The 66,842-nt window shown below is 61.8% G+C and overlaps 3 protein-coding genes and 1 long non-coding RNA gene across 16 annotated transcripts; 3 read left to right on the top strand and 1 right to left on the bottom strand.

Moving 5' to 3' along the window:
• The first annotated feature begins 5,249 nt into the window (after positions 1-5,249).
• MIDN (midnolin) lies at positions 5,250-20,173 on the top strand. 2 transcript variants are annotated; one of them, XM_054805709.1, is made up of 8 exons: positions 5,250-5,502; positions 7,673-7,898; positions 9,059-9,146; positions 9,433-9,495; positions 15,255-15,641; positions 16,215-16,347; positions 16,451-16,738; positions 19,088-20,173. In XM_054805709.1, exons 2-8 carry the CDS (start codon positions 7,681-7,683, stop codon positions 19,348-19,350), a joined length of 1,440 nt encoding a protein of 479 aa, XP_054661684.1. In that variant the 5' UTR covers positions 5,250-5,502; positions 7,673-7,680; the 3' UTR covers positions 19,351-20,173. The 2 variants fall into 2 exon arrangements, with proteins under 2 accessions (XP_054661684.1, XP_054661685.1); XM_054805710.1 differs by lacking the exon at positions 5,250-5,502 and adding an exon at positions 6,868-7,559.
• Positions 20,174-43,799: 23,626 nt separating this feature from the next.
• Positions 43,800-45,570, bottom strand: LOC129197169 (uncharacterized). The gene is made up of 3 exons (XR_008574277.1): positions 45,322-45,570; positions 44,984-45,180; positions 43,800-43,936 (listed from the first exon to the last, which is right to left on the bottom strand). It is a non-coding gene; the product is annotated as an uncharacterized LOC129197169 (long non-coding RNA).
• Positions 45,571-46,277: 707 nt separating this feature from the next.
• On the top strand, positions 46,278-51,145 carry CIRBP (cold inducible RNA binding protein). 11 transcript variants are annotated; one of them, XM_054805263.1, is made up of 8 exons: positions 46,278-46,431; positions 47,185-47,293; positions 47,377-47,483; positions 47,868-48,006; positions 48,109-48,190; positions 48,310-48,377; positions 50,726-50,826; positions 50,986-51,145. In XM_054805263.1, the coding sequence occupies exons 2-7, from the start codon at positions 47,191-47,193 to the stop codon at positions 50,728-50,730; spliced, it is 504 nt and encodes a 167-aa protein (XP_054661238.1). In that variant the 5' UTR covers positions 46,278-46,431; positions 47,185-47,190; the 3' UTR covers positions 50,731-50,826; positions 50,986-51,145. The 11 variants fall into 11 exon arrangements, with proteins under 11 accessions (XP_054661238.1, XP_054661239.1, XP_054661237.1 ...); XM_054805264.1 differs by having other exon boundaries at positions 48,106-48,190; positions 48,313-48,377; XM_054805262.1 differs by having other exon boundaries at positions 48,106-48,190.
• A 3,347-nt stretch (positions 51,146-54,492) lies between these two features.
• Positions 54,493-59,954, top strand: FAM174C (family with sequence similarity 174 member C). 2 transcript variants are annotated; one of them, XM_054805699.1, is made up of 3 exons: positions 54,493-54,972; positions 55,289-55,405; positions 55,968-59,954. In XM_054805699.1, exons 1-3 carry the CDS (start codon positions 54,695-54,697, stop codon positions 55,969-55,971), a joined length of 399 nt encoding a protein of 132 aa, XP_054661674.1. In that variant the 5' UTR covers positions 54,493-54,694; the 3' UTR covers positions 55,972-59,954. The 2 variants fall into 2 exon arrangements, with proteins under 2 accessions (XP_054661674.1, XP_054661673.1); XM_054805698.1 differs by having other exon boundaries at positions 54,526-54,972; positions 55,244-55,405.
• The last annotated feature ends 6,888 nt before the right edge of the window (positions 59,955-66,842 follow it).

Below are 66,842 nucleotides of genomic sequence, written 5' to 3'. Positions count from 1 at the left end.
CATTGCAGGGCACACTGGCCCCACCCCCTCGGGGTGCCCACGGTGCCTTGTGGGGTGGGTAGTCCCGGAGGGGGCCAGGCTGTGGGGCCACGCAGGGCCAGGCGTGATGGGGTCTGCGGCCGTGGCACTGCTGCCTCCGCTCAGCTCCCGCGGAGCCCCTGCCCGCAGCGGCAATGCTCCCCTTCCCCGGGCGATGCCGATACCTGCGGGGCGGCCCCTGCTCCCACGCCCCAGGGCCTGGCCGGGGTGAGGCGAGGGCAGGGGCAGCTTTGGGGCGAGGGGGGAGCCATGACTGTGTGGCCAAGGGGATCGGCCCCGGGACGGCGGCAGAGGCACGGTGCGGTGTGGGCGGTGCTGGCTGGCTCACGGCCGCGGCAGCCTCGGCTCCACTCTCGCCCAGGCTGGACCACAAACCACCAGCCAGCCCCCATGGTGGGAGCTGAGGGATGGGATGGGGGGGCGTTACTTTCCCCCTGCTTTATGAGCCTGGGTCACCCCAGGAACAAGGTTCAGCGTGTACCCCAGGAGGCTACCAAAATCCCAGGTCGTCCCCCTCCCCAGGGCTGGCAACTTGCTTAAGCATTTATAATAATAATAATGATAATAACAATAATAATAATAACAACAACAACAACAACAAGCTGAGTTGTCATCTGACTCCTGCAGCCGGTGATTTAAAGCAAATCAAGAAATGTCACGGCATGTGAGAAACAACCACGCAGTGCTGAGCTGAAACCGGGGCTGGGAAGGGGCTTTCCACGGGAGGGAGGGGTGCAGGCTGTCAGGGCTCCAGTTCCTCTGGGCTGCGGCGGGTGCAGGTCTGTGCCCTGCGCACCCCTTCCCACCCTGGCAGGGGCTGGACGCCCACGTCTCAAGGGCTCCCCAGGAGCAGGGGCTGGGTCCTGCCCCACTGGGGGGTCTCAGCCCCTGGCCCGTGCCCAGGGGAGGGTCCTGTCTGTGGGCACGAGCCGGCAGCGTATGCCCACGGTGCTGATGCAACCACCGGGACCTCTCCTGACCCACGATTTCTGCGATTGCCACACCGCCTCCGGCACTCAGTGCGGGGCTGGCGCTGGGCTCCTGCATGGGCTGGGGTGCAGGATGGGGCTCCCCAGGGACAGGGGCTGCAGCGGCAGAAGGGTGGCAGCAGAGCTGGTGCACAGGGCAGGGCTGGACGTGGCCAGTGCCGGGGTCCGGAGTTCCCCCTGACCGTCCCCACATGGCTCTGGGCTGAAGCCCGGGCAGGGAGCGAGGGCCGAGCAGGGCTGGGGCCAGCTGGCTGCCCGTGCCCGGCCCCAAGCGTGGCTGGGCTGACCTGCCTGCACGCTGCTGCGGCCGGCGAGGAGGGAGAGTCAGATCTCTGCTCCTGCCCAGCCCGGGGGGGCTGGCCACGGGCTGGCAGCGTCAGGGACTGGCATGGAGGCAGCGGGGCCGAGGGCAGGGAGTCACTCATCCTGCGTCAGTGGGGATGGAGAGCTCAGCGTCCCAAAGGGGACCGTGAGCTCAGGGAGCCGAGAATAGCCCTGGCCTCACCACGGGCAGCGGGGCCACGGACCGGCACAGCCAAGTATGGCCCCACACCTGGGCCTGCGGCGCTGCTATATCCAGAGGGATTCGCCATCCTTCCCAGGGCCGGAGCCAGGCCGCACGTGGCAGCCTCTGTGGTGACCCCCGGCCCCGCAGTTCACAGCCAGGAGCTGCCTCAGCACGGGGTCCGGTGGAATCCATCCAGCCCTGTGCTGTGCTGGGGTCCCTCACACCCGGTGGCTGCCTGAGTCGCTCCAGAGGTGACTTCATCTCTGGGGCTCGCCTGGCCTCAGCCAGGCCCAAGGCCAGGGTGATGGGCAGAGCCGCCAGAGGCTGTGGGGTGCCCCAGAGCCAGGGCACGGCCGGCTTGCCAGGCTGGGCCACTGGCTCTGGCTGCATTGAACCGGCAGCCGGGGTGTCCCCAGGCTGCAACGCCGGGAGACGCTGCCAAGGGCCACCAGGACACGTCCCTGAGAGCCGGGAAACACACGGAGCCGATTGTGTGTTTCTAAGGACACGCCTGGGTGTTTACAGCCCCGCCAGCGTCACCAGCACCGCCATCCTGCCTAAGGACACCCCGTGCCCGCCACGAGCCACCTGCCACGAGGCAGCCCTGAGCCTGGCGGGATGGGGGGCTCTGGCCATGGGGGTTTGTGCCGGGACGGGGGGGGTTGCCAGCTCCTTGCTCACAGCAGCAAGCAATGGCTCACCTGAGCGCACCCAGGCGATGTGAGTCACCTCTTGCCACCGTGACTAAGGCTGAGCCGCTTGGCCCGGCAGGGGTCGGGGGACAGGGAGGGGGAGCCGGGACCCCCCCCTAGCTGGGGGCCCTGTGCCTCCCCCACCGCGGCGGTGCCGGTGGTGCCGGGCGGGCGGAGGTGAAGTGGTTCAGCTGCACCCTCCTGCCGGGGTGTGCCCTGCTCGAGCCCTGCCGCTGGCCCCACGCCCATGGGAACGCTCCCACTCGCAGCTCCACGGCGAGGCCCCGGCCGGCACCGCGCAGCTGGGCCCTGCTGCCTGCACCGTGCCCGCCGGCACCTGCCTCTTCGCAGCCGCGCCAGCTCTGCTCCCCGCAGGAACAGGATGGCCCCCCTCCCCGGGCTGGGGGCCTGGAGAAGTTGTAGAGGAAAAAGGGCCCCCCCAGGCTGCAGCCCTGCATGTTCTGCAGCCACAGGAGCAAGGAACCCCCTTCTTCCCTCCTCTCCCCTCTCCCCATCTCTGCCTGAGCCCGGCGTCAGCTCTGCCCTAATCCCATGACCTCGTGCCTGCGAGGGGAATGCAGAGATTTGCAATAAAATCCCCGTTTGCCAAAGCTGTGAAATCAGCCAGGAATTCAGTCCAAAAGGGGAAAAAAAAAAAAAAGAAAGAAAAGAGAAAAGCTGCTGCCCCAGGGCTGGTGGGGGATTTCCCCAAAGAACAAGGGCTGGGAATTCCCTTCCTTCGAGGGACAGGACTTCCAAGAACCAGCCCCCGAAAGATTCAGGGCTCCCAGCTGAAGTCAGGGCCGGCAGGACAGGGCAGCGCCGAGGGAGGCAGAGGAGCCGACACTGCGGTCCTGCCCTGAGTCTGCCCTTACACCAGGACACGCACACCGGCCGGGCCCCGTGGGAAGCGTCCCCACAAGACCGCGGGTAAGCCCCTCTCCTCCGCCCCAGCGCCCGCGCTGCCCGCGCTGCTGCGAACCGCCACGGGGGCTAATCCACGGGGCCCAGGTTAGCTAAGCGGATTGCGGGAGCTGCGTGTGGCCTGCAGCGGGATTTGTGTAGGTATTTGCTCCTCGGATCGTCTCTCCCCACGCTGCTCAGCCGTGCGGGGTTTGGGGAACGCTCCCTCTGGAGACGGCAGGAGCCTCTGATGCCGCACAGCAATTATGCCCGAGTCTGACTGTAATCTTTAACGATTTATTCCCAGGGCAACACAATAAACTAAACACACAAAATCTGGGCTGCTGGGAATCCTGAGATCTCCCAGCTTGGATCTCCGGAGGTTCAGGATACCTTCAACCGTATAGAAATCCACACATTTTTCCTAAAGCACCAGCTCCTGGAGTCATGGGACGGCTGGAGGAGATGATCTTCCTCCCAGGAAGGAGATGGAGCCATGCAGGGAGGGTGGTGACCAGGAACGGGGATCCTTGGGGCTGCAGGGATGTGGGGAGATGCCCTGCCCTGGGGGCACGGCACGCTTTGCCAATGGACCTGAGCGGGCCACGCTCTCAGCCAGCGCTGGAGCAGCTGCCCCATGGCTGTGGTGTCCCCTTGTCTCTCCCTGCAGATCCTGGCCATGGAGCTGTGAGCAGGGGGCTGGCAGCCAGGCCCTGCTCCCCAAGGAGGTGGCTCTTGGGTGATGCCTTGTCCCTGCCACGGCCCCTTCCTGATGCACGAACCTGAACCGTCCCAGGGCCAAACCTGCCAGGGCCCGGCTGCCCCCTCTCCTCACTGCGCTGGAGGCCTCACCCCACACAGCAAGCTGGGGACGTGGCCCCCGGAGGGGCAGCTTTGCAAGCCCGGGGCTTCGCAGCTCCCGAGGAGAACAATGGCGCATCCCTTCCCCGGCCCCTCTCCCAGGGACAACAATGGCAGGAGCCGGAGCCGGAGCTGCCTGAGCTCATCTCCCCGCTGAGAGCCTGGAGGGGGCCAGGGCGGGCGGGGGGCTGCACCACAAAGGCTCCCTCCCTCCCTCGCTCCCAGCCAGGCTCTGCTCCCTACACATGGAGGGGTCTCGCTCCCAGCCCAGCGCAGCTCCGGCAGTGATCTGCCAGGGGAGGCCTTCGGGAGCGGAACAGCCACAGCATTTTGGGGCTACAGAGAGTTCCCCCCAGCTCCCTCTGGGTCCTCTTTGCTGCTGCCTCGTGGGTTGGGGATGTGCAGCCCCCTCCTTGCTGCAGACTGGCTGCCAGATCCTCCCTTCCAGCTGCTTTGTGTCTCGGTGTGCCAGGGCATTGTCTGCAAGGGAGAGACCTGGCAGAGTCAGCCGGAGGTCGGGCAGCATCTCCCCAGCATCCTCCCTGCGGCAGGCAAGGGTGGCCACCGGCCCCACAGACCCTGTCCAGGGGGGAGAAAGGCACAGGCACCGGGGCATCACCCCCAGCACCAGCGGCACAACCGCCTGCTTCTCCTCTGCTCCAACAAACTCTGTGGGGCTGAGCCCTCGTCCCGGCTGTGGAGTAGGTGGTTGGGCAGAGGGAATCCCTGGGGGAGGGACGGCCCAACCTCGCTATTAGACATCAGAGAGTCTCCACCGGGAGCCGCTTTGAAGCTCAGCTGCCCGGGAGAGCTCAGCCCCTCGGTTCCCCGCGCACGGACTGACTTTGACCCCGGTGACGGGGCACCCGGACGGGGAGAGGTGTCCGGACTGTCCCCTCCCCACCGCCCGCGGGGGGCGGGTCCCCCCTGCCCTGCCCTGCCTGCCCACCCGCGGGATGCAGCGGCCCCGTGGGCAGCGCCGAGCGCCTGTGAGCAGCGGGAGCAGAGCTGGCACCGGGGACCCCCGGAGGGGCAAAGCCGCGACCCCGGGAGAGGCCGAGACTCCCCCGGGGGGCCGGGAGCAGGGGGACGCCGAGCCGGGACCCCGGGAGCAGGACCCGGGACGGGGGGGGGGGGCAGGGACCGGGACCCCCAGGGCAGGGACCGGGGAGCAGGGGCCAGGACCCACCCCAGCGCAGGTGAGGCCGCGTCACCTGCGGGTCCCGCTGAGGCCGGCGCCGGTGCCGGGGCCAGGCCGGTCCCTGCCCCCGCCAGGCTCCACCCCGGGCGGTGCGGGATAAAACTTGGGGCACCTCCCCGCCAGCTCCGCGTCAGGGCTGCGCTCGGACCGGCTCCAGCGCTCGGGAGGGGGCACAGCACCGCACAGTACCGCGACACCCCCCCACCCCCCTCCCCGGAAAGTTTGAGGGTCTCTTTTCTCCCTTCCTGCCACCGGAGGCAGCTGAGCTCCAGCCGCGCCGGGGAACCGCGGGGCAGCGCTCCGGGCTCGGTGAGTGGGGCCGGGGTTGGCTATGGCCGGGCTGGGCCGGGCCGGACCGTCGGGGGTCCCCGGGCCGTCGGGGGCTCGGGCCGGGCTGTGGGAGGGATCCGCGGACCGGGGCTGCGCTCGCTCGCTTTTCCCTGAGCGGCTCCGGAGCGGGCGGGGTGGCCCCGCTTCCCCAAGCCCGGCGGCTCCCCTGGGGTCGACACGGCAGAGCCCACCCGCTCGAGGCGTCCGGGAGCGCTTCCCAGCCGCCGGGACCCTCCGTATCCCCGGGCACTCGGGGCTTTCCGTGCTCTCGGGGCACGGGCAGCGCCGCCGGTTCCCCTCGCTCCGGCTGCCGGGGACCCCGAGCGCGGCCTCCCGGGGAGGGGGTGTGCCCCGCTCGGTCCTCGCCGCGTCCCAGGGAGTGACCCCTCACCCCCAGCCCCGGCGTGCCGCGGGGACGGGACGGGACTGCCCGGGCCGGTTCGCTCCGCGCCGGCGGGCGGGCAGCGGCCCCAGGGCGCACCGCGGCCGGGCTCTCCGGTGTCTCGGCAAGGGCTTCCCGGCCCCCGCCGCGCCGCCCCGCTGCGGCCCCCCCCTCCACCCCCCCCCCCCGGGCCCAGGAGGCGCGGCGGGGCCGGCAGAGGGCGCCCGCGCTTTGCTGACTCATAGCCCCCCCGGGTGAGGGTGCCGAGCCGGGCCCGGGGCTGTGGCGTGTCTGGTCCGTGGGTGTCCCCTCCCCTCCCCGGGCCGGCCGGGGCTGGGGCCGCTGGGTCGGGGGTCTCCGCTGCGGAATTTGGGGGGAGGAGGGGGGGGGCGGCGGCAGGAGCGTGCTGGGGGGCGCGGGGGGCTCAGCCCCGCGTCAGAGCAGCTTCCCCGTAGCTGTAACGGCGTCACCGGGAGGGTGACCGGACGGGTGCGTGTGACCGGGCGGGTGTGACCGGCCGCGGGTGACTGTGCGTGTCGTCGTCGCCCCCCCGCCCTTTCCGCCTCGGTGTCCCCGCGTCACTCGGCTCCGGGGGCTCCGGCTCCCGCCCGGCCCCGCGGGCAGTCCCCTCCCGCCGCAGCCTCCTTCGGTGCGGAGGCCGCTCACCGCCCCCGCCGCAGCGCTCCGGGCCGCCGCCTGCCCGTGTCCCGCGTTCACCCCTCCGCGGCGCCCGGCCCTCCTCCCCCGGGCCCTGCACCCCCAACCCCTGCCCCGCCGCTTGCCCCCTGACCCCGGCGGCCCCCCGGACAGGGGCTGCCCGGCGCTGCCGGCCGCTGCCCGCGCCGGGTTCGGGCCCGTGGCCCCCCGCCGCTGCCCCGGGGCCCCTTTGTTGTGCGGCCCGGGATTATGAATGGCTCCAGGCGCGGCGCGAGGGCGCCCGGGGGGCGGGGGAGGGGGCGGGGCCGCGCGGCCGCGTGGGCGGGAGGAATCCGGCCGGGCCGCCCTCCCACCGGGCCACGTGGGGAGCCTGCGCCCGGTTCCTGTTGGCCGCCACCGCGGATGTCTGAGCGCTCGACGCGTTCTCATTGGCTGCGACCGCCGGAGGAGCCGGAGTGAATGAGGGCGAGGCCCCGCCCGCGGGACGTTGCTACATTGTAACTTCCCCCTCCCTCCCCCCGGTCGTGCTTCCACGGCAGAGCGCGGCGGCGGCGGCTGCCGGTTCGGCGGGTCCGGCCCCAAAGAAAGGGGGGAGCGAAGCGTCCTCCGCGCCTCCCCGCCCCTCGCCGCGGCCTCCGGGCCCGCACCCCGCCCCCAGAAACCCCGCACAGAAAGGAGAGCGGCGGAGAGGAGAAAGAAAGGAGGCAGCAGGCAGGGCAGGCAGCAGGCAGCCAGCGTCGCTTCCACCGCCCCCCTCCCGCAGGCAGCCAGCGCCGCCTCCCCTCGCCCCGCGGCCCCGCCAGCAGCCGGCGGAGCGGGAGGAGAACGGGAGATTTTTTTTCTATTTGATTTTTTTTTTTCAAATATTTTATTTATTTTGCTGGGGCCGCGGAGGGCCCGACCGGTGCCAGCCCGGCCCGGGGATCACCCCCGGTCGCCCCCTCCCCGGCTCCTCCCGGACCCCGCACGGAGGACTCGAAGCGGAGCCGGAGTTCCCGTGGGTACCGGCGGGCCGTGCGGCGGAGCGGGCCCCGTCTCTCCTTTGTCCGCTCCCCGCCCCCCCCCCCTCCCCGCGTCGCCCCCCGGCACCGACCGCCGCTCCCCCCGCAGGTCGGCGGATGGACCCGCAGCCCGGTGCCAGGAGCTGCAGCCGCGGGGCTCCCGCCTGCGAGGTGGTCCCGAACGAGCCCCCCATGAACCTCTACATCAACACCACCACCGGGACCCGCTATGAGCTCTCCGTGCCCGCCGAGGAGACGGTGGAGGGGCTGAAGAGGCGGCTGTCCCAGCGGCTCAAGGTGCCCAAGGAGCGGCTGGCTCTGCTGCACAAAGAGAGGTAGGGCTCGGGGGGGCCCGCCGGGGTGTCCCCCCCACCCCCCGGCAGCGGGGTTGGGCGCGGGGGCGGCCCCCTCGCACCGGGCTCGGCACCGCACAAAGGCTCCCGCCCCCCTTCCCCCTGCCTGGCCCCATTCCTCCGCGGGTCGGGGCGGGCAGAGCCGGGGGGGGGGTGGGGGGGGAGCAGCCCGGGGGGCCGCGGGCGGGGACGAGCCGGGGCGGAGGGATGGAGGGAGGCTCCGGGCCGTGCCAGGGACCGGAGCGCGGCCGCCGCCCCCTCGCTCGGCCCTTGCCGGAGCTCCTTTGTGGGCGGCGGGCCCCGGCCGTGCCCCGCGGGGGCTCTGCCCTTTGTTCTGGGCTCAACTTCGGCGGCGGCACGGCACGGCCCCCCCCCATCCCCCCGACCCCCAGCGCTGGGAGGGCCGGGAGCGGGGGGTGGGGGGGGATGTCCTTTGTCTGCTGAAGGCCCGGTCCGAGGGGGTTGCACAGCCCCCCCGAGTGGAGCGGAGCCCGAGTGGGGCCGGGCTGCCCCGCGCTGTGCTCAGCCCCGGCCTAGAGTAACTTGGAGAGTCTCGGCCGGATCGGAGAAGGGAACGGGGGGGGGGTGGGGGGTGGGGGGGACACCGTGTACATCTGCCGGCACCTACGGGTCCGGGGGAGGGGGCATGTCCCCCCGTGACGCCTCCCCCACCCCACGCTGGTCCCACCTTCTCCCCCCCCCCCCCCCCCCCCCCCCCCCCCCGTGGGCAGGTTTCCTGTGCCACGAAGCCCTGTACCCCCCTCAGCCCCTGCCTGGCTCCCTTGTCCCAGCAGCACCAGTTTGACTGATTGCTGCACGCACACACACACACACCCCACCCCCCCAGCCCTGCCCCAGCCCCGCTTGCACCGTGCACGGAGGAGGGGTACCCTGGCCCCGTGTGCTGTCCCCCCCGGGGTGCAGGGGGCAGATGGGGAGGAGGCAGCTGAGCAGCGGGATGCTGGGTTCCCCTCCTGCCTGTCAGGTGTTGGAAACACTTGAGGTAGGGGTGCTTGAGGGGGCTCGGTCCCCTGGGAGCAGCCAGCCTTGCAGCTGGTGTCCCCCCACGTCAGCGCGTGTAGCCGGGGCCTGCCGAGGCCGTGCTGACCTCGCTTTTGGCATCTGTCTCCTCTCTCCCACAGTCGACTCAGTTCTGGAAAACTGCAGGACCTGGGGGTCGTGGAAGGAAGCAAGCTGACGCTGGTGCCCACCGTGGAGGCCGGCTTGATGGTAAGCAGCCTTTTTCTGCTGCTCCCTCCCTCCCACTCGTCCCCATCTATTATTAAAGCCCCGGGCGAGGATGTGCTGGCAGCCCTGTGGCTCCACTGCCCCAGCCCTCGCTGAGGAGGCAGCGCTGGGCTGGGCTCAGCAGCAGGTTTAATATTTCACTGCTTTCTCAGGGCTTGTGTAGAAATAGTGGAAGTGACATGTCATCCCTCCCCTCCTGCTGCACAGACGCCCCCTCCTTCTCTGCATTTGTAATGTTAATCCCCCCCCCCCCTTCTTTTTTTTCCAGTCCCAGGCATCCAGGCCAGAACAGTCGGTGATGCAAGCTCTGGAAAGCTTAACTGAAACTCAGGTGAGAGGCTGGATGCCGGGGCACCCATAGAGACAAAGGAGGCTCCACGGGGCGGTGGAGGGGAAGGGACTGCTGCGACCTGACTCCTCTTCCCCTCCCAAAATTAGCGCCTTGTTTAGGTTTCACCTTCAGAAGGGGTTGGGAGTGCCGAGGGTGGTGCCCGGGGCGGGCACCATCATCCTGTGCAGCACCCAGCGCAGGGAGGTCCCACGCTGCAGCGCTCACAGCCCAAACAAGCCGGCAGCCGGGGAGGGCAGAGGCGCTGGGAGGTGAAGTGACTCATTCAAGGTCACGCGGCAGGTCGGCGGAGGAGCTGGGCACCCCCGGGCTCTGCCTGGGGGTGCAGAGCTGCAGCCCCCCACAGCTGCCCAGCCCCTGGTGCAGAGGCAGGGCTGGCCGCCTGCCCCACGGCTGGTGGCATGCGTTGAGGGGGGCTGGCCGCGCCGTGCTGGGGGCTCGTGGGGCCGCTGGGCAGTGCTGGGGGCTCATGGGGCTGCGGAGCCTGGTTTCTCCTCCCAGAGCCTTGAGGGTTCTTCCCCTTCTCCTTGGAGCCGTCCTTGGGGTGGGTGGGGAGGGGAAGTGGCCATGCCCGGGTGTTCTGGTGCTCCGTGTGCCTGCTCAGTGGCCTTGGGCTGGGGTGCCGAGGAGGGGGTGCAGGTGGGGGCGGTGCTGGCGGGGGCTGTGTTTAGAATAACTGTGAAGTTTCTTGGCGGCTGGTGGGGCGGCCTCCAGCACAGGAGGTGTCATGGGCGGGGGGGGGGGTCCTCCGCCCGCGGCGCGGGGAGGAAGCGTTCCCAGGGCTGGGTGAGCTGCCGTGGGTGCGTGCGCAGCCGCCGGCTGCCTGCCGCGAAGGTGGAATTTACCCCCAGCCGTGCAGGCCCTGGCTTCTTTGTTTTCAGTCCCTTTATTATTGCTGTTAAACTCTTTCCTTCCTCTCTGGCCAATGCTGCAGCTTATTTTTTTTGAAGGTGCTGGGTTTTTTTGGTTTGTTGGGGTTTTTTTTGTTTTGTTGGTTTTTTTAACCTTGCCCTTGTGGGGGAGGGGGCAGAGCTGTGCTGTGGCTTGGGCAGGGATGCTTGGCGGGGGCACAGCTGTGCCCCCCACAGGGACATGGCGAGGGCCAGGGCTGCCTTGGCATGGGGCCTTTGCTGACCCCAGTGCTCTTGGCTGCCCGGGGTGACCTTGACTTTCAGCGGCTGGTTTAACCCTGTGTGGGCCAAGGACGTGAGCTTGGACCAGCAGTGCTGTGCCAGGGGCTGGCTCCTGCCTCTGCCTTCCCCTGCCAGCGTCCCCAGGCAGCCTGGTTTGCTCGCAGGGTGCTGCCTGTTAAACTGGGGTGCAGAGCTGTGGGAGGGGGCTGATTCTGGCAGCCAAACCTGGGGTCCTGGTGCTTGTCCTGGCCTCAGGGCTGCAGCTGTTTCTGGTGGGGTTGTGCAGCTCCCCACCGGGGTGGGATGTACGGGGGAGCAAGCAGGGCCAGGGAACCCATGGAGCTGCCCAGAGCAGGGGGGCTTAGGGTACCCCTGCATCCGTGGGGCCAGCTGCTCCTGGCCTCGGAATGCCCAGCCATGGCTCCCATCTGCAGGCGGCCATGGTGCTTCCTGGCCAAGCACGGCAGGGGCAGAGAGGAGGTGTGTGGGCTACGGTCTGGTGGCCCACCGGGCAGGCGGCAGCAACCCAGCCCACCCGGTTTTCCCCTCGAGGCTCTGCCAGGCAGGCTGGGTGTGCTGTGGCAGGCGGGCGGCGCTGGCTGCGGGAAGCAGCTCCGCGCCTCCCTGCCCACTGCAGGTTCCTCCCGGGTCGGTGATTCAGGAAGCCAGGGCTGTGCAGGAGGAACCGCCAGCACCTGGGGGGCGGAGGGCGGGAGGGGGGGCAGGAAACCACTCCTCTCATTCATGCTTTGCTCGGCTCTGCCTGCGTCACGCATCCTCCGGCAGCGCAGGGAGAACTGCGCCGACTTCCTCTGGGGGCGGTGGGGGGGCCGGGGCGCTGCCACCCCCTCCCCGCCCAGGTGCCTTGGGGAAGCGGCTGTCGGGCAGGAGGCGATGCCGTGCCCTGGCCGAGCGGCACGGGGCCTTCCTGGAAGGGCTCGCCGCACTTCCTTCCGCCGGGCACGCTCGGCGGCTGCCCCCGCTTTCCAGGGAGCTGTGCCCACTGCCCCGGCATGGTAGCGCCTGAACGGGCAGCTGGTGTTTGATCCTGCAGCCTCAGCTCTTCCTTCCCTCAGTCCCTCCGCCCGATTGCGGAGCGCTGGGGGGCAGCGGAGGGGGGGGGGGAACGGACGGATGGACGGGACAGGGACGCATCCTGCCCAGCCAGCCCAGCTCTACCAGGGCCGGCAGCCCCAGGGGCTGCGGCCAGAGGAATGCGGCCGAGGGGCTCTGGCCCTCTGCCCTCCTTGGCATGGAAAAACCCCCAGGCAGTGGCGCGAGTGTCTGGGCGGTGGGACCCAGCTGTCAGCCGCAGCTGCGCCCGGCTGGAGAGCCTGCAGGGGCTGGGGGGGGGCATTTCCTGCTGCCCCTCCTCATCCTCGGGCTGGGCTGGCCTTTCCCCTCTGCATCTGCCAGGAACCAAAGCGGGACAGCTCGCCTGTGTTTTTGTGGGGGTGCTGCCCTCCCTGCTCGGGGCAGAGGCTGGGGGGGGGGGGGGGGGCATCTCCTGTTTTCCCCCAGCCTGGGGAGTGGGGGGGCCAGGGTGACGTGGGGCCAGGCGTTGGAGCGAGGCGGGAATGCGGCGTTCTCTGAGTCATCGGTGTTTCTGAGAAGCAGCCGGGAGACACTTGCCCCGTCCCTGCAGGCCCTGAGCCCGGCACGGTGCAGCTGGATCCCCTCCCAGGGCTTGGCAGGGTCCTTGGGGACCCCTGGGCATGGGGGCTTTGGGGGGGGCCCGGTGGCCCCAGACTCCCCGGCGGGGCTGTCCCGGTTCCCGTGGCAGTGCCGGCTGGGAGGGACGGGGTCCTCCCCGGCTGGCTGTGGGCGGCCGAGCAGGCGGCTGGGTGGGACGTGTTTGCATTGGAGCGGCCTGGTTTCGCCGGGGGGGTTGGCAGCAGCGTGGGGGCGGGTGCTGGGAGCCCCGGAGCTGTGCTCCCGCCGGGCTGGCCGCCCTGCCTGGGGCACCGCGGGGGCCCCGCCAGCTCAGCGCCACGGCTGAGCCCCCCAGCTGCCTGTGGGGGGGTGCAGGGGGCTGGGGGGAGGCAATGAGACCCCCCCATGCCTGGGGAGGAAGGGGTTATTTTTAGTGCTGCTGGGAGAAGCACCCAGCAGCGCGGGCTCGGCGTGGGTTTGGGGCGCTCTGGTTTCTCCCAGCGCTGGCAAGGGGTCAGGCAGGACACAGGCAGGGCGCAGGCAGGTGTGAGTCAGATGGAGTGGGGAGGCGGCCCTGGGTGCCGGCTGACGTCAGGGGGCCCCGGGGAGGTGTGCGGGGCTCCCCCGAGCAGACCTCAGTAGGGAGCAAGGGCAGTTGGTGTGCTGGGGGTGGCAGTGAGTGACAGCAGCTGGGGAGGGCTGTGAAAAGACCCCACTCAGGATCTCAGTGGAGGGGAAGGATGGGAACTGCCCTGCCCATCCTGGGCATGGGGCTGGGCTCTGCTGGGTGGCAGGAGGGGGCTGGTCCCCTTCCCCAACACAGTCTCAGCACCCAGATGGGAGAGCAGTGTCTGGACTCTGGTTTGGGGGTCTACAGGGTCTGTGCCCTGTGGGAATCATCCCACCTACACCGGTTCCAAGAGCAGCAGCAGGGCCACGGTGGTCCAGCAGCCGTGTGGGGCTGTGGGCAGCTGCTGCTGCCTGCCCTGGCGTTGCTGCCTGCGGAGGGCTCCGCGCAGGAGTCGTGACGGCCGCGCTGGTGATGTCGGAGATGCTGTTGTGGCTGGAGCTGGGATGGTCATGACTGGGCGGTGGGGATGGGGCACCGCGTTTGCAGGGCCGGTACGGTGTGGCAGGGGGACGGAGCTGCCAGCCAGGCATGTGTCCATCCCCGGCTGCTAAGGGCAGGGAAACCGAGGCAGAGTCTGAGCCATGGGGCAGGACGGGGGCTGGGGTGATTGCTTTTGTGTGGCCAGGTGCTATGTGCACGCACATGCGTGTGCACACGCGTGCCCATGTGCACGCACGCCGTCCTCTCCCGCCCCCTCGCCCCATAACCTCCGTGTCCAGAGCTGCAGTGTCTCCTTCACGCCCACCTCTTCCTCTGCAGCCTCCGCCTGACATGCTCGGGGCTTTGCTGCTGGTATTTTTAAAGCTGCTTTTCCCACGGCTTCTCAGAACCGGCCTCTGCTGGAACGGGGCGCGGGGGAGCCGGGATGGGGCTGGGGGGGGTGCTGGGGGAGCCGTGTGCTCTGCAGAGGTGCCAGCCCTTGGCTGGGGAGGGGGTGGGGGCCATGGGAGCAATTGGGGAGCGCAGCTCTGCGGGTCCACTTGGGACCCCTCACCTCATCCTGCCGCGAGCGATGGCTGTGCCCCGAAGGTGCCGGTGGGGGTGTGGGTGGGTGACGTCTGCTGGGAGCCATGCACGGTGCTGCACGTGACGGGCTGGGAAAGCCAGTCCTTGCTGTGCCCTAGAATAGCTCGGCTGGGGGGGGCGGCAGTGGTGGCGTCATCCCCATTAGCTGTGACCCAGTGTCCTGCCCACAGCCCTGCCTGTGCGTGAGCCCACACCCTTCAGCCGGCAGGGCTGGTGGGGGCAAGAGGCACAACCCCCCTGCCTGTCCCCCCCAACAGCACACACAAAGGCCTGGGGGGGTGGGGGTGGTGTAGCACCATGGCAGTGGGGCTCATGGCTGCCCCAGCCCCCCCCAGAAACGTGGGGAGATGCTCGGTGGAGCTGGAGGGGCTCCCCTGTTCCCTGGCACAGCTGTCGAGTGATTTATGTGTCCTTGGGGGGGGGGGGCTGAGTGGTGTTCGGGGGGGGGGGGGGCAGCAGGTGCTGGGGATTGGGCCCCCCCTCCACAGTCACGACCTGGGCAGGGTCAGGCCCCTGCTCTTGTCTCCACGCCGCAGCTGCTCCATCACCTGCCTGCAATGGAGGCCTCCGGGGTGGGCAGGGCAAGTCCTGCCTGTGCAGCCGCTCTGCCGGGGCTGCCCCCCCCTCGGGCCGCATTTGGGGAGGGAAAGGGGGGTGAGGGGAGCCTGCCCTCCCCTGCCTGATAGCCCCAAGTCATAGCAGTGGGCATGGCAGGGACTTGGCATGTCCTCACTTGCCCCCTCCCCATCCTTTGGGCAAGCTTGTGCTGGGGGGGGTGGGGACAGCCCCCCCCGCACCCCCTCCCTGCTGGCCAGAGGAGCAGTGCTGGCCCCGGGGGCGGGTGTGCAGCTGTGCGGCAGCCCCGGCTGCGGCCCCTGCCTGTCCCTACCCGCCGGGCGCTGGCGGGAGCACCCTGGCTGTGGCGGGTTCACCGCTGGGGAGGGCGGGCAGGCATGGCATGGCACAGCACGGCACAGCCGTTTTGTGCTGCGAGATAAAGGGCGGGGAGGGCGGGATGCAGAAAAATACCCCCCTGGCGCTGTCAGCTGATAGAGCTGGCACCGGGCTGGGGTCACGCAGGGACGATGGCTGGGCTCGCCTGCCTGCCAGGCTGGCGCGGCTGAGGGGGGCCGCAGGGTGGGGGTTGCCCCTTTGCTGCCCTAATGACCTGTCCCTGTGGTGGCACGGCACCGGTGAGACCTGTGAGGGCAATGGCCATGCCCCCGCTCAGCACCAGGGGGGCTCCACGTGGCAAGCCAATTGCGTGCCGTGGCTGATGAGGGTCCTTCTCTCCCCAGGTCAACGACTTCTTGTCGGGACGGTCGCCGCTGACCCTGGCCCTGCGCGTGGGTGACCATATGATGTTCGTGCAGCTCCAGCTGGCAGCTCAGCAGAGCAGCGGGCAGCTCCAGCACCGGCACGTCATTGCCAGCCGGGGCGAGGCGGGGGCTGCCGCCAGCCCCCACTGCCGGACACTGCATGGCAGCACCGGCTCCAGCTTTGCCCGCATCCCTGTGGTGCCCACGTGCCAGCAGAGCCCGGCCCCCAGCCCCACGCCCACCACGCCGGCCCCCCCCATGTACTGTAACACCCCCCACCCCGCTCCCGTCACCGCCGGGATGTTCCGGTCGCACGGGGCCAGCGCGCAGACGGTGAACAGCAGCGTGGTCTCCTCTTGCTCAGAGGTGAGTTGGGCCTCGGGGCTCCTGGTACCTTTGGGCCGGGTAGCCAAGCCCTGCACTTCCCAGCCCTGCTGCAGCGATGCCCTTCCCTGCCTTGGTTTCCCCACGCATGGAACAAGTGTTCCCTTGCCCGGTTTGCAAAATGCCCCCAGGTCCTGGGGAGGGCCTCGGGGATGGGGTGTAATCCAGGTTCTTGCTCTGCTCGTTTTCAGAGCCTACCTGTCCCCATGGCCGGGCCTGAGCTGCCTGCCAGTGTTCCCTGCTGCTGCCCTTCCCCTTGCACAGCCGGGCTGGGGGGGGGTGACTGCCCAGACCCCCAAGGCTGGGGACACCAATGCCCCAGAGGGGTGGGGCAGCCATAGTCCCTTGCGTCCCAGTAAAACTGGGGCTGCTGGTGCCTGCTGGACCCTGCTCCCTTCCTGGCACTGCTGCGGGGGTCGCCTGGCCCGACCGTCTTTGTTCGTGTGGGGGTGGAAGGGCTGGAGCCAGGCTGTGTGCCCCTACCCCCCCCCCCCCCCCCAGCACGCCTGGGTCCCCTGCCCGGAGGCTGATGCCGTGTCTCTCCTGCCTGCCCAGGTGGAATGCGGCACCCGCAGCAGCAGCTCCCCGGGCAGCAGTCCTGCCCCCACGGCCCGATCCCGCAAACCCGGTGCGGTCATCGAGAGCTTTGTCAACCACGCGCCTGGGGTCTTCTCAGGGACCTTCTCCGGTACGTGATGCTGAACCTTGCCCAGGGCTGGGGGTGATGTGGGGGCTGCGGGTCTGGGGGGGGACGGACTGCTCATCTCACGCCCACCTCTTCCTCCCCACAGGCACTTTGCACCCCAACTGCCAGGACAGCAGCGGGCGGCCACGGCGGGACATCGGCACCATCCTGCAGATCCTGAACGACCTCCTCAGCGCCACGCGACACTACCAGGGCATGCCCCAGTCCCTGACGCAGCTCCGCTGCCAGACGCAGTTCTCCTCCTCCTCGCCCCCTGCCTCCCCGGACCTCGCCACCAAAACTACCTCAGAGCCACTGCCGGCGGCCGCGGCCTCCCCGCCCCTGCACCCTGTTGTCCAGTGCCAAAGCCAGATCCGGATGTGCAAGCCCAGCGGTAAGCCTGGCTGCCTCCGCGCCTTGTGTGGGAGGGGGCCGCTGCCAGCCGCTGGGGGCTGCTGCGTGCCAGGGCGCCTCGACTCGCCGCGCTGTCCGCGTGCTGCCTGCGTGTTCTGGCAATGCCCGGTGCCAGGAGTCCGTTGGGTTTGGCACCTGTTTGGCATCCTTGGTCTGTCCCATCCTGCTTGGGTCTGTAGGTGTTTGCAGGCAGGATGGGCGAGGGGGGCTGGGGAGCCCCTGCAGCCCACTACCCTCAGCAGGGCTGGAGCTGAACCCCCTTTTTGTACAGGGTCCCCCCACAACAGCTCCTGCAGAGCCCGGGGCTGCAGAGTCATTGGAGCCTCTGGTGTTCAGATAATTTTTCCCCTGTAACGACTGGCACTTCTCTCTTTGCGTGGCTGAGCACGCTGGAGCGGGCACGGGCACCCCGAGGCTCTGCCCTGCTCCTGCCTGCAGCAGAGGGAGCAGGCAGGGGGCTGGCAGGCAGGATGGGGCAGGGGCCCAGGGGAAGGGCTGTGGCAGACCCCTCCCCTGTCCTCCCCCTGTGGCCAGGGGTGATTGACAGGTGTCAGGGTGGGGGCCCTGAGGCTTTGCAGTCTCTGTGGGGGGCGGGGGGGGGGGGAAGGTTTGCCCCTGCCTGACCCTGCTGAGGTGGGGAACAGCTAGCACCCCCGGGGACCCCCCATCCCAGCCTTGCTCTGGCCCCTCCACCAGCCACAAAACCCTTTGTCTCCAAAGGGTCCTGGGAGGGGTGGCACTGGCAGAGCAAGGCTGGGGACAGGCGGCTGTGGTGTCCCTGGCCCTGCTCCCCCCAGAGCTCTGGACCTGTCCCTGCTGTGTGGGGGGGAGGGCACCCAGACTCCTCACCCACCTCCCCCCATTTGCAAACCTGCTGGCCCAGGCTGGGGGCAAAGGTGGGTTTGGCTGGGGCTCCCGTGGCCCCCCGGGTGGTTGTGGGGCGCACACCTGCATGCCCTGAGGCCGGAAGACGCCCGGAGGCGCCCGCCCCATCCCCCCATCATCCCCCCCTTGCAATTTGCTTAGAGAAAAGAAGTGAAACCACCGGTGCCGGCCTGGGGGGGCTCGCCCTCCCCTCTGGGTTTTCTCTTCCTTCTCTCCTGGCCGAGGGGGGTCCGGCCCCGCCAGGGATGGCTCGCTGCCGGCTCCCAGCCCTCCGTGATGTGGCTGGGGCCCCGGTGTGCCGACGCAGCCGACCGGATGCTGGGGCCCCCCGCACCTTGCAGCGAGATGTGCTGGGGGGGGACAATGACCTCCCCCCTGCCAGTGTGAGGTGTCCTCCAGGGCCCTGGCCGGGCTCACCCTGCTTGGCCTGAGCCCCCCCCCCCAGCACCCAGCCCTGGTGGCACTTGCGGCAGGGCCACCTGTGTGGCTTCGCTCCGTGCCACAACCCCTTCTCCCCAGTCTGCCCCAGGACAGGCCTTGATTGGGCTTGCAGGGGGCTGCCCCCCCCCCCCCCCCATTTCTGGCGTGTGTTTCCACCCATGGAGCATTCGTGGTGTCTGGGGGGAGTCATGGGGCTGTGTGAGGGACCGAGCGTGGCACGTGGGGTGCCCGAGTGGAGCTGCCCCACCACATTGGGGGTGGCTGTGGTAGCTCTGTGCCCGTCCCCATTGGGCCAGCCAGGGAGCAGTGGGGGCTGTGGGGCCATGCTCTGCCCTGGGCTGCGTCTCAGCTGTGGGGCCGGACCGGGGCTTTTCCCCCTGGTTTCAGGGGGGGCTGTTGGAGCAGGGGTGTTCAGCACTGATGGTGTGGCTGAGTCCCTATCCTGGGGTGGCTGCACAGGGGAAACTGAGGCAGGAGGGAAGCGGAGCTGCTCTGTCCCTGTTGCGTGGCTTTGCCATGTCCCTGCATGTCCCAAGATACCACCCCCCCTTCCCGGCTGCCGGGGATGGGGTTTTGGTGCTCCCAGCCCCCCACCCGCTCCTGCCGCAGCCGTTCTCCTGGCCAAGTTTGTTCTGGAGCAGGATCCCTTTTTTCCTCTTTTCCCGGTGCTGGAGCCCACGTCTGGAGCTTCAATTGTTCGTCCTCCCACGCGCCGCAGCGGGGCCGGGCCCGCGCCGGCTGCCGTGCCGCGGCAGAGGGGGCGGCCAGGCTGGCGCCGCTCCTCCATCGCTGGGGAAATGCCCCCCTTTGCCAAAGCGCAGCAGAAAGGGGCTTCTCCCCAGCGGGGACCAGCCCAGCGCCGGCCGTCCCGCGGGGCGGCGAGGTGTCCGTGCATCTGTGCCGGTGCTGCGCCGTGGGAAGATGGCGGGCGGCGATCTGCGTTCCCCCTGGGTGCGGGGAAGGGCGGCCCCCCGTGACCCCTCCACCGCCTTTGCTCTTGCAGGGGATCGCTTGCGGCAGACAGAGAACCGGGCGACGCGCTGCAAGGTGGAGCGGCTGCAGCTGCTGATGCAGCAGAAGAGGCTGCGCCGGAAGGCTCGCCGGGACGCCCGGGCCCCCTACCACTGGCTACCGAACCGCAAGTCCAGCCGGACCAACAGCAACAGCAGCGTCTCCAGTGAGGGCAGCCTGGACCTGGACTTCGAGGACTCGGTGTGGAAGCCGGAGGTCAAGGCGGACATGAAATCCGAATTTGTCGTAGCATAGAGCCGTGCCCGGGGGGGGGCCCCCGGGGCCGTGGACTCTGCCGGGGAAGGGGGGGGGGCCCCACTCCTGCTGCCCCGGCTGGCGGTGGTGTCATTTCTGTTGTCATGGGCTAGATCTCCTCTAGATTTGCCATCTCCTGCGACCGGATGCCTCGGGGCTGACCCTGCCCGTGCCGGGGGAAGCATTTCATGGGGGGCGGCTGGGGCAGCCTCACGCAGCCCCCTCCCCCCCCAACTTGTTTGGGTTTGGTGAGACGGGGGGTGAGCAGGCAGGAGCCGCTGACCCCCTCCCGCATCCTCCCCGGCCGGGAACGGGGGGTCCTGGCACCCGGAGGGGGTCCCTGGGGGATATCGAAGCTGCTGCTTTGCTGTGAAGAGGGGTGCAGTGGGGCAGGCTCCGGCCCCCCAGCATCGGCGTCGTCCCCCCTGCCCCGGTGCAGGCAGGAGGAGATGAAGTCTCTTTCGGAGGTGCTGGGGCCCCCCCGGGTTTGGGGGCCGTTTGTTTTCCTTCCCTTCTATATGTAGCATTGCTCGGCTGTGGGGCTGGGACCCCCCCGGGCGGCTGGGGGGGACATGCGTGTGCCTGGGTGCCACTGGCCCCGCTGCTGCAGCCGGGGGTGGGGGGGTGGGGGGGCCTTGTTTTGGGGTGGGGTTTAATTTTGGTTTTGGAGGGAAAAGAATGGCGCCTTCCCTCCACAGCTGAGACCAACTTCCGAGTCGCTGGACTCCTTCCCGCCCACCTCTTGGTTGGTTGGATTTTCTTTTTTAACTTAAAAAAAAAAAAAAGAGAGAAAAAAAAAATTAAAAAATAATGAATAAATAAACCCAGTACTCGGTCATGGCTGTCCGCAAGCCATGGGGCTAATATTTATAGACATTAATTACCCGACTGAGCCAATACTGACATAGTCTTGCATAGGCCGTAGAAATCCTTTTTTCTTGTCCGACTTTGATTTTATTTTTTTTGTCAGGAGATCTGTGCAAATAGAGAACCCATGTGATGTGTTTTTTGTCTGTAAAAGTCTTTTTTGTGTGTTGGGGGGGTGGGCGGGGGGGAGAGCGAGGCTTTCGGTCTTTAATATTTTATTTTTTATTTTTGAAATAAATTTGGGCAGTCTGGATGCAGCCATGCCTGCCGTTGCCATCAGTGTGGGGATGGGGGGGTGGGATGGGGCAGCCGGGCATCCCACCTCCCGGCTGCGGCACCCTAACGTCATTCACTTCTGCGTGCGCGTATGAGTTCAGCACGGCATGTACACGTGTGCGCCCCTCTACCTGCGTGCGTGGCTGCGCACCTCCTGAGCTCTGCACGCCTATCTGTGCACGCAGCCCTGTGCATCCCTACACCCAGGTGCGCACGCCTCTGCCTGGCTGGGCACGCGCAATCACATCCAAGTGTGCACGCACCCAGCCCTGGAAGCATGGCGGGGGGGGGGGGGGAGGTGATGGAGCTGCCCCTTCTTCCCAGGAAGGGGGAGCAGGGCTGGGGCCCTGGGGCTGGGCCCCCCCCCCCCCTCAGCACCCGACTGCAGGGACGTGCTGGGGCCGGTGCTGCCAGCCCCCGACCTGCGGGGTGCTCACCCAACTGGGTGAACCTGGCCCTGGCCCGCCGACGTGCTCCACTGTCTTCCCCGAGGAGCCGGGCTGGTTCCACCAGCTGGGCCGGCTGCGGGTGCTGGCACCTTCCCTCCCACACCAGCCTCAGCAGCCATCCTGCGTCACAGCGGGGCGGCCACGGGCCGGGGCAGAGGGGTTGGCGGCCGTGAACCTGCTGCCACCCCGATGTCCCGGTTCAATCCTGGGCCCGGCATGGCTGTGCCTCAGTTTCCCCACCTGCAGCTGCAGGTTTGTTTTCCCGTGGTTTTCCCCCGCCCCAGGGAGGGTGACGGGGTGGGGATGGCCCTGGGGACACGCATCAGTGCCATCCCACCCGTGGGCGTCTGCTTCCCCCGGACCCTTTGGCTCCTGGGGGAAAGGCCCCTGGGGTCCCCGGGAGGAAACCGTGGGGGCCAGCGGGGCATCGGTGGCTGCATGGTGCCACAGCTGGGGACACCGTGGGCTGGAGCACCCCTGTGCTGTGCTCCTGTGCCTGATGCAGGGATGCGGTGATGTGGTGGGCACCAGCACCCCCAGGTCCCCAACGCACCCAGGAGGTGGGTGAAGCCGGGCCCCAGGGAGACGGGGAGGGGGCAGGAGTGTCCCCCAGCCCACGGCCTTTCGTGGCTGCCCACGTCCCTTGCGCCCTGTGCGTGTCCCCTCTGCCACGTCCCCATCAACCCTGTCCCTGCACCCCAGGGAATTGGAAGGGGGACAATCCAGAGCCCCATGGGGGACCCAGCACCCCACGGACAGGACAGGATTGCCCAGCCGGGGCTGGAGGCTCTTCCTGTGCAGGAACACCCAGGGGCCCTGCCATGGGGCTGGGGGGGCCTCGCCGGACCCCAAGCCCCCCCGGGGGAAGCCAAGCGCTGGAGGAAGCTGGGGCCGGGAGAGGAAGTGGCTCAGGTTCCTGCGGTGACATGTGCCGCACCGGGCGTCCTGCTGCCAGCGCCCCACTTTGACGTCATTTCGGGTAGAGTGAGCCCCGGGCCGCCCCCCCCGACACCCCCGGCCCGCGCCGCTCACGCCAAATTTGGCAACGGGAAGAGGAGCCGCTCGCCGCGCCGGGAGCAAACGGCGGAGGCCTTTTAAGGCAATTGCTGCCTGGCTGGGCACACGCGGGGGACACACGCACGTGGGCACGCTTACGCCCGCCTGTTTGCACATAGGCACGCTCGTGCCCAGCTGCTCGCGGGCACACGCGTGTGTGCAGAGGGACGCACGCAGGCAGCTGTGCACAGGGCCACACACACAAACAGCCACGCTGTGGGTGGTCCCCCGAGGACCCCGACCCCCCCCAGCCCAGCCAGGGCGTCCCGACATCTGCTCCCATCCCGCGGCCTCAGCTCGGGGGTCGTGGGGCCCCGGAGGAACTCGGGGAGCAGTGGGGATGGTGGGTGCTGCGGGGTCGAGGTCTGGGGTGAGAGCTGTGCATGGGACAGGCCTGGCCCCAGAGCATGGCACGGCACAGCATGGTACTGCACGGCGTGGTACTGCATGGCACGGCACAGCATGGCACAGGCCGGCACAGCACAATGCACCACGGTGCGGGCGCCCACAGGAGGTGTCTGCGGTGCAGCGGGAGGCAAGCTGGGACACGGGGCGCCGCATCGCGCCGCGCCACACCACTGGGGTGACATCACCGCGCCCGGGGCCAGCAGATGCTGGCGATAAAGCGGGGGGGGGGGTCGCTGGCAGCAGGGCGAGGCCGGGCAGAGCCAGGCGTCCAGGTGCTTCACACACCCCCTCTGCACCCCATCCTGCCTCCTCCTCCTCTGCCCCCACCCCGGCCAGCGCCCCAGCCCCCTGCCCTGCCCCAGCGCTGCTGCAAGGCCAGGTCCACGCCGGCATGGCTGCGCTCATCCCACTCTTCCCAGTATGAAGCAATCCGGCAGCGCCAGCATTGTACCTTTGGTGTGGTGCCCGCTGGGGGGACAGCATGGGTGTCACCCTGCGGGTGTGCGTCCGTGCATGCGTGTGTGTGCTTGCACAGGGCAGGGCCTGCGCACGGGCGGGCATTTGCAGAGGGGTGTGCACGGGGCTGCGTGCACAGGGGGTGCTGGGGAGGGAGCGTGCACGGGGGGGGGGTGTTGGGGTTGTGCACAGAGAAGCACATGCGCGCGAGCAAGCGCACGCTCCCAGTGTGCCCCCTGCCATGTTTCAGTCCCTGGGGGAGTGACTGTGCCCCGGCCTTGGACATGCACGGTGGCAGCTCCCCGCAAGGAGCAGGTGCCCCCCCCAGTGCCCCGGGGTCAGCCCAGGGGTGCAGCCCATGGTGCAGTGAGCACGGCAAACACCCGGCAAACACCCGGCAAACACCCTGGCAGGGCCTTGTCCACAGGCCAAATGTTTGCCTTCAGTGGTGCAGCCCTGCCATGGCAGGGTGACCTGAGCTGCAGTGGCTGAGGGTGCCGGCAGGAGAAGGCTGGGGACCCCCAGGGCCTCCCCACACCCATATGTGGCTCGTGGGTGCAGGCGGGTTGGAGCGGGTGCACCCCCCCCCCAGCCCAGCCCAGCCCCCGCAGCAGAGGGTGTGCCAGGAAACACCCATGACGGGCGAGCGCCTGGCGGCTCCCACGGCCCTCCCGGCACACCCGTGGGCCCCGGCGCACACCCACAGTGCCGGCCGCAGCCATGGTCCCGCGCTGCACGGGGCACACGCCCGGCCCAGGCACGCATGGGGGCTGCGCATCAGCTCCTCGGACACCCAGACCCTTGCACACCCGCTCACTGCACCCTACACACCCCCCACCCCTGCAAGCACGGCCCAGCCTCGCCACGGCTTGTGTGCGCCTGCATGCAACCCCCCTGCCTGCAAACACATGTGCACGCACCCATGTGCACGCACGCACCCCGCTGCCGAGCACGGTGGCGTGTGCCCGGCTGCTCAGCGTGACGGCACCAGGACCCCCGCAGTCGCCTCCTGCTCGCCTGGCTGCCCCGAGGTTCATCGCTGCTCAGGACAAAGCCCCAGCCCCGCAGACCCCCGGTGCCGCTCGCCGGAGCGCCCGACGGCTGCGCCCGGTGGTGGCTGCTGGTGCGAGACGGCGCTGGCACGGCTCTGCCAGACGCCGGGTGGGCGACGAGCTGCCGGCGTGTCCCTGGCAGGAGCCCGGAACACGGCGTCTGCCGGCAGCGGGGTCCTGTTGTGGGGGTGAGCCCCAGCCCCCGCATGGGGGGGGCTGCAGAGAGCCTCCCTGCCACCCAGCTCTGGGGGCACTCGCCAGATAAAATAACAAGCGCCGCAAGGAATGTCTCACCCCACCCCCCGGCCGGCCGCGGCCTCGGCCCGTCCCTGCCCCACACCGCTCCCCCGGCCCCACGGCGCTCCCTGAAGCCGTCCTCCGCCCCACACGTGTCCCAAAAGCATCTTCCACCTGGAGCTGTTGTGGGAGGGGGCATGGGCCCAGCCCCCTTCCCCCCCCCAATTGGATTCCACGGGGGACGGTGCTTAAATGCCCCCGGTGACACCAGTGTCGGTGAGGGGGTGTCTCTCTGCGTCACCCCAAACCTGCAGCCTGCACCATGGGGGTCCTGGCCAGGCACCGGGCAGGGGGTGGGCTGCGTGGCTGGCACACTGTGGTCCCAGGCGGCATGGCGGGGCTGGCGGGGCCACAGGGGCCCGAGGGCAGCGCCAGTGCGTCACCATGTTTACAAGGACCTCGAGGAGCCTTCATGACGTCCACACCGGCCCTGCCAGCCGGGGCCCTGCCAGGTGGCATGGTGCCACCACCGCCGTGCTCCTCCCCGGCCACCGCTGAGATTTTCAGGGCTGGCGTGGAGCCACCTGGCCCCTGGGCCCTGGTGGCATGGGGGGGCATGGAGCTGGGTGTCCCCCTGTTCCCCCCCCACTGCCAGCCACCACGCCGAGCGAGCAGATGGGGCGTGCACGGGGCTATATATAGCGGCGGGACCCACAGGTAGCGATGCGTCAGCGCGCGGGTGACGCAGCCCCGGCAAGCAGGCGACGCTCGGCCGCGCGCCCCGTGCACACCCCCGCAGCTGGCTCCCCGGGGGCTGCGGTGGCCCCCCCCCCCCGGCCCCTTGTTCTCCATACACCCCGGAGCTGGGGACATGCAGCCTGCTGGGGGGGGGGGTGTCCCCACGTGGGCTGGACACAGCCTTTGGCTGTGCTGCACGGTGGCATTTGCTGGGTGGCACGTGCCTGCACCCCCCCATGTGCATGTGTGTGTGCATGTATGTGCGTACGTGTGCATGCCTGTGTACGTGTGTGCGTGTTCATGCCTGTGTGCACGTGGTCCCTGAGGGTGCATGTTGTGTCTCTGCGTGGTCACGGCTGCGTGTGTCACTGCGTGCGCCCACACATTTGTCCACATGCGCACGGCTGTGGCTGTGCTACCTGGCTTGGGGTGTGCCGCTGCGTGTGTGTGTCCCCACACGTGTGGCCACAGCCGTGCTGTGTGTATGTCTGTGAGTCCCTGCATGTGTCGCTCTGTGTGTGTGTGTGTGTGTTCCCGCATGCAGGGCTGTGGCCATGCTACGTGGCTCCGCATGTGCATGTTGCCATGTGTGCATACACCCCCACCCCCCACCCCCCGCCACGTTGCGTGTGCCCCTGCATGTCCCTGAGCATTCTGCTGCACACGCACGTTCTGCGTGTGTGGCCGTGGCATGTCTCTGCGTGTGGCTGCGTGTGTGCGTGGCTGCGGTGCCCGGGGGGGGGTGTGGGGGGGTGACTCAGCCCCCAGGCAGCCCAGGAATGCCCCCTCCCCAGCGCGGGAGCCAGCCCGCCTGTTGCAATGCGGTTTCCTCCTCCGGCCTGTGCTGGGAATGGGCCGTTCTGGGGACGATGACAACCCGGGCTGAGCCAGACCCTGCTGGGAAGATAAGTCGGTGCCACCCTGCCTCCATCCTGCCTTCGGGGAACAAACAGCCTTATCGGGGCGGGGGGGGGGGTGTCTGGCCAGGGCTGCATGCCTCGGTCCTGCGGCTCACCTGGGAAGCCCCCCCCGCTCTGACCGGTGCACCCCGCAGCCTGCCCTCCACCCCCGGGGCTCTGCGGGAGGGCAGCCTGGGGACGGGCTCCCCGGGAGCCCCAGCAGCAGCCCCTGGGGCGGGGGTGGTGGGGAGCGGCCGAGCGGGCAGCACTGGGGGTGCCCAGGCCAGGGCTGCATGGGGGGGGGGAGCTCCAGCTTTGGAGGGCTGTCAGGGCTGGGGGGGGCTCCGGCCCCTTGGTGTGTGCCCGGCTCGGGTGTAAAGGGGTCCCGGGAGGCCGCCCGGGGCGCTGAGGGCTGGGCGTTGTGCAAGGAAACGGGGTGCTCCCCGCTGGGACGTGCGGGGGGGGGGGGTGTCTCAGGCCCCCCCTCGGAGCACGGCCTGAGCGGGACCCATGCCGGGCGCTGCCGCGGGGCCGCCGCGCAGCCGGGCCGGGCCGGAGGGCGCAGCTCGGGTCCTGCCCCGGCCTCGCACCGGCGCTTCCCCTCCGCCCGCGGGATCCAGGCCGGCTCTTCCCGCCCGCCGGCCAGCCGGACCCCTGCCCCGCTCCGGCCGGGTGCTCCGGGGGCCCGGTGCCGCTGAGGGCGGGGTGCAGCGGCGGGGGATGGAGCTCAGGGGCGGGCAGGGGTCTGCGCGGGGACACGCGGGACCGGCTGGGCGCTGCGTGGGACGCTCCGGGCGGTGGTACGGCGGGGCCGGGCTCCGGACTCCGCTCCGGGTTCTGTGCTCCGTTCCGGGCTTTCCGTGCCGCCCCGGCTCCGCTCGGCCCCGCGCGCTCATTCATTCATAGATCGCGCCGCGCGCGCTCCCGGCCCATTCATTCACGGCGGCGCGAGGGAGGCCCGTTACCGTGGCAACCGGCCCGGCTCCCGCGGCCTGGGCAGCGTCCCCCCCCTCCCGCCCCCTCCCCCCCGGCGCTCCTGCAGCGCCGAGCACGGCGGGGGGGGGCCCGAGGGAGCCCCTGGGGCTGAGCGGGGGGGTCATGTGCCTGCGGGCGGGGGGCGTTTTCCTGGCGACAGGGCCCCTGGGGGACTCTGCCGGGGGGTCCCCTCGTTCACACGGCTGCAGGGGGCCGCGGGGTCCTCTGAGGCTCCTGCTGGCGCAGCCGCTCCGGTGCCCGGGCAGCCCGAGCCGTCCCTGACCCCCACCCAGGGCGGCTGCCACGTCGGCGGGGGTGGCCCCCACCCGGGGTTGTGGCAGGAGCCCGGCCCTGCGCTCGCCAGGCCCCGGCGGTTTCAACCACGGGCTGGGCTTGGCGCAGCCGTAACCCCCGGCTCCGCGGTTGTGGCGCTGAGCTCCAGCTCTGCAGGGCAGAGCACCGACCCCCCACCCCAAGGAATCCCCCGTGGGCACGTGGCTGTGTGGGGTCCTGCCCCGGGCTGGAGGTGCAGCAAGTGCCAGCGGGGAGCGCAGTGGCTGTGGGTGCCAGAGGTGCGAACCGCCTGCACCCGCCCCACGGATGGCAGAGGGGGGTGCCCCGCTCCCATACGTCAGGGTTGGCGCAGGTCCTGTGTATGCACGTGCACACATGTGCACCCGGGAGTGTGTGCGTGCGGAGTTTTGTGCAGACACCCCCCCCCCCCCCCAGCTCTGCTGCGGCTATCCGTGCGTCCCAGGTCCAGCTGCACAGGGAGGACAGACGTTCACTGGGGCACCGTGGGCGCTGGTCATGCCTGTGTGTGGGGGCAGAAAGCCACCATGGTGGCTGCAGCATGGGCACAGGGCGAGCTGGAGCCGGACAAAGCTTCCTGTCTGCCTCTTCTGCCTTCCCTGGGCATCTGGAGTGAGGAGCCATGGCCGCGGGGTGCAGGAGAAGCTGCTGCTCGTTTCTCAGCTGCTGTTCCAACCCCAGAGGTGGGCTCCAGCCCGGGGTCCGAGGTCCAAGCATGGTGGGTGAGTGCCACCAGGTTTGCGTGGGGCTGGGTGTGGATGCTTGCACGGCCGCACTCGTGTCCATCTTGCACAGATGGGTTCTCCTGCAGTTTGGGTTTGTGCGTGTTGAGGACACAGGCAGATGAGAGCACGTATGTGCGTATGCATACGTGTGTTGGTGCGTGCTTGTGCTCTCAGACATGTCTGCACGTGGGGCCACAGATGTGTCCCCACCGCCTGCCCGTGGTCGTGCACCGACGTCAGCGTGTGTGTGCACGCACAGGCTGGGGCGGGCAGGTGTGCTGGGGCGCTCACACACACATGTCAGGGGTTGCCCTCACATGCAGCCGTGCGCACTTCGCCTCCCTGTCGGCCTCTGCACGCCGGGCCCCTGCGTCTCTGTGCTGCCGGGGAATGACTCACGGGCTCGCAGAGGAAGCGGTGACTCAGTCCTGGATTCCTGCCTCTCCCCACCCCCCGGCCGGCCATCGCAGCCACGTGGAGCCTGTGGGACCTGAGCCGCAGCCGGCCCAGCAAGTGCTGGGTGCTGGGGCTGCAGGAGCGGGGCTGGGGGCACGTGCCCCTGCCTTGGGCTGCTGCAGGCCATGGGGACCGCAGGGTCGCTGTGTGGCCGTGGGGACCCTGGTGCCTTCGGGCGCGTGGGAGGAAGCAGCCCTAAGCACTCGGGGTGGCACCGCGCACACCCTGACTCCCGCCTGAGCTGGGCACCGGGTTCAGGCTCGGGCACATTTCCCGGGGGTGTTTCGGGTGGTGCCGGCTGCGTGCAGCCCTGGCCGAACCTGGTGTGCTGCCCCGAGCTCCCAACCGGGAGGGCTCCCCTCTGCCTGGGGGGCACATGCGGAGCTGCGGTGGTCACGGCAGCACGCCTGGCGCTGGGTATCCCCTGTCCCGCTGCCTCCTGCCACCCCCCTCAGTGCCCCTGGCCAGCGGCTGCTCCCTGGCCCATCCCAGCCCATCGGGGGGGAAACTGCCAGCCGCTGACCCGCTCTTCCCTGGCCCCAGTGCCCCTGGGGGGGCTGCGAGCCCCAGTGCAGCACCGGCACCAAATGCAACCAGGCTGGGGCTGTCCCACCTGCCGTGGGGTTGCCGCGGGTCTGGGGTGCGGTGGCGGTTCCACCTGTCCCTGGCACCGAGCCACCGCTGGCACCAGGCTCTGCAGCTGCTCCGGGTGCCAGCCCTGTGCCCGCCGGGGGTCCGGGGTGCCACAGTGCCCTGCAGGCAGCACCGGGGACCTGAGCAGGGGCAGGGGGCCACTGCTGGTGGCTGCGGAGGGGAGAGGGGCTCGTGCCATGGGCCCAGGGCACCAGCACCCTTGGCCAGAGCAGAGGGGTCCTGCCTGCGCCCTGGGCAGGGCTGTGCAGTCACAGCCCGGTACGGGATGGATGCCCAGGCAGGGGCTGGCTGCAGGGGCTCAGGGTACGGTACCAGTTGTCAGTGGCACCATGCAGTGCCGGGGGGTGCTGTGCCAGCGGTGCTGTGCGGTGCCCAAGGCGCTGCGTGGTGGCATGGGCAGCCTCTGAGTCAGAGCGAGGTGGAGCCACTGCCCCCTCCCCGCTCAGCCTGTTCCCAGGCCCTGCTCGCCAGAATCATTTTCGCAATGACTGGGGCAGCCACCTTGGCCCTTCCCTCCAGCGCCCGGCTCTGCTGAGCTCGCCCTGGCCCCGTACCCCACAGGTTGCCCCGGCCCACGCTGCCTGTGGCCTCCTGCCACTTGTTGCCGCCCGTGACCCGGCACGGCTGCCGCCACTGGGTTCGGCCAAATCCCCTTAACTCTGCCCCTCATCAGCTCCTGCCCGGGCGCCGCTGAGCACCGAGGTGTTCGCCCTCCTGAGCACACCCCACATGTCCCTGTGGGGCCACGGTCCCCTTCATGGGGACGGGGTCTGGCAGGTGGCAGTGGGGGTCATCGTGAGCGGTGGCCGGAGCCGGCAGAGCGCCCACAGAGCCGGGGTGACTCAGCGGCAGGCAGGTGGGGAGGTGCGGGGACGCGCAGCGATCTGGGAATGACTCATCTGTTAAACAAACAAACAGGCGAGTCCGTGTGAAGCTGTGCTTCCTCCATGCTCCGGCAGTGCCGGGGGAGCCGCCGGTGCACCCTGGTCGCTGAGCCCCCCTGGGGCAGCAGCGGCTTTGGGAGCAGCCGTGGAGCTGCAGCTGCACACGCAGCCGTGCGCGCACACGTACACGGGGCACCACTGTCCCCGGCCGCTCCTCGCGCCACTGGCAGCGTTGCAGTGGTTGCACTGGGGACTGTGGGCGCGGGGGGCTGCGGCCCGAGCAGGGGCCGGAGTTGCTCCTGGTTTGGAGGGAGATGTGTGGCAGCATGGGGACATGTCGGGTGTCTTGGCAGTGATGCTTTGGAGGCACAGGGCTTGGCTGGTGCCGTTCCGGGAAGTGTTGGGGGTGTGAGAGAGCAGCAGCAAATCCACCCCTGGTGTGCGCAGGTAGCTCAGCGCTGAGGAAAAGCCTCAAGAGGCTCCACGGCACCCGCCAGCGGTGCTGAGCTGGCAGCCAGGATGGGCGCAGGGGGACCCTGGGCTCCCACCATGCAGCAGGGACCGCGTGGGGCTGGGGTCGACCCAGGGGGACACATCCCTGCTTGTGCTGGAGCTGGTCGTGCGGCTGGGGGGGTCCCCAGGAGCTCCATGGGAGCGATGCTCGGGGCCGGCTGCTCATGGGGCAGGTTGGGGTCATCCCCCTGCAGAGGCTGCTGGTAACCCCGAGACGGTGAGGAGCCGGGACGGAATCAGTGCCAGGCTGGGCATCGGCAGCACCGAGCAGCAGCTGGTGCATTTGAGGGCGCATGCCTGGGAAAGGGGCAGCAGGGCTGGTGCCAGGCGGGTGGGGACAAGGGGGACCAAGGGCAGCAAGTGGTGGCCGCCGGAGCCGGTTGGCCCCGAAGCAGCGGGAGGCGAGGAGCTTGGCGTGAGCCGGGGCACAGCACCGCGTGGAGCACAGCGCATAGGCTGCCGGCTGCAGCGCTGGGGACTTCCAGGGCAGGGGAAAAAGCCATGCTCGGCCAGGGGTTGTGACGGGTAAAGAGGCTGAGTCAGCTTATTATGGAGCTGCCAGCCCAGCATCGATCCCGGCAGAATCATGGAATAGCTGATCCAGGCCATGATTAATAAAGCATTAGAGCGCGATGGCACGGCTGCTGCTCGCGCCCGCCAGCCGCCCGCGTTCGGCACAGCCCTGCCGCCAGCCCGCTGTCCCTGGGACCTCGGATGAGGTTTTATTTCCAAGACTTGTTTTTCAGAAGTCAGCAAGTTTCCGGGCACAGTGGAGATCTTTCCTGGGCCGGCAGCCGGGCATCCCAGCTCCTGCTGGGAGGGGAAGCGAGGCCGGTCCCCCGCAGCTGGCAGGACGGTGCCTGGGGGTCCCGGATGCGGGGCAGAGGGGGTGACCGGGGGCTGGCAGTGCCGGGGATCCCCAAACACCTGCTTTTTGCCCTGGTTGAAGGCACCTTTGCAGGAGCCGTGGTGGCCGGTGCCAGGCGTGCGCCTGGCTCCGGCTGCTGGGGATTTCCCAGGTCCGGGCTCACCTGGGCTGGGGCCGCGCGGCCTCTCCCTTGGCTGGCAGGTTGTAAAACCCAACCGTATCCAACCGCCCTGGCCCACACCACAGCCGGCCTGTCCGGGCATCCTGTGGCTCGGCTGCGTGCCCCGCCGGGCTGGGAGCGAGCTGCGGGGGCAGCCAGGCTGTCCTGCCTGGGGGGCTGCCGACCGCCCAGCTCCGGCTGCTCCTGGTCCTGCACCCCCCAAGGTGCTGCCCAACCCCTGACCTGCAGGTCCCATCTCTGCTCTGAGTTTTATCTGTTCTCAGCCCAAAGGCGCTTCCTCTGGGCCCGGCTGCAGGCAGGGCAGAGCCAGTGCGTCGGCCGGCATTGGGTGGGGGCTGCAAGCGCTACAGCAATGCTGTGCCCGGGCACTGGGTGCATCGCCCCAACCCTTGGTGGGGCCGCACCGTCACCGCCAGCGAATCCCAAGTGTGACCCAGGGCCCTGCATACACATGCCAGCACGGCCCAAAATGTCAGGAATGTTTTGTGGTGAGGCTGGAAAAATGGTCATTCACTTACTGGATTTTTTTTTTTTTCCCCCCTCCTTTTTGCTCTTTTCTTCGCTGTGTGTTGTGGGTTTGGCCAGGGGCCCACGGCGGGCGCGGGGGTGCGTGCGTGTGTGTGTGAGCAGGCATGTGATGAGCCGAGTGTGACGGGGCTGGTGAGGTCTGTGAAAGTGCTGAGCTGGTGTGAACCTGAGATCCCCATCTCGTCCTCTACAGCCCTTCCTGGAAGCGGCTGCGGGGAACGTCCCCGCTGGGTGCAGTATGTGGGCAGCCGTGCCCATCCCCACGGCGTCTGGGCACCTCGTACTGGAGGGAAAGCCCTTGCTCCTGCCTGGGGGCGTGAGGCTGAAGGCAGGGGCAGGAGGTGCAGGGGTGGGGGGGTTGGTGGAAGTGCCCTGAGTGCCTGTGCCTTGCTGGGGGGGGGGGCACAGAGCAATTCCCGCCCGTGCTCCCCCATATGAGGGGCCCGCACTGACGGTGGGCACCCATCCGCCGTGCCGGGGCAGTGACTGGCACACACGAGGTCTCTGGAAGAGGCACCAGCCTCTCACAGCAGTTCGGGCTGTGCCGATGTGACCCTGGCAGCGCCCGGCACGGCTGGGATGTCCCCTCGGGGGTCCCCAGCCCGGCTCTGCCACGGTGAGCCCCAGCGAGAGGCGGTGAGCGGGGCCGGGGCTGGCACCGCAGCACGAGGGCACCCGGTGCAGGTGGTGTCCCCAGCCGCGTCCCCAGCCAGCCCTGCAGCAGGGACGTGCTGCTGCTCCCAGCTCTGCTCTTTGCTCCTTTCCAGCCTGCCCGGGCCGTGACCTGCGTGATGCTGCCGTGCTGACTGGCACCGGTCCCTGTCCCAGTCCTGAGGCCGGCAGGAGCCTCCAAGTGTGGACAGATGTCGGGTCAGGACCAGGCTGTGGCTCTGCCCACGATGTTCCCCTAGGCTGAGTCCCTGGGGACCGTGCCGAGCTGTGGCAGCACGCGCAGCGCCAGGGCAGTGGCACCGAGCCCTGGGGCTGGCGGGAGCTGTTTGGGGGTTCCCGGTCCTGTGGCACGGCTGGAGATGTTGCCGCCCCAGGGGTCCCTGTATCGCTTCCCCTTCCCCAGGGCGGGAGCATGGGGCTCAGCATATCCTGCCCCGGGGCCAGGCGCTGAGTCAGGGACAGACCAAGAACAGAGTTGGGTGCCCTGACTCACGGCCTGCGTGTGAAGTGCCGGGCACCACTTCCCCCCAGGCAGGGGGGACCCAGCGGTCCTGGCCACACCCCCCCCCCCCCCGTCTGCTTTAGCCCCTTTCCCCCCCCAGAGTGAAGGAGAGGACCTGGCAGCGCAGGTCTCTGCTCCTGTGTGTCGGCCGCTCGCTGTCCCTCGCTGCTCTCACCAGCCACAGGGAAGGGGAGACCTGCCCGGCTGCACGTGGGAGCAGCTGCCTCTGGCCACAGCACCCTCTCCCCATGGCACGTCCCCACAGGGCACAGAGCCCCCCGACAGCCCTCGGTGCCTGACGGGTGCCGTGCCAAGGGGCTCAGAAAGCCTTGGGCGAAGGTGTGCAGGAAGAGCCAGACTACCCAGCCCCCCCCCCATTTGCAGCTCCCCTTGCACATGTGTGTGCACACCACAGCCCTACCATGCACGCCTGTGCATTGGACTTGCAAGCGCACACAGCCTGTTCCTGCGCCCTGGCTTCCCACAGCCCCCCCACGGCTGCCCGTCTGTCCCCTGCCAGCTCCCAGCCAACCCCCTCCTCTTCCTCCCGCCTCTCCAGGAGCGTTTTCCCGCAGTGTCTCCATTGATAAATCCGGAGCGTTGCCACGGAGACACTGCAGCGGGGCGCAGCAGGGCGCAGCGGGGGTGCAGAGCCGCCGAGGGGCCCAGGCACATGGTGCCAGGCTGGGGAGGGGGGGTTGACTGGTTGCACGCGTGTGTTTGCACATGTGTGTGGTTGCACACGTGTGTGCATGGAGGGTGCCAGCCAGGCAGCGTGCGTACCTGTGTGGGTGACGGCCAAGGTGTGGGGCTGAGCTGTCCCTGTGCAGCGCATGCACGGGTGTCCGGGTGTGCACATGCATGTAAGAAATGGCACGCGTGCCTTGTGCGTGCACACGTGCAAAACTGAGTGCATGGGCTGGGGGTGCAGGGCTGGGGGGCTCACGGACCCCAGCATGGGGCAGAGCAGGCAGATGAGGCCACTGGTGCCGTCTGGCTCCTCTCCTCCAGAAGAGCCCGGGGCCACCAGCCCCAGTGGGGAAACCGAGGCACGGGGACGATGCGTGATTCATTGCGAAGCAGACAGTCACTTGGGGACAGGGAGGAGAGCTTGCGCTGCCACCGCCTCCGTCTGCTCGCTGCATGGTGGTGGGTCTGGCCGGCACCATTGCACACGTGCTTGCACACCCGTGTGCCGCTGGCATGCCAGGGGCTGTGTGAGGCGGTTCTCGCCATCGGGTTGCAGTGCAGGTGCACACACGCGTGGTTCTGCAGGCAGGCGACCCCGTCTGCCCTGCAGCAGCCATCACGCTGGGATGCAGGTATGTTCCTGCGTGTGTGCACGTACCCATGTGCATGTTCCTGTGCACACGTGTCCACGTGTGTGCATGGTCCAACGCTGGGAGTTGAGGCCCTGCCGGCTGCAACGGGGTGCTCAGGGGCCCAGCACTGCTTTGTGCTTGCACCGCGCTGGCAATTGGGGGTGGCTGCAGGGGGTCTGGCAGCGTGGGGGGGCTCAGGCCTGGCTCTGGCGTGTGAGGGGAGCTGGGGGGGAGCCGGCGCTGGGCCCTGCGCTGGGGAAGGCCCAGGACCACCCACCGCCTCCAGCACGGCCAGGCAGCTGCAGACCCTGGGCGCTCACACCACGACCACCCCCTGTGTGGGGCTGGGGGGGGTGAGGGGAGCGGCGGGGGCCCGGGCAGGCACTGCCTGTCCCCAGGCAGCTCCTGCTGCTTCGCTGGCACCCTCTGCCACCCCACCCACAGCCGCTGCACTTGGGGGTCCGCATGGGGAGCCCACGTCTGCACACTGCTGCAGCTGCATGCGTTCAGCCCTGTGGACGTGGGCAGGAGCCCGATGCCGCCGGTGCCCAAAGCCCCGAGCCGTCCTGCGGCAGGACTGGGGGGTGCTGAGGGCGGTGCTGGGCGCCGGGATCAGCCCCATTTGTAGCCAGGAGCTGGGGGTGCCCCTGGCCTGCCCCTCGCCGCAGAGCAGGGTCCCACCCGGGAGCTGGGGAGGGGACGGGGGTGACGGACAGGACCCCACGGCACGGGGTGGCACTGAGCGCGGTGCAGCCGCGGCTGGGGCACGCGCGTGGGCTCCGAGGACACACGCGCGTGGTGCCGGGCAGGCAGGATCGGTGCCGTGCGTGTAGCGTGGCTGCCCTCTGCTGCCACCGCCACGGCAGTGCTCAGCACCCTCCGGCACCGCGCGCCGCAGGCACCCATGGGCGCAGGCAGGGCCCAGAGCGACGGCAGGCGGCTGGCCGGAGGGACGCGGGGCAGGGACGGCCACCCAGCACGGGGGACCCAGCACGGGGGACAGCCGCGGCCAGGGCAGCAGAGGGGCTGGCGGAGCACCGCTCTCCTCCCCGCCGGCTCTCGGGGCTGTGTGCGGGGGCTGCGTGGGGGGGGGGGGAGCCGTGCCCGGAGGGGGGGACACAGGCGGGCGGCGGCGGAGCTGCAGGACGGCACCGGCGAGCCGGGACACGCTGCCCCCCCGCCCCCGCGAGCACCGGGTCCCGCCGGCCCGGCTCAGCCGGGTGCTGCCGGGGAGCGGGGGCGGCCGGGGGCGTCGGAAAGCAGCCGCAGACCGCGTTCCCACAGCGCCTCGCAGCTCACCCCGGCTCCGCCGAGCCCCCGGGCACCCCGCCCCAGCACAGCTTGACCCACCCGCGGCCCCACACCGCGTGGGGCAGGGGGCCGGGCTGCCAAAGCACCGGGGTGGGCAGGTTCCCTCAGCCTGGAGCCTCCCCCCCCCGCGGGGAACCGAGGTGCCCTGTCCGCACTGCAGCTCATGGGTGCTGTGGGGCAGGGCAGGGTGCAGGCGTGGGTGCAGGTGTGGGGCAGGGCAGGGTGCAGGCGTGGGTGCTGTGGGGCAGGGCAGGGTGTGCAGGCGTGGGGCTGTGCAGCAGCTGCACGGTGAGGCTGCAGTGGGGCTGTGTACAGCACGGTGCGTGCAAACACCCCCACCCACTCCCTCCCCCTTGCACACCCACCCTGCGGGTGCCCTGGGGTGGGGGCTCGGCGGGTCCCTGACAGCTCTGTAGAGCCCAGCCGCAGGCCTGAGCCCCCCGCTGCTGCCAGCCCCCCCGTCCCCGGCAGCGCCGTGCCCGCAGCGGTCCCCGCACGGCGGGGGGGGGGGTGTGTGAGTGCAAGAGCCGTGGGCGTTAAAACAGGAACTGCAGCCCCCGCTTCCCGGATCTTGCTGTTTTTTTCCAAAACACGAATGGTGCGGGGGAGTGGGGGGTGGAGGCTGGGCAGCGGCCGGTCCCCTCGGCCCCCAGGGCTGCCCCAGCCAGGGGCACAGCTGGCCTGACCGCAGCTTCCCCCCCCACCTCACATTGAGCCCCACGGCCACAGAGTCCCCCTCCATGGCTGGGCACGGGAGGGTGCTGGGGGCCGGTGGGTCGGGATGGCCCGTGTGTCCCAGAGATGCTCATCCCACATCTGTGACCTCCCTGGGCAGGGCGGGTGGACAGCACCCAGCCTGGGGTGCCACCGGGCATCTCCCCTGCCACCCTCGTCCCCGGCACCCTGCTTTCACCAGGCCCAGGTGAGCGGGTGCCCCAAAGCACCTTTGGGTGCACAAGCAAGCTGAAAGTCAGGTGGGAGAGGGGCAGAGCTCCGCTTGCAGCGCCAGCTGCATCAGTGCGTGCCGTGCCAGCGGCCACTGGCAGTGCGGCCGGGGCTGTGCCAAGTGGCCACGGGGCCAGCAAGCAGCTGGGGCCAGCCCCACACTTGCTCAAGCAACAGCAAGGACAAATATGGGGCCAAATGCTCTGGGCTGTGCCCCATGGTGCTGAGGCCAGGCATGACTCATCACACCAGTGCTATCGCTGCCCTCTCTCCTGCCCCACCTACATTTTTTCCACCACCAGCGTGGCCCCTTGCTCACTGCGGGCTGACGCTGGGTGCGAGGGCTGGGGGGGGGGAACGACACGAGGGCAGAACCTCCTTTGCTGGGGGGCAGCGTGCAGGTCGGGGGACAGCAGCAGGGAGCCCCACTCTCAGCTCTGCCGTGTGCAGGAACGGGGTGGAGGGGTGCTGGGAGAGCAGCAAGGGGGAGGCAAGAGCCCCGTGGGTGTTTGCACCCTTGCTCCCGGCTGCACCCCACACCCCCAGCTGTGTCTCCCATCCCAGCCGTGCCCCCCGTCCCAGCTGTTCCTCCCATCCCAGCCACAGACCCCCTGCCTGCAGCCCCCCAGCCCTTCGGAGGGGTCTGGTTTGGATCTGCCCCACCCTGCGGAGGGTTGAACTTGGTGGAGCTGGTGGAGACACCCCCACACATCCCACCCACCAGCTCCCCAGTTGTAGTCCCCCCCTTTGTCTGTGGAGCCACCTGCACCAAACAATAGCGTCCCCCCCCTGCAGCCCCCACCCCACGCCAGCACCCCGTGGGCTCCCTCCCAGCCACAAAGGGACAAGGGGCTGTGAGGGGATGGGCGAGACCAGGGAAGGGGCTGCAGAAATGCTGTTAAAAATGAAATAATGAAATGTGTCCCCCCTCCTACCCCCCCCCCCCCCCGCAGCTGGAAGGAGATTACGCAGCAGCTGGGAGGGAATTAAGTGGCATCACTTGTGCTCTTTTGCTGGGCTTTTACAGTGGTGGGGAGGGGGCTGCAGCTCTGGGGAGGGCTGGTTTCTGATCTCAGGAGTTCCTGGTGCTCCCTGCTGCTCTTGGGTGTCTTGGGGCTCGGCTGGTGCTGAGCAGCGCTGACCGGCGGCTCGGTCCCGTCCTTCATCTTGCCATGTTGGGAAGCAGGTCACGTCCAGCTCCCAGTGTGGCAGCGATGCCGGGGGAGCGCTCAGCTTTCTGGGGCAGTGCCGGGCTGTTTAATTAGTAGCCGGCTGCAGCTTTCCAGCGCTTTTGGGGCTTGCGGTGGCTGGGGGAGGGGGAGGATTTCCAGTGCGGAGGGGGGCTACCTGCCAGTGTCATCCCTGGGACGTGGCGGCGGGGTTGGCTGTCCCCAGCGCTGGGGTAACCTGATGGCACAAGTTACAGGTGAAGCAGGGTGGGATGATAACTGCAAAGGCCAAGGATGCCGGGGTCTGCTGATCTCCCCCAAAAAGCTCCTCGCTCCAGGAATCGCTCCCCCAGCCTGGGGTGGCCATGCTGGGTTGCCTGTGCAATGCCAAAATCTGGCCTTTCCCTGCAAACGCATGGCTCCCCGGGCAGGCGCCGTGCCGCTGGAGGCAGAGACATCGCCTCTACCTGCCTTCACTCAGATCAGCTCGCAGGGGAGAGCGGGGGGGGGGGGGGGGGGGGGGGGAACTTTCCCAACTCATTTCCTTGCCTTAAGGGGGAAAAAAAAGAGAAGGAGTCGCATGACTTGGAGCTTCACGAGAGGCAGTGCGGGGAGAAAGTGACCCAGACAGCCAAGAATCTGTTCCGCTGTTGTTTCTCATTCCTCCTCTGCAGCGCAGAGGGCTCGGGGAGAGCTTGGGTTACAGCCTGGCTGCTGTTGCTGGCGGAGTGGGGAGGCACCAAAGGGGGGACGGTGCAGGATGAGCTCATGCGAGGGTGCGGGAACCTTCTGGGCAGGCAGAAATGTTGATGCTGCAGTTCAGGGCTTTCTGCAATCGTGGCTGTTCCCGCAGAATCCCGACTCGCTCTGCCGCCCGCGCTGCTCCTTGTGTCGATGGCAATAAAGCCGCTCAGGAGGGGCTGTGCTTCTCTGCATGTCTGAAGGTGATTTATGTTCACTCGCCCTCGCAGCAGGGAAATGGCAGCCCGTGGGGGCTCGCTGACAAGCAAAAAGGGAGCCAGGGGACACACCAGGTGTCCTGGGGAGCCCTGGGATGCCCCTGCACGGGCCTGGGGGGTACAAGACCACCAGCCCTGTTGCAAAGTGTGGCAACAAACACCAGTATGCCGGCAGTGCTGCCCAGTCCTGTGGGGTGGGTGAGCACATGGAGGGGGCCAAGGCGTGTGGAAAAGCTCTGATTTTTCCAGCCCCGGGCTGGCTCACCTTGGTGGGTATTCCATCCCTTCTTGGGGAGAGATATGTGTTCCTGGCAGTTTTTTTTTTCCTCTGTGGACTGTGGATAAAAACCTTCCTGCAGCCAAAGCCCTCTCTGTCCTGCAAGGTCACTCGGTGTTTGCACAGTGGAAGTTTGTTTATTGTTTCCTTGGGTAGCATCTCCTGACCTTAACAACTCCTATGCTGCAAATACTCTTAGATGATGATTAATGACAGCTTATATAACCGAGATGAGTCCCTAATACAGCTGGTAGGTTGACAGGAGTGAAGGTGGGAGAGAGAAAAAGCACGTCTCTCTCTCTCTCTGCTGCTGCTTTTTCCACAGCAGAAGTAGCCGTGTTTTGCACTGGGGGACCCCGGCAGATGCGGATGGTGGGGGGGAAGAGCCCACCTAGGGAGCCCAGCGGGGCCCTGCTAGAAGGGGCAGCAGCCAGGGCAGGCCCCCCCCTGGGTTTTCCAGGCAGCCCGGCATCCCATGGGTGTGAGCAGCCAGTGCTGCTGCACCAAACCAAGAAGCCCATGGCACAGCCGGGCTCTGCAGCGCAGCAGAGCCGGGAGGTGAAAGGTCTGGTGCCAGTAAAGCATCGCTGCGTAACCAGCGGCTGTAGTGCAGGTGCCGATGCCTGCAAGCTGGTAACGCTAGAAGGGTACAAATTCACTGCAAATGCCCAGGCGGGTTGACGAGGCTCTCACTGGAGCCACTGTGTGCCACGGAGCTTCTGGCAGCCTGCGGAGGGGAATGGGGTACGGCCACGGCTGTGGCACGGAGAGGTGTGGGCTCTGCAGAAAGCCCAGGCTCTTCCAGACGTCCCTGAGGGCCCTGAAGAGGAGCCGAAAGCTGCAACCACCGCAGAAGCAAATGATGAGAACCAGTGCACTTCAGCCCTCCAAAAGCTTGGGGACAGAATGAAGGGAGGCTGAGCTGCGCTCTCCGCGGGGCCCTGAGATGATCCAAGGCTGCTCCTGCTGTAGCACGGAGCTGTTAACGGCACAAGAATTGTTCTGCCCCTCAGCTAGGGCGGCAAACCAACTGCTGCGACCGACGTGCAAATTCCTGCCTCCGTGTCGGCGTCAGACCCCAAAGCCAGTTTGCTTTGCAAGGGGCGAAGCGTCAGCCCAACGTGCATCTGGGGTCAGAGGCTGGGTATGCAGGGGCATCATCATGGCTGCGCAGGCGTCTGATGGCTGCGAATGGATCCTTGACACAGAGCAGCAGCACGAAGAGGAGACGAGGCACAGCTCTTGTTGCTGTATGCCCCAAAAGAGATCTTGCAGTTTTTCAGGTGTGATGCAGTACTTGCGTTCAGCTGTTTCTAAATTTTGGCTCTATTTGGGCAGGTATTGATGGTGTGACAACAGAGGATTTCGCTTTCCATAATCTGGCTGAGCAGCACAGCATCAGTCCCTGATAAAACTGCTTCTTCGAGCCAAGCCATTTACATTGTTGCCTTGGTTACCACATGCTATTTTCACCATCCTCCTAACCTCAGCCTGGGTGCACCGGCATCCCTGGCCCCGAATCCCTTCCTAACCTCAGTCTGGGTGCACCGGCATCCCTGGCCCCGAATCCCCTCCCCGGAGGCACGCAGCATCATGCGGGGGGCTCTATCCCAAGTCTGGGTTTCTGGGGTCTCGGGGTGCTGCCCTTCTCCAGGTCTCCCGGCCCTGCTCCCCCGAGCTGCTTGGGGTCCAGTTTGTTTCCCTTCCTCCTGCCAGGGCACCCAGAGAGCCCAGTGCAACAGGAACGGGCTCTGCCCTTCGGGAGACATTTCTGAAGGAGCTGCCCAGGGCTGATCACTCCGAGCAGGGCTGTTCCAGCAGCAGCTCCTGCAGACGAATCCCCTCAGCCTGGGGTCTGCCTTCCCCGGTACCAGCTCCAAACCGGCACCGATGAGCAGCAGCCGGGGTTGTACCTCCCGCAGGCGATGCCTTCTGCATCTCGCAGCTCCCTGTCTGCGATCTGGCCTCCCGCTGTGTGCGGGTACCTACCCCCGCGTGAAGGGTGTGCTGCTTCTAAAATGAGGTGAGACCGCTCCGTACCCAGCTCTGGATTCATTCCTCGCTGGTGTACGCAACAGGGATGGAGCAACAGAGAACTGCGGTCCCAGGATCGGGGTGGTCACTCAGGAAGATGCACAAGAGGGAGAAGCAGCCAGGAATGGCAGAGGCTGAGCTCTGGCCAGCGTGGATTGGGAACTGAACTCACGTCCCAACACTCGGGTTTGGGTATCCCCACGCTGCTGTACATTCCCCCCACCCCCACCTTAGGTAATGTGTGCCAGCCCAGATTCCATGTAGCTTTTTGCAAGCTTCACTGTGGATCTGATCCCTTCGCTCGCTGTGGCTTTGTCCTACAACTCGGTAAATCCTGGTCGCAGTAACTCACAGAGGAAAATGCAGCAGCAACGCTTCTTGCCATGGCAACGGCATGATTGCGTCAGGGCTTTTTTTTTTTTTCAAATAGCAAAGCTGGATAAGCAACTCCCTCAGGGAAAGTAGTAAGAGAGAAGGGAGTATTTTTTTTTTTTTCCTGTGGGCTTTGGGACTGCCAGTTCCCAAATTCAGAACTGGCTCAGTATTTCATTCCTTGCTTGGGGGTCCAAGGCTGGTGCTGAGACTGTGCAGGGCAGAGTCCAGGGGACAGAAAGGGTCAGGGAGGGGGACAGAGGCTCGGGCGCAGGGGACGGCTCTGCGCGCTGGCCTCACAGGGAGGTGGGAAGGAGCTGTAGATGTGGTGGGGGCCGGGGGCCCCAGTTCAGTCCAGCCTCACGTTCCCTCTTTCCCTGCAATCCAAAACAAAGGGAGAGGAGGCGGCTGTTCCACCAGCGCAGTCTGTGCTGGCGGGCTCTGCAGCAGCAGCCGTGCTCGCCCCCGCCACCCCCTCCAGCTGCGCCCCTGCTGCTGTGCTTGCAGGGAGGGTGGTCCTGGGCGCTTCGGCTCCTGGGGAGGGACACGATGCCGGAGCACAGAGCCCAGGCACGCTGCGTGGACAGTTTGTTCCCTCTACCGTCCTGCCGTGGGGCCCGTGCAAGCCACAGCCCAGAGAGCAGACGAGTCCACCAGTGCTGCTGCAGGGCCCTCGGGTGCCCGTCCGCCCCTGTGCTTCCACCCTGCACTCCACCATCCCTCCAGGGAGCACCTCGCCCCTGGCACCCAGGGGGCGTGGGGCAGCTCTGGGGTTTGGGAACCTCATCAGAGCGGCACCTGGGGCAGACGCCTCTGCTCTGCCCTCAGCTCCCAGCTCTGTCTTCTGAGCAGGTGCCGGGGCTGCCGAGCAGGTTCAGAGCTGCTGCACAGCAAATGCCAAACTGCTGCGTGCCGTGGAAAAGGGTGGTGGGTGCAGGGGACGGGAGAAGGGTCCCTACAAACACAGGCACTAAGTGTTGTTCAGTGGGGACCCCCAAAGAGGGGAAGGCTGCTGGGTTGCAGGGTGCACCTGAGGCAAAGCTCCCTCGGGTGTGTGAGGGAGACCCATGTAGCTCCAAGCAGCGCGGGGAAGGCAACAGCAGGGCAGGCCTTCTGCACATCTCATTCTGTCGGCGCTCCCCGAGCGTATTTCCACGTGGTGCTAAATGCTGACGTGCTGCTGGAAGGGGGGGGCTCTCAGGAAATAAGTATTTTCGTTTCTATGATGTTTGGTACTGTAATCTCTGTTGCTGGAGATTTTGAAAGTGGGTGAGAAAAACAGCGGTCAGGCATGAGGTCGCTTCATTCAAGACAAGATGATCCCCGAGATGCCTCCGGGCTCTTGTGATTTACTATTTAATGATGATTGCGCACCACAGCCTACACGTATGAAGACACAGGCTCTGCTTTGAAGAGCACGGCTCAAGACGGCTATTTGTGGTCCTTGACGAAGCGCCAGCGCTTTCACCATATTAGGTCACTGCGGCCACGGTCCCTGCTCCCAGACAGCTACAGGGGACTGAAGATGGGCTTCGGCCAGGGAAGACTAACGAGGTGCTGAGCTTTAATGAGGTGCTAGGCTCTCGCCCTGAAATTCGAAATTCGCACAGGAATGCTAGGGAACGGTGTGGCGTTAACTCCGCACGCTCCTTCCTGGGTGCCAGGTACTTTGGGATCCTCCAGCCAAGGGGCTGCTGCAGGGTTTGCTCTAACGCCATAAATGACACTCGTTATGTCTCACTGCTTAATTAACTGCCGTAACAAGCTGTGAAATCTGCCAGGCGAGTTACCTGTGCAGCCCCGTGGTCTGTGTGGAGATGAGCCATGCCAGAGCCCCTCAGGCAGGGCAGGAGCCCCTAACTGCACTGCTGCAGCTGCCTGTTTGCAGGCAGAAGTGACATATGCTGCATCTTGTGCCCCAGACCAGGCAGGGAGGAATAAGCGGATCTGGAGCACGGGAACCCTCCCGAGAGCGGCAGAACTGGGACAGCAGCGCAGGGCGATCTCAATTCAGCCCGGCTTTCACCTTGTCTGACTCCATCAGCGTCAAAGGCACCAGCGCACACCCGAGGAGGACAAAATCACGCTTTTGGGGACAAATCTGGGCAGAGCTGCAGTCACCATTCACTGTCACAGGAGCTACGCTGGTCCTTTTGTCCTGCCGGGACTAAAATTCCCCTGAAGCGGCACGGGAAGGTGAACAAGCAGCGCTGTTTTCAAAACACCCGACCGGTGCTGGCTTTGCACAAGGAGTTAAAAACCCAAGTAAACCCGGTGCTGGTCCCTCAATGTCTGTGGTCTTGGGAACAGGCCGGTGGTGCGGCACTGCTCCTCCCTCCAGCATCCCAGGGCGGCTGTCCTTGCTGTCGCTCAGAAAATGGCTCCGTGCGTCAAGGTCACTTTATCCGCCCTCATTGCGGACCAGAAGCACTCACGTTAACACGTCTCTAATCAAAATGCGAGCTCAGGGCTGGGCTCTCTTCTTCCCTCTGGAAGGGCAAAAATTGATTTACAGTCTCTAATGGTAGACAAGCCTCCTTGCTCCTTCAGGCCACAACTGGTGCACAGATGGACCATGCAAAATTAGGTAGAATTAAAAAATAACCCGGGCTTATTCAATAATTCAAACCCAGAGTTTAAAATTGAAATGCCTTCCTCAAATCAGGAAACAGGGTTTTTTCATTTGCATAAAATATTGTACTACTCTATCCTTCTATTCACAGTTTCATCCTGTTTTTAACTACTGGTCTAACATTTTCTGAGTATCAAACCTTTTCCTCTCCTTTTACAGCGAAACGTATCAGATACACTTAATTATATATCTATAAAATGTATGTTATCATTACTCTATGTTGTTAATTTGCTCTCAGGACTGGAAAGTTAGTAAGCTTTTTTCACGGTAAGAAAAAAATAGTATTCGATTGGTACCTCATCAGTACTGGGTTTTTTTTACGTGCTTCCGAGCACTTTGGTGGCAGCTGGCAGTGCGAGGCTGCACTGTGCCGTCCCTGCTGGCCCCTTACGCTTGGCAAAACTGCCGATGCCATAGCGCCATAACAAAAAACCCGCAGACAGCATGCTGTTGTGAGAGCCACGCTGAGGAGTAACGAAACACCTATTTTTGTGTGTACAACAGCCGAGATTCGGGCAGAGTGCAATACCGAGATTCCTCTGTATTTCATAATTACTACACGCGCTTGTGTACAAAACAACCCCTTTTCCTGCAGATCCCAAAAGGTCTAACAACAACTCAGAGAGGAAAAGCCCAACTTCCTTACTCTGCCAGGCCGAGAAGGGGTACTCGCTGCTTTTACAGAACAATAGCAGGCAGAATACTCCTTTGCATTTCACTGGGGTTTCTTTTTACTCTCAGCCCTCCATTAGGAAGTCAATAGCGTTATCTGCGAACAAACAGCCCTGATTTAAAGAACTCCGGTGTTGTTATTCCCTGCAAGCCTGCTCTGAGCACCACCGAGATGCAGGAGGGAGCTAGGGGTGCGCAAACTTCTGCTGCTACAAACTGCAAAGGAAATTACTGGCTCCTTGCTCCGAGGCTGAGCTGATGCGGCCGGGTCCTGGCTCCGGGCAGGGGACAGCCGAGGCGACCTCCACAGACCTGTCCTCCTCGCCTTGTCTGCTTCCAGCCTCCCTTTCCAGCTCTTGTCTGCAGGCTGTCGTTTTCCTCCTGCGTGTCCCTTCCTCGCAGATGTTTTAAAATACTGTTCTGCATTTTCTAGACGAGATTATATTTATTGTATGAAAAACTGGGAAAATTTTGAGGTGTTTTTAAATCAGCGTAGTCTCTTGCAGAAACACGTGTTTGTCAGAGTTTCCCCTCTCAATAAAGAAGTTTTAATGCTGGAGGCATTCTTACCTTAGAAAAACCCCAGGGTGGGCTTTTAAACATTTCAGTCAAACCGGGTTGAGCAAACTCCTTTTATAACACAAAACCATTTATGCTTTGGAACCAGCCATGGGGCTGCTTTTCACATTCCTTGTGCCGCTCTCTCGACCATGTGTGTGGGTGGAAGCACCGGCAGAGCCCTCCGAACAGGGGCTGCTGTAGGGTTCTTCACCCTGCCCTGCCACAGGGGAAGGCGAAATCCCTGTCTACCCCTGCGGCCTCCGCGGGGGAACTATGCCTGCAGCCTGCCCGCGGGAGCATGGGAGGTGACACGGACGTCACTCTGGGCCTGCCAAGGACGAGGGAACCTACCGCCATACCACGGAGCCACAGCCTGGTAGCGAGCGTGAGTACCGAGGCCTGGGGAGACGAGAGGACAGGAAGGGCCTCCGCGGGGTGCAGAGCTCCGGCCCCGCTACGCCGGGGCCAGGCCGCCCCCCCCCGCCTCCCACAGAGGAGGGAAGAAAAGAGGCAGCAGGGCCCTGAGGGGCTGGGAGGACGGCCAGGGAGGAGGGGGAGACCAGGGCCGGCAGCGCTCGCCACCCAAAATGGCGGCGGCCCCCTCAGGCGGCCCCTTTGTCTGCAGCCGCCGCATTGCCGAGAAGGGCGCGAAACTGGGGCAGCGCGGACACGCCCCCCTCGGCGTGCCGGCCGCCAGAGAGGGCGGGGCCGGGGCTTCCCCCAGCCAATCAGCTGCCTCCACTTCCTTTCCTCTCACAGGGGCTCTCCCGGCCAACGGTCTCCGCGCTCCTAACCAATCGGCGCCGCACTCCGCGCCCCGCCCCCACGTGGGAGGAGGGGACGGCGGGGGGAATGCAGCGGTTTTGTTTTCGCTCCCTCCTCCCCTCGCCCCCCGTTGGGTCTCATGAATATTAACAAGGCCCAGCCCAATCAGGTGGTGCAGCGGCGGCAGCGCTTTGGTGGCGTCATCGCCCCGCCTTGCAGTGGGGTTAATCTGCATATTCATGAGATGGGCGGAGCACAGCGCGGGCGTTTATAAGCCGCCGCCCCGCCAGCCTCAGCGTACATCGCGCTGAAGCTTTGAAGTGTTGTGTGGATCTCCGCACCTCCAGGGCACCGGTAAGGCGCTCGCCGCGATGGGCGGGCTGCGGCCGGGCTGGGCCGGGGAGGTTCGGAGCGCCAGAGTTCGAGGAAATGTGTCTTAGGAGTGGAGGGCTTGCTACCCAGGGGAGTCTGGAATGGGGCACCCGTCCCGCGGCATGGGTGTCCTCTGCGGCTGTGGGGAGCCCTGCGGAGCTGTCCCGGCTGGTTGCTGGGGGGGTAGAGGGGCCAGGGGAAGGGTAAAATGCGTGCTCGGAAACAAAATGGCGACGAGCCTCGGCCGTGCAAAATGGCGGCGGGCGGGAGGAGGGGCGTCGGACTGCGCCTGCGCCAAGTGGGCGGGCCGGGAGGGAGGGGTGGGGGTCGGGCGGCGGGGGCTCGGCGGAGCGCGCATGCGCGGTGGGCCCTGGGAGCAGCGGGGCCGCGGCCTGGCATGGTGCCGTGGGGGGCCACCGTGCCGTGAGGGCCTACCGGCCGCGGAGGGAGCCTGTCGGGGCGGGAGACAGACTCCGGACCCTGCCTGTGCCGGCGGGGCGGGCGGCCGGGCCGCTCTGCTGGTGTCCTGCTCCAGGCCTGCACCCCTGGCTGTGCCCCGGTGCCAGCCAGCCTTGGAGAATCCTCCGCTGGTTCACGGGGTTTGAGCGTGTGGTACGAGTGTGAGATTATTGGTGGTATTCTAACCGAGTGAATCTTTCAGGCCTTGTGGGAATAGTGTTCGTTGGTTTGGGGGTTTTTTTTGAGTTACTGACTTCGGATTTATTGGCTTTGCAGGTCAGAATGGCATCAGATGAGGGGAAACTCTTTGTCGGTGGACTGAGTTTTGACACCAATGAGCAGTCATTGGAACAAGTCTTCTCGAAATACGGGCAGATTTCTGAAGGTAAGATGGCAGCACCCAGCTGTGATGGCTTTTGTGAATCTGTTGGATTGCACAGGTGCTGATGCTTTTCTCCTTCTTTATAGTTGTTGTGGTGAAAGACAGAGAGACTCAGAGATCCAGAGGTTTCGGCTTTGTTACTTTTGAAAATATAGATGATGCTAAAGATGCAATGATGGCCATGAATGGAAAGGTAAGGAGGCTTTGGAACTTCTTGCTTGATTTCCTTAAAATGTAGGAAGAGATGTTGGAAATATATCTTTCTGTGCAATGCCATGTAGAAAACCAGGTAAATAGTAGGGTCTTAAACCAACAAAGTGATAGAAATAGTGAAGAATAAATGACTAAATTTTCATGAGTTAACCTATATGATATAAAAATAGTAGTACTTTATAGGAATGCCTGTGAATACTGTTTGAACATCAGTTCACTTGCATAGTTGGCTTAGTTGTGACATTAAATAAAATCTTTGTTGGTAAGAACTAGTAAATTCTGGTACTGAAGGTGTGTAGCTCATTGTCTATGTGCTCTGCTATTTAAATGCTTCAATATCAATATCTTTTTTTCTGTTTGTTAGTCTGTAGATGGACGTCAGATCAGAGTTGATCAGGCTGGAAAATCATCAGAGAACAGATCTCGTGGATACAGAGGGGGGTCTTCTGGGGGCAGAGGCTTTTTCCGTGGCGGCAGAGGTCGGGGCCGTGGCTTCTCTAGAGGTGAGTGTGCATGAGGGATGTGGGGTTCCTGAGCTGATAATGGCTTTTGTCAGAATGCTTAAAAACTAAACCCAAACCATGATCTGGTGTCTGTTTGAGGAGGTGGAGACAGAGGCTATGGTGGAAGCAGATTTGATTCCAGAAGTGGAGGGTATAACGGCTCCAGAGACTACTATAATAGCAGGTAAAGTCATTGCAGCTGCTCATGGGTGGTTGGGAAGCTCTTGAAGCGCATCGCATGTAAAGGTCAATGGGCTCCGGAAGCAGTTGAGCAAATATAAAGCACGTGAATGTTTTTAACAGCAGGAGTCAAGGTGGCTATGGCGACAGGTCTTCAGGAGGATCCTACAGAGACAGCTATGACAGTTACGGTAAGTCTTGGTTCAAATGGGAATGATGAGTACGTATGCTGTAGGAACTCTCTAAACCTTCTGACCCTGTACTCGAGTCTGGAAATACTGTAAGGCTCAGTTGGACTGTACCACTATTGCTGTTCTTGCCCGTAAGAACCAATCTGCCAGGCTTTGGACGTGGTTGTGCCGTTTAAGTTTCTAATTTGTAATGCATGTGTAGGAGTTGCTTGGATCTAAGGCAAAGCAAGTTTTTAAAATACATTCCTCAAGCTTGAGACTAAGACAAAACTCAGATGCCCTAACAAACTTTAATCAAGGGTGGGGGAGTTCTCTTACGGTGTAGCAAACTAGCACTAGCTTCTGAAATAATGCAAGGGAGTAAAATGCTGGAACTTGTCTATGCTTCAGTGCCTTTACAATTGTGCCTGCTTCTTGTCCTCAGCTACACACAACGAGTAAAAATCCTTCCTGACTCAAGATCGTCCTTCCAATGGCTGTATTTATAAAGATTTTTGGAGCTTCGCTGAAATCGTTATTGTGTAGTACATCTACTTGTATTTTCACTTTTGTAGTATTATCAGTTCTAATCTTGTCAAACACAGCCTGACAGCTTCTGATATAAGATGGTCTAATTAGACTTTTCTTTAAGAAAGCTCTGCTTTTCAAGTGTTTTTAATCTTTTTTGAAAGCACTTCAGATTTTATTTTATCCTCCATGATGAGCCAAGGTGTTTTTTTTAAAGTTGTGAAGTTGGGGCCCCAATTCAGTTTCTTTTGAGATAGAAAGGACCTTTAATTCAATGTTCACTGGAAGCTGAACAAGCTGTGGACTTTTTTTTTTAAGTGCATTACCTTCGTCTTTTGTAACATTCCTTTAGTGTAGCAAGGTAGGAATGCAGCCTGGGTACAAATTGGAAGGCAAACCACCTTGATATATCTAAAGAGAAACTTGCTTGTATGTTCAACCTGCATAACGGTATTTTTACTGTTGTAATGATGTAAATTACCCAGAAATAGACTTGCAAACTTACCATAAAAGAGGTTCTTGAAAATGTTTATTTATATTGTCCTTTTTTACTGGAAGAAATATGCATATTCCATTGATATTGTATTTGAAGTGGTAAAGGATTCTTGTATACAGTTTTCTTTGGCTTTACGAAGCCTATTAAAAGACCGTCTGAAATGAACTCTGCTCCTGACATTTACATTTCATTGCACAACACAATCCTTGAAGAACAGTCTAAGTAAGAGAGGATGCCAGAGGAGAGGAGAAGACTAGCAGTAGTGCAAGGGCAAGCCAGATCTATTGACCAGTTGCTAGAATGTAATCTGAAATCGGTCTTGACATGAATTTGTCAACATACTTTCACATAAGAACAGTCAAACTTGTCTAGAGGCAGAGGACTGAAAGTATATGCCTTAGGATGTTCTAGTACTCCAAGCTAAGTCAGCAGAAGTTGAGGGAATGCTGGTGTTAGGCAGGATAAGTGGTGTTTCCTTAAACTACTGAAATAGCCTACATGGAAAAGCTGTAGTGAAGAATCAGCCCTTTAGTAACTGGACTAGTTACTAGCTTGACAAGTGTTCAATGGTAGGTAAATTGCCGTAATTAGCTAGCTTTGTCATTGCCTTACAAGTTCTAAGAATTCTTTGCTAGCATATGGAAACTGCAGTGTCCTTGGAGAAAAGAAGTGTTGTGCCTCCAACAGAAACCTCTGAGACGAAAGCTGCTCTCTTGGCTAGTTCATATGTGGAAATAGTCCTGTAATTCGAGGTAACTCCTTTTGCTCATGTCCGCATCCTTCCTCTTGTTGAGAGCTCATTTGAAAGTCTAATGTACCTGTGAAATATTCCTTTGACAATTTTGGTCAACTGATGGAAAAATTTTAACCCATGCCGTATGCAACCTTTGGCTTGTGGCACAACTTCAGTTCCACAGATCAGAGTTGGGCATGCAGTCATGTCTTGCTAGTAGGTATGGAAGCAAGATGGGAAACGAATTCCCTGACTTGATATGTGTTCATCTATTGAGAATCTTCCTAGACTTCATTAAGTTGCTCACTTTAATTGTAGCTTTCTTTGCCATCCTACTTGTTGCCATTAACTTTTTCCCATAGCCCACACCTCCTAAGCAGCCATGTCAAAGTGGTTAACTCTCTGCTTAGGGATGAAATGATACATTGGCTGGCGTAGCAAAGGCATCAGCCAGCCCTGGAACAGTTTTCCCAGACTGTGCTTCTGTGATGTGATGGGTTCAGCGAATGGCTTGTGAAACCCTCGTATACGATGTGACTTGTGTTGGGGGAGGTGGGTGGCGATGTAAAAGTTCTGCTTGATACTCTTATTAATGCCTCTGTGCTTTGGCAGGCTGAAGATGGGATGCTCCACAGCGAAGCCGAGCGGGGATTCTGAGGAAGGAGAGCATTTGTTCCAAGGAAGCAGGACCAAGACATGGGTTTGCCAACCAGGTAACATCTTGCCCCTGGGGCTGTTTGGAGCCAAAATGTTTGGCTCTTGCTGCTTCATGGTGCTGTTCTGTAAGCGGTGAAGTCTGAGCAGTAGTTTGTAGGTGAGAATTCCTGTAGACTTTCTCTGCCTTTAAATTCATTGTCTTAATTTCATTTCAGCAATGACATGCATCAGAAGACCAAGGAGGACGGCCATTGACTGGAGTGGTGGAGATGAAGAGCTCTGAGCAGTGTTACTGGTTTTTATTATATAGGTCGATTGAAGGAGGAAATAAGTCAAGCTAGAATAAAATACTGGAATGTGGAAAAAAATAATAAATCTCTGTAGTACTTTTGTGGGGAAACATAAGAAGAGTGGATTGTGGCCAAGGCATGCAACAGAAATTAGCTATCTGGCATATGGCCCAGGTAGAAGTGCCAAATAAAGCAGTGCTGTTCTGACTGGGGAGGTGGATGGAGAGGGCAACCTCTCTAAGGGCGAGTTTGAGGATGAAATTGAAATGCTTCATTGTAACCTTGAGTTAAGGGCCTTAATTACATGGTTTGTGCATCTGCATGACTTAAGTAGTGAAGCTGTTACACCTGGAGGGAGCTGTGGGATGGGCAAGTATAGGGACAAGGAGTCAGTATTTGTGCAGAACAGAAATGGTAACAAATACAAAAGTCTGATTTGCACTGAAATGCTGCAGCTCTTTTTGAGCTTGAATAATGGATGATTTCCTTCTATATGCATTAGTCATTAAAATTATTTTGCTGATGAAAGTTGAGGTGTGATGCTTCTCCTCAGAGAAGGGGGTGCACACTTCCAATGCTTCCATGCTGTGGTTCTTGGGTGGGATGTGAGCTTTGCCTGTCTGACAACAGGATTTCTTTGTGTTTAAGTACTTGGCTCAAGGCGGAGCTGCCCCGGGTTTACCATCTTGGTGAGGTGGGTGGCTGTAACTCAGAAGCAAACTTTGCAGTTTGGGGTTTGGATCACTTAGGTTAGAAATTACTTAAGTCTGAGAAGTAACAATTTGGTATTGGCTAATTATCTCTGGTCTTTCTATGTCCTGAAAATTTCTAGTAGAGCAACTTGAGGTGAAAACTGCTGCATGCTTGGAGATGAGTGGAACAAGACAAGTTTGACAACTGCAGTTTTGTCTTGATTACCTTGACTATGGAATAGAATGGCTAATAAAAGACTTGGTGCCATCTTCTGTAATCAGCAGATGTTGCCTTTTATTTGCAATGTCTTGTATTCTGCAGAGACTGCTGTGTGCAGGAGTCAGAACACTTGGGTTCTGTTCAGTTAAGGTTCTTGATTGCCATTTTGTGAACTGCTGTGATTTTTGGTTGCCCTACCTTGCACCCAAACTGTACGAGTTGTTGGCCTCGTACGTGGCCTGCAGGACTGGGGCAGAGGTGCTGGCACTGAAGGTGGGCTTTTCCTCGCTGGGAGGGTGCGTATGGCATGGGAATGTGAGATTCCTTGCAGGAAGTTTGCACTCTGGTGTTGATGAAATACTGAACTTTCCTCTGATCCATTAACCTGCTTTCTGGTAAACTGAAGTTACTGGGAGAGTTTTCAGGCTTTTGTGGAGTGTGCTGTTGAGATGGAGCTTTCTAACCCCAGCTCTGTTGGATTGGCACTTCTCCTGGCCAGTTTTAAGTCCCACTTCCAAAATGAACCATCAAAAAGTTAAACTAGGCAGAAACCGCCCTTTTCTTCCTCTTCTGCATGTGTAGAATATTTGTTCCCAAGTTTTTATTCACTTGCTACCTAGTCCCTGGCTTGTAATGAAGTCGGTTGAACGCTGGTTGTTGAATTCCTCCAGCTCTGGTGTGACTCTCATTGTACAAACTCTCCCGATTGGATGTTTTCTGATCCATCACTCTGCAACTCAAACTGTCCTTAAAAGTCTCTGCCCTTCAGGCTGTCATCTTGGATATGTCATAGCCACCTGTGTCTTGTCATGCTATGCTGTAGAGTAGAAGCAGCTTATTTTATTTTCACTGCCTGGTGGCTGGTGTGGGGCTCAAAAAGAAGTGCTGCCTTCCCAAGACCCGCTGTACCTCTGCTCATTTGGCTCAAACTGAATTGATGCTCATGAAGAATGAGTTCTCATTGGTTAAATCCTGGAACTGCTGTGGCTCAGTAACAGGACGCATGCTGCTAGAGGCTGACAGCTGTGAGGGTATTTTTGGCAGCTTTGGAGGGCAGGAGACTGCAGTGTGATATGTGCGGGCAGTAAGGGGGCTTCTGATGGTCTCTGCTATTCCCCTGCCCACCCTTTTTGTGTGAAAAGAACACATTTGCTTGCTTCTGCTCCCCTTCCCTCTTTTTTTTTTAACTGATGCTTCTCTGGCTTTTGGTTATGCTGTGCCCCACTTCAAGGACAGTCTTTTAAGAGCAGTGTATTATCCAAAAAAGTGCTCATGTAGCCCAAGTGTCTTTGAAGAAATTGTGTGGGTATCATGCCCAGTAACAATTACTGCGGCAGTGTGTTTGAAGGGCAGAATTAATTGCGTATTCTCTAGTCCATGCTAAAAGCCTGGCTATTAAGTAATGCTGTGGTGGCTTGCCAACCTTTCCAGGCGTAGCTGCCACTCGAACAGCTCTCCAGAGCGGATGGGTGTGATGAAGGCTGGACACCTAGCTAGTATAAATGAGCTAAATTAATGGGTAAAGTCGGCTTTAAAAAGAAATGTTTCCTCTTGCTGGGGAGTCCCAGGTGCAAAGGGATTTGGCAGGGGAGCAAGCAGGGAGCTTGCTCGTGAGCCCCCCAAGAGCCACCCCCTTTCCCTGCAGCAGGAAGAGTCTGTGGGAGCCCCGGGGACATTTGTGCATCCAGAATGGGAAGGATTATCAAGCTTGCTTCCTGAAACCTACTTTTCTTTCTTTTTTTAACCTTTTTCCAATTATTGAAGTGAAGAGGGTTTAAAAAAAGAAATCAGCTGACATACTTTTGGGGGTTGCATTGAGCAATTCACCAGTGAGGGTTTTGCATGTTAATGGAGGATGATATTAAATATAGGGGCATGAGAGTGTGAGAAACCTTTGCTGATAAAAATGCAGTTGGGTGATGTTTAAACAAATTCAAACTGTAAATACTTAAAAGCATTATTTGAAAGACCTTCCTAAATAGGATGCCTAGATGCTTAAATGCAGGCAGAAATAATTAATAGGTGCAAAAATAGAGGCCTGGTTTGAGATGCTGTTATTTTGGCATTGCTAATTAAGGTGCTGCATTAATGACACGTTGCTGGGATGGGTTGAGGGCAGAGCTAGCTGCGGGGGCTGGATGCAGAACCCAGGTGAGCCTGATATGACCCATTTCCAGCCAAAATAAGTTGTGTGTGTCCGTCCGTCGTCCCCCCCCCCAAGTCCTGTGTGTCTGAGCAGCTCAGGCCCTTCCCTGAGAGGAGCTGGTGGCTGACAGACCCCAGGGCCAGCCCGGGGCTCCTGGGGAGAGACAAGGCGGTTGTTAGAAAGGCAGTGGTTACCTCTGGCCGGGGAATTGCCCTCACGGCAGGGGAATGGTGGCCCTCGGGGTGGGGGGGGAGTCCCGCTGTGAGAGGGGAACGGTGGCCCTGGGTGGGGAAATGGCCGCCCTGAGGCGGTTGCGGCAGCTGTGAGAGGGAATGGAATGGCATGGCGGCCCTGGGGGGGACTCACGTTGCCCCTCCTCCACGAGAAGCGGTCGACGGGCCGAGGCCGGGCTAGGGCTGCGCGGGCTGGGCCGGCGCGGAACGGTGCCGCCCCGGAACGCCGCGTACGGCTCCGCCGGGCCCGGCCGGTACCTGCACCGCGAGGCACCGTCCCGCCGCCTTCCTGCGCCCGCCCCGCCGAGGCGCCGCTCGCCGGTCCGCGCCGCCTGGCCCGGCCATGCTGCGGCCAGAGCCCCTCTGCCGCCGCCGCCTGCTGCTGCTGCTCCTACTCCTGCACGTCGGCCGGGCGGCCGACCCCGCTCCTCCGGCCACCCCGACCCCGCTCAACGCTACGGAAGCGCCGCGGGCGGCCGCGGGTAACGGGACGCAACCGGGCCTGTCGCCGGGATCGCGGCGACCGCTGGGGTGGGGGCTGCCGGTGCTGAAGCGGGCGGTGTACGTGCTGAGCGCCCTCTCGTTGCTGGCCGCGCTCTATTTCCTACTACAGGCGTTCCGGTGAGTGCGGGCCGCCCCGGTCCCCCCACCCCGACCCGGTGTCCCCCGGGGCCCTGGCTTGTGCCCCGTGTCCCTGGATCCCCCCCTCCCTCCCTGTGCCAGGCCGGAGCTGTGCTTCCCTGTGCGTCCCTCTGGCACAGCGTGTGCAAAACGCTGCAGTAAAGTCACGGCGCTGTTATTAATTACCTACAGCAATTAGCAGTGATAAACCGTCTCCCCGCAAACTGGCGGCGTGGCAGCGCGCTCACCCCACGCTCTCTGTGTCCCTCAGCCCCAGGTCAGAGGGACCCAGAACCGAGCGCAAAACCCGTTTCAGGTTGAAGAAACCTCAGCGGAAGAAATATGGCCTTCTGTCGAATTACGATGAGAACATAGAGATGGCCTCCTTCGACAGCGACGAGGACACAGTGTTCGAAACAAGAAATCTGAGGCGGTAAGCGGGTATTTTGTGTGTTTCTGTTTTCCTCGCGAGGGGCTGTGACTCCTTTTCTAAAGACGTGGAGCTTTGGCACAGATCCGATAACCAGATCTGCATTAACGTAACTTCTGCATGTGGTCTCTCTGCATTTGCACACAGACTTTATCTCGCCTTTCTTCATTTTCTGCCCAAGAGTAGTGAAAGGGACGTACCCCATGTTGTTTGGAGCACCGCTTTGTGCCTTGTGTTTAGCCTGTAGGAAGGAGAGACAGCCCTTGCGTCCCGTCTGAGCCTTCTGCGTTAGACAGGAAAACAAGAACTCCTGGGTTTTTTCCAGTTTAGGAATTGCTCCCCAGTAAAACTGAGGCAGCCATTCCTGCTTTCTCAGCAATGTGCTTTCATCCCGTGGGTCATGCAAGTTTGATTTTTGTAGGATGTTTTTTTAAAGCTGAGGAGGAATGTTACCTCTGCGTCACTCGCTGTCCGGCCTCTCAGCTCCCCCAGCCGTTTTGCAGTGGGTAGTGATCTGTCCCGTTGTACATGCTCGCTCTGATGCTGGGTGTCTTCTTTTTTCCAGATGATTTGGGACCAGCGGCACCAACTGCACAGACTGACCAAGGGGGTGCAAGTCCAGTGGAATCACCTTACCGCTGCTCAAGTTTTATTTTTTTATAATTGCTTGTAATGACTATTAATTAACAGTACAAACACTTCTATAGCTGGGGCAGGGGAAAGGGGACCAAACCTGTTTTCTTCACACACATTTTTGGGCACAGGTGGAGCTAGAAGCTAAACAATGCTGCCTTGGGTACTGTTAACTGCACAAGGGGATGCTGAGGAACACGTAACTCCTGGGTGAATGCTCAGCATTTGAAGTCTTACAGCTGCAGCGCTTGAGTCCAGAGTGGCGTCTGCTGGCCTATCAGTACTTTATAGGTGCTCATATCCCTCTCCACTGACTGCAGCAGTCAGCTCGAAGTATCAGGCAAGTGGATTTTGCAGGCTGATCCTCTTTCCTTCATGCCGTATCGCATTACTTCTTCAGGAAGTGTCTCTGTCATCAACTCTGATCTGGTAGGAGCTGGGAGAGCTCTTGTCTGTTACAGTAGCAGTGGGTGTGGATAGCGTTGTGTTAGTTCAGACAGAGAATAGCTTTGGGAATGAGTTAAATGCATCAGTTTTCTTGTAGTTGCAGGGTGAGCAGTTACACGTGATAATACAGGTCATTACGTGGGTTTACAGAGCAAAGACGTGTTTACAAATGAAAGGTGCATTTCTACAAAAGAGCCATCGGTTGTGTAGTCTGTGGGGCTGCACGTGTTCAGGCTGTCCTGCCCAGCCGCAACGGTGCTCACCAGAGAAACGTGTGACGTCTGCCAAGCCTCTGGATTTCGAGCTGCTGGCTCTGTCTGACGTCACCTGAGGAAGAGTTGGAGCGCTGTGGTTTGAGAGGGAGAACCTCAACTCAGCTGTCCCTGAGCATCTGATGCCTGGAAAAGGAGGACCCGAGCCCCTGCGAACTGTGATTCTTTAACCCAGACAGCCCTGGTTCAGAAATAATCTCTTTATGAAGGGTAGAGGAGTTTCACTCCATTTGCTGGTTCTCAAGCTGTGTCCTGCTGCCAGCCCAGCAAACTGGGATGTTCCTGTGCAGCCCATTGTCTTGATATTTGGGCTCTTACAGCGTAGGACCAAATGTGAATGTGTTAGAAGGTCATCGTTAGGTGGACCTGCTGCTAAAACGGTGAAACCTGCTTGCAAAGTGCTCCTGTTTATGGCACCTTTCAGCCTTGAAGGGAAGGCCCGCCCTTGAAAACTATGGGCAGTGCAGACCTGTGTCCTGAAGTCCCACTTCCACCCAAAACTGGTAGTGCCTTTGTTAGGAGAACCCTTTACCCTGCGGGCCAGGGAGCTCCCTGCTTGACCTTACCTTTCAGTTGAAGCTTGAGAATGTCTTTGGAGGGGCGGCTCCTTCCTTTTGGTTAGCAAATCCTCTGCAGATAAGGGGACAAAACTGACAACAGAAAGGGCAGGGGCAGAAGGGATACCCTTATCAAACAGCAAGGACCCTGGTTTTGCTGCAGGTCACTGGGAGCTGGGGCTCTGGCTGCTGCTCCAAGATCCCTCCCGAGGGAGCAGCGTGATCCCAGTGCTTCACCTGCGCGAGGGGCAGCATTTCTCTGCAGGACGGGTGAGGTTTCCTGGAGAAATGTCACCCCAGGTGCTGGCAGCTCTGTCTTGCACATGTGCAAAAGATTTTTAAAGAGATATATATATATTTTTAGTAATGCTGTCATGTGAACACAGCACTTGGATGTGCCCTAATTTCATATTATTTGTATCCTTTCATTCCTCTTTTAGGTACTTTCTGCTTGTTTAGCTGATGCAGAGATGAAAGCGCTTGCTGCGTTCCTCTGTGAGGATAGCGGTAATGGCTAAATCTGGCCATTACCGCCCCTTGGGTGATCAGAGAGCTGATTTGTTTGATTTGTGGTAGTGTATCTTCCCCGATCCTGCACAGGCTGGCAGGTCTATGCATATGCTGATAACTTTCCCTGGCTCTTCAGCTCCCTCTGCAAAGTTCTTTCTTGCATTGTGCCGAGGCCAGGGGAGCCTGACTGTGTTTCAGTGGCTCAGCGTTGTGACTGACACATTCCTTGGCCTTTCTTTATCTGAGGCGATTAACTTGATCGTTCTTTAGACTATGCTCTTTGTTGGACAGATGGGTTTTGCAATTTTGAAGTTTCCTTACCTTGCAGGAGTGGATGATTTTTTTTTTATGTTAACAGTTGAATGATTTTGATCAAAGAGGGGACCTCAAGCTGTAGGTCTTGTCATGAAAATAATTTTGATAGAATTTGATTTTGCTGTAATAGGTATGTAGAATTAGAGCAGGGAAAGATGGGGAAGGATACAGCCAGAGCACGTAACGAGGTCCCTGTTCTGGTCCTAGGTAGGCAAGTGGTAATTAAGTTGAAGGCCTGGAGGAGATGCCAGCCCAGTATCTATGCACACATACATGTTTTCAGAGTCCTGCTGGCTGTCTTTAAAGGGGTGGAGAGTAAAAAGGTAATAGTGGGGCTGTAGCGTTGCATTGCTGTCACTTTTATTCTGATCCTGTTTTGGCTGGAGACAGGTTTGAGCTGTAATCAGTGACCCTGTGTGGCTATTTCCATTTTTCCCCTGAAGCATCCTGCATCTTGGAAGCAGTTGGCGGTCTCGGTTTGCTCTTTGCAGGCCAAGACGTTACATTCCTGCTCCACTCTAAGTCATCGTTAAAGGCGTTTTCTGAGAGGAGAAAACAAAGATGCTGATTACAGATCTGAGACTCCTTCGAGGACAAACCTATTGCTCGGCACAGCTGTTACTGATCTCCATTTCTCCTGGAAGAATAAATCGCAGCAGTTTTGCTAAATAAATCGCAGCTATCGCGCCCCTCACAGTGGAACGGAGCACCCCTGGGCAATCAGCATGAGGCCAGCGCAGGCTTTTGGTGGCAGGAGTAGGTCTGGCTAGTAACAGTGGCCTTTAAAGCCTTACATTATGTTTCCATAATGAGAGAACAGTTCAGTAGTTACTTCAGTTATAGTTTTAGTTACTTCATGTAACTTCATGTAACACATGCCGGTGTTGATAGCCTAGTAGGTCTCTCTGCAGTGGTTAGAACTTCTAGTAGTTTTTCAGAATAGATTTAAATACACAGATGCAGACACACGTGTGCTCTGAGCATGCGAGACAGCTCCGGTCTGGGAGCTGCACGGCTGCACCAGCGCAGGGCTGTGCTTGTACGAACACGCGCCGCTGCTCAGAGGAATGTGTCTGTCCCTGGGCAGGCTGATGCCCCGCCAGCTGCTGCAGCACTTTTCTTTCTCTCAAGTGAATTGGGGTGTCAGTGGGAGGCTCTGCAGACTCCGGCTGCCCTTTGCTGTTGCAGGGCTCCGGCCGATCCTTGCCGAAAGGCGCTGATGGGCGCAGGGTGATGAGGACCAAGAGGATCGTGGGGTTCCCTACGATGCTGTGTGGTCGCCAGCCTGTGTCTGTCACAAGCGAGCGCTGCAGAGTTCGCTTGAAACAATCACTGTTGTTTAAGCCAAAGCCAGATTTCAGAAGTTTACGTAATTGCCCCTCCGATCTTCTTGGAGGGCTGTATTGAATCCTCTGCTGCTGATATTGAGCTACTGGGCAAATCAACTGGACCGTCTGCTGAGGTTAATGAGATTGACTGAGAGCGGTATGAGCATCAGCGCTCTGTTGTTAATAACGTGCTTCTGTTTTGTTTCACTCGTACATGTGACTGGAATGGGATCTGCGGCGTTAAAGTGCTGGAGATGGACCTGTGGTCTGAGCAGATTGCCAAGAAGTCAATAAACCAGCACTTGAGTGCTTTGTGTTGTCTGTGCTCTCAGAAACAGAGGAGCTAGTCTTTCACCCTCCTGCTTGAGTTGTTGATTTATTTTTAAATAGCGACCAGTCCTGTATTGATTGATTGTTTTACTTTCATTTACAGCATCCCCTCTCCATTGTATCTTGAAACAAATGAAATAAAGCATTCTGTTTCGCCCAATCCCTCTGTGGCAGCGTGCTTGGCCGCCAGTGTTTGTGGTTGTTCTGCGGGGCCGGCTCACGTGCCCGGCTTGCTGCTGAGCTGCTGGGATGGTGCTTTTATGGAGCCTTTCTCTGCTCAGCTGCCCTGGCTGAGCATTGCCTTGCTCTCTATCAACTCCTTTTGTGCATCGGATCCACACGTCTTGTTGCCTACTGCTTGCCTTCGCCCAGGATCTCAGGGTTTGTTTCAATTTTCTAAAGTCTCCTCCCTTTCCTTTCTCCCTGTTCTTACATTAATCCCTTTTTCTTGTACAGAAGACTAAGTAAAATCCCTGCAAGGGTGATCCCAGCCTCTCTGCGATGGAAGAACCAAGTTACGTTTTGCTTGTTGGGAAGGAGAGGCCGTCCCCCGCCTGGGGATGTCCTGGCTCAGTGCAAAGAATTAAAGCCTGAACAAAATTAAGGGCGTTCCCTGGTACTATCATCCATCTTGCAATGGAGGGTGATTGTGCAGGTTTCGGTTGTGTAATTAGTGGCACTGAAGTAACAAGAAGCCGAGTTCCCTGTGTCCCTCTGCCACCCTGCTCTCTGGGTTGCGTCCCTGTGCCCTCTGCGCAGGAGGCTGGTGGCTGCGTGGCTTTTTGTTTGCTCCGTGATTTAACCCCCTTACTGGTAGGGGCTTCTCTTGTGCTGTGCGGAGAGGGCAGCCGGGCTTAGGGGCAGGCAGGGAGCTGGCAGGAGAGGGGCTGGGGAGCAGGTGAACCCTGTAGATGGCACTCACAGACCAAACATGCCGGCCGATGGGGCACTGGCAGCACCTGGTAAAGTTGAAAATAAATCGTGATGCCTTAAAAAGGCAAATCTGCCCCCCAGCTGGGAATGAGGTGGGAGCGCTGGCTCAGGGGCTATATGTCTCCGCTGCGGGGTGGGGGGAGCAGCAGGTTTTGGGGTGGCTCCTGGTGAGCTCTGCCTGGGGAGGTTCTCCCAGCTGCGGGAGGTGCTGTGGCCCCCGGCGTTATCTCCAGCCGGATTTAACCTAGCCCTGTTGGTACTTGTTTGCAAAGGCTTTTTATGATTCTGGGACAGACAAAGTTTTAAGATACTCTAATTCAATTGAATTAAGCTGTAGGCTCCCTGCTCACATGGGAGCTCACTACTGTGAGGGAAAAGCTTGTCTGTGCAGAGCACAGAGTTGTCCTGGGCTGGTCCGAGGCTTGGCTTAAACCCCAGCAGGACTAAAGCCTGGCCCAGAGTTTGCTCCCTTCTCCTTCAAGTCGCGTTTCCCAGTCCGTGTGCCTCTGGTAAGCACAGCACAGCGTTGCACAGACCCGTGAAAACCCAGCCCTGCCGCAGCAGCACCCTTTGGTGTGCACCTGGCTCTCCCTGGGGAGCGTGCGCTGCACAATTAGCTGCGGTGCTTAACGAATTAACGGAGAGCGTTCACCTTGGCGGCAATATGGGCCGTGCAGCAGCGTGGTGCTTTCAGCCCTGGTATGAGCTGCAATGGGATGCAAACCAAACACTCCTTTGTTTTCAGGCTCAGGGGGCTGGTAGCCCCAATGAGCACTAATGGCTGTGGCCTGTGCACGCTGCCTAAGCTGCAGACATGGTGTCCTCCACACCGTTTTCCTGGCCTTGGTTTCCATCTGCTCGGTGCTATGAGCTCTCAGCTCTGCCGAGGAGAGGCTCTCGCCGAGGTCTCTGGCTGGGATTCCAGTCACAAACACAAGCTGGCGGCATGGATCTGCTCTGAATTTATTTTAAACTCAGAGTTAAAGTGCTCTTGATGCTTTGGATGCAAATTTGCTTCCTTGAAATGGGAACTGCAGGCCGTTTGCTGAGCGCTGGTAAGCTCTTTTGATTTCGCTAGCCTGTTTGCTGCCGCAGCGTTGTACCTCGCCGCCGTGCTCCGTGGAGTGCAAAATAACCTCTGCGGCAGCGTGCTGGGGGAGGAACCACCTCTCGGCTTTCTGCCGGCATAGAAGAGCACTTTTCTTGCTCTCTGTACTCAGACCTGGGTTTTAATGAGGGTTCACATATAAAGTTGAAGTTTTCGGGGGGGGAGGGAAGCGTGGACAATAGTCCATGTGTGAGTTTTCCAGTCGCTGTATAGAAGAAGAGATGGTCTAAGTCCCTCCAGTCACCCGGGGAGGAAAAAAAGAGAGAAATATAAGATTTCACTATGGGTACAGGATGTTTCATTCCTGGATTTCAGAGCCCTTTGTCACAGAGGTGGATTCCTTGAGCACTGCAGAGAAGCTCAGCTGTCCCGGTGGCATTACCTGCATTGGCAGATTCCCATCCCCGAGGTCAGGGACCCGGCTCTTGGCCCCTTCTAAGGAAGGGATGCCTTGGGGGTTAAGTGTTGTATTCTGCTTCTCGTTGTTCATCGGGCTTCACGCAGGTTGCCCGTGCTTTAGATTTCATATTTGTAAAATAAGGAGAAACGAGGAATCTTCTTCACGGCTGGTTTGCAAACCGTGCTTGAAATGATGGCCTGGGGTGGGACTGGCCGAGTGGTGTGAAAGGCAGCCCTGGGTGAGTTGCGGTAAGATGTCGCAAGCGTTTTGTTCAATTTATTGCTAATACACTTGCTGAGCGGCTCTAGGGACTTGGGGGCTGCCCGTGTCTCTTGGAAGTGGAATTTCTACGCACACGCAGATTTGCTCCTGTGTCTCCGAAGGCGCTGTCAGCGTCCCGCGGGCGCCGGGGGCTGCTCGCAGGGAGCGTTTCCTCACCAAGTGCCGCAAACAAGATGGTAGACTTAATCCTGCGGTGCTCTGTGGGAACCAGAGTGGCTCTGAAATCGCGTCCCTGTGTTTATTGTGGAGTACAGGCTGTGCGTTGGGAAGGTGGCTGGAAATGTTCGAAAACCTGCTGTAGAGTCTCCTCTGATGTCTTCTCTGTTCCACTCAACAAAGCTTCCCTTCACAACTAGCAGGATTCTTCCGTATAAAAAATTAGCTTTACTTAGTTGGCTTTTTGTCTAAATCCTTCTTCTGATCTTTTTTTTCTTTCCCCTTACATGACGGAAAGGTGAATGGAAGTGGCACTTCAGCCACAAAAGCCTTTCCTTTAGAAATGTTGGTTGTTTTTGTTTTAAAAATTTTTAAAGGGGGCTTTGCAGGGGAGAATGGAGAAGCGTTTTCTTTTTAAGTTACGCTGGGGAATACAAGTATAAAGGAAAGAAATGATCATAACCGTACTGGCAACGGAACAATATTTTTTTTCGAGTACCAGAGCTAATTGAAGAAGGAATTCACACAACAATTTTTGCAATCGAAGGATGAGTAAACATTAAAGGGGATGCTGTACTTCTGATGCATGCTAATGTGTGACTGCATGCATGGAAGGGAGAAGATGTCCCTAAAATTAAATTTGAGATGAACGTCTCAGATGTTACACTTCAGTATTTTCTTCTTTACGTCGCCAGATCAAAGACGTGAGCCAAAGCCCACATCCAAGGATACCTGTCGAGAGGCTGAAGCTTCGATGCACCTACGAGATGCAATCACTAGAAAACGGGGACGTCGGGTCCCATTCGGGGGGAGTACCTCCACGGGCTGTGGGATTGCTGGGGATCTGTACGGATCTTGCTCACTTCAGCAGGGTTGCTTATGGGATCGGGGAGCCCCCTGCCCACGTAGAGGTACTCAGACAATTACCAGCAGTTTTAATTAACATCACTTTCTGGGATGTAGGCAAATGGGGGGCTGACGCGTTTGAGCACATCACCCGATTCCACGTAATTGCAGCTCCTGGGCTGTATTATCATCGCTTCCAGTGCCGGCAAATCGAATCGAAACGGCATTGAACTTGCATCCGAACGTGCGGTTGCATTGGCCGATGCCTCCTCGCTCCCTTGCCCTTTGGAAGCTTCTCCTGATTTTGGTACGTTTCCATGCTGGCCGTGCCGCAAACCACAGCAACTGTTGTTGTCGGTGCTCGGGGATCCTCTTGCTCTCTTTGCAATCAGAGTAACACTCCCGTCTGCTGGTTAATAAGAGCCGGGAAATGGAACTGTTGAGATTTGCAGGTCGTGCAGCTAGAAGAGACCATTATGTTCATCGTGCTCAGCCTCCCGCAGAGCACCGGCTGGTTTGTCCTTTTTGTGTGCGGTGAAACTAGAAGGTTTCTCTTGGAAAGGATGCAAGCCTTCGTCTGAAACAACGGCGTGATGGAGCATTTACTGCATCCCTGATAACGCTGCTAATATGTTCTGGTGGTTAATTACTCTCGCTCTTTTAAAGAAAAAATCCCTCACGTACTTAAAATAATCCTAATCGTTTCATTGTTCAACCTGAGCTGAGTGCGTGCTACCGTGCTACCCCCTCTCTCTGGCAGGCGTGGTGTAAATACCGTTCCTGATAGTGAAAAACCTGATGGGCTTTAACGCCATGAACAAGCAGTTGGGGGGTTTGAGCCTTTTGGGGGGGGCCCACGGTGCTGCTGTACCTCCAAAACCCCAGGCAGGACTGTGGAGGGGTTTTCCCCTGGCTCTGCCTTACAGCGGTGCCTTCTCTGAGGATGTCCCAGCTGAGGTCGACTCCTCCAGCAAATGCAGTTCTCGGCTCTCCCTGCCTGGTGTTTGCTCAGCCCGGGACAATCCTGCTCAGGACCAAGGTGATCCTTTGACCCAGTGGCTGCCTGCGGGCAGCGCCCGTGCACGCCTGCCCCGATGCCTTCCCGGGGCGTTTTGCAAAATTGTCCCTGCAGGTCCCGTGCCCACGGCCACCATCGGGCACTGCTGGAGCCGTCACCCAGCTCCGGAGCATCAACGCACCCCTCCGAGGGCTGCGTGGGCAGAATTTGTTCGTTTAGCTTTTGCGTGCATCAAATCTAACCCTTTTGCCTCCGTTCAAAGAAGCAGCATGCAGAAATTCCTGGTGGCAGGCGGCTTGGGTGGGCTGGTCTGGCTTCTGCAGCTGAGGACATCCCCGGGGAGTGATTCCCATCGGGATGTTTTCCCGGAGGGATGGAGGATTTACTCTGGCACCAACCTGGGGAGCCTCATCGTATAATGGGGAATCTCAAAAAAAAATAGAGGAGCAGATCTATGGCAGCGTGGCGGTCATTGTGTGCAGCTGAAGGCACAGCGGGACCTGGGGACGGTTGGTTCAAATTCTCTGGTACTGGGGTATATATTCTGATCTCTTTTTTTTTTTTTTTTTTTTTTTGCCAGTGTTATTTTAATCTGCTTCTCTCTCACATCAAACTCCTTCTAAAGAATGCAGGGAGGTATTAGGTTTCTGCCCTTTGTGATATATAGCAAAGGTTTGAGATACTGCTTTTTTCTTTTAGAAGCAGCGGTTTTTATCCATGTTATAACTTTAGCTTCTCCACGGTCATCGTTTTGGCTTCTCGACTGGCTCGGATGAGTGCGCTGAAAACGTTTTCTGTGTTTATTAGAGGACGGGAGGACTCTGTGTCCTTAATGAAGGTTCCTTTTGCACATGGCTCAGGCGATGTTCAAACCCAAATAACTTTCTTCCTCCATCTGAAGCCGGCAGGAACATCCCCATTGCCTTATCAGACTTTGGATTGTGGTGTTCGTTACGCACCGCTTCCAGGGCGGACGTGTTTCCCGGAGCATCTGAAGTCCTTGAGAGAAGCTGGGTTTCGCTGGGGGCCACGCAGGCACACAGTCAGAGATGCTTTCCCTCCGAAGCGTCTGTTTTCCATGTAGCAAATAACGTGTAGGGAACCTTCTTTTAAATTGAAGGAAGGATTAAGGCGCAGCGAGAACTGATTCGCCAAAGGGCATCCAGGAAAGCGGTGGCAGATCAGAGAACCGAAGCGAGATCCTCGGGTCTCAGCCCGTGCCTGCCCCACCACCATTTTTTCTTCCCTGCTCTGTGGCTGCCTGCAGCGTCTTATGGAATAACCAGGACTTGAATTTCCATCCTCTTAAAAGAGGCAATTTAAGGAGATTTCCAGGGGAGCAGAGCTGCCTGCGTACTCCTCATCCACCTCCCCTTCCCCTCCATTTCTGCAGGTCACCTCTTCGCGGCTGGAGATGTTTTTCTGTTTTTTCTCCCCCTTTCTCCATCCACATGCGTTCCTTTTAGAGCCTCTTTGCTGTCCTCACTTTCCCACAGCTCAGAGCCATTCTCCCAGCTTCAAAAGGTTTACTAATTACCCTAATGAGGTCAGGAGAGACCAGACGCTTCTGTGACTTAAAACAGGGGTGGAAGGCGTTTGGAAGGGGGGAAATATCTTGCCTGGTGCCTGTACCGAGGTGGCTGCAGGAAGGTAGCGTCTGTACCTCCACTTGTTCTCCCCCACCTTCCCATCTTGAGCAGAAGGGAAAAAAAAAAAAAAATGTGGACAGAAGGTCTCAAATGTATCAAACAGCTTTTAAAAAGAAATTCCTTTTGCCTGTCAAAAGAACAAACAGATACACCAAAAACTGTCAGAATTAGTGTTGGAGTAATTGCAGAAGCTCTCCAAGGTTAATGCTCCATTAGCGAACAGCTCTCACGCAGCTAAAAGCCAGGATGAGACAGGTTGTCAAAGGCTTGCTGGAGATTAAAGAGCTGCGTTCCCAGCCTAAACTCTCTTGTGGATGTTGTTTGGAAGGGGGGGGTGGTGTTTGTGGGATGAAGATAACACCAGCCACGGCTTGCGCTGCCAGGGCATCGATGGAGGAGCGTGACCCAGAGCTGGCGGAATGGTTTTCAGACCTCGGTGAGACCCCTGCTCCCTGGGTCATGGGGTTTTGGGGGGGTTTGCTCTCATTTAAACACTTCACAAATTCTTTAGCCCATTTAGGCCAAGTTTAAAAGCGTGTCCTGAGGGCAGCACCAGCCCCGAGACTGCAGGCAGCCCGAAACAGCAGCGTGGGGCAGGTGGAACCGTCCTGGTTTAGTCTAAGTCGGAGACACGCTGGGTTCCCCGGAGAGGAGCG

Source organism: Grus americana, chromosome 28 (genome assembly GCF_028858705.1).
Source record: "Grus americana isolate bGruAme1 chromosome 28, bGruAme1.mat, whole genome shotgun sequence".
Lineage (NCBI taxonomy): Eukaryota > Metazoa > Chordata > Aves > Gruiformes > Gruidae > Grus > Grus americana.
Note: the sequence above shows the minus strand (reverse complement) of the source record. Positions and strands in the feature narration are given on the sequence as shown.

Coding starts and splice junctions, on each gene's coding strand:
- MIDN (XM_054805709.1), top strand. CDS start 7,681: ATGGACCCGCAGCCCGGTGCCAGGAGCTGCAGCCGCGGGGCTCCCGCC. Junction 7,899..9,058: donor GCTCTGCTGCACAAAGAGAG/GTAGGGCTCGGG, acceptor TCTCTCCCACAG/TCGACTCAGTTCTGGAAAAC. Junction 9,147..9,432: donor CCGTGGAGGCCGGCTTGATG/GTAAGCAGCCTT, acceptor TTTTTTTTCCAG/TCCCAGGCATCCAGGCCAGA.
- CIRBP (XM_054805253.1), top strand. CDS start 47,191: ATGGCATCAGATGAGGGGAAACTCTTTGTCGGTGGACTGAGTTTTGAC. Junction 47,294..47,376: donor ATACGGGCAGATTTCTGAAG/GTAAGATGGCAG, acceptor CCTTCTTTATAG/TTGTTGTGGTGAAAGACAGA. Junction 48,191..48,309: donor AGAGACTACTATAATAGCAG/GTAAAGTCATTG, acceptor TGTTTTTAACAG/CAGGAGTCAAGGTGGCTATG.
- FAM174C (XM_054805698.1), top strand. CDS start 54,695: ATGCTGCGGCCAGAGCCCCTCTGCCGCCGCCGCCTGCTGCTGCTGCTC. Junction 54,973..55,243: donor TTCCTACTACAGGCGTTCCG/GTGAGTGCGGGC, acceptor TGTGTCCCTCAG/CCCCAGGTCAGAGGGACCCA.